Here is a 72,089-nt window from a genome sequence, read left to right on the forward strand (position 1 = left end):
AATAGAGAAGGAAGAGGAAGAATGGGAGTGCACTGTTCAAAAACCCCGGACCGATGCCTTATATGAGGTTGCTTCCGAGTGACTGACTTGTGGACCCGGGCGATCTTATCAAATCCCGCAACAGTCGCGCGAGCAATACATGGCGAAAAAGGCGGCGCGGAAATCGAGGTGGCCCTGCCTTATCCAGCCCGATTGCTGCGGCCTCCTCCTCCCCGCGCGCTTCCCAAAAATTCGAATCCCGCGAGATCCGCGGGCAACAGAACAACTGGTCAGACGGAAGATTTTCTCCATATCAACGCTCGAAGCTTTTCAGTAAAAGTTCACTCGGCAAAACCAAGAATGGACCAAGGCGACTGAAAAAGAAGTTGATGTCACCGTGTTGATTCATTGATCCCAACCAGACACTCCCAAAGTGCAAGAGCTTAATCGGAAGTATTTTCAACTCCTTCTCCACTCAAACCCTGAACCATTCGGGGGCTAATGATGAAGCCATGTACCTAGGGTAGGGTCATAGGCCTGACCCAGACACCCTCCCCAAGGGCATCACCCTAAAGACAGAAGCATTCGAAGGGTACCATCATCCACTCGACCAGAGACATTCCACTCGGAAGAAGCAATGTCACTCGACCGTCATAGAAACCACTCGACATACAGAAGATCTAAAGTCACTCTACGCAGCAACGGTCGAGTGTTTGCTCATAGACTTAATTACCATTTATAACACTTTATTGCAGACGTTACCTGTAACGCTTACTCTTTATGAACATTGAACCCTGTGTAATGGAGGGGAGCTGGGGTCCTGGCGCACTCTATATAAACCACCCCCTCCTCTGGGACAAGGGTTCGCACCCCCTGTAACTCACACGCGCATAATCCAGTCGACCGCCTCCAGGCTCCGAGACGTAGGGTTGTTACTTCCTCCGCGAAGGGCCTGAACTCGTAAAACTCGCGTGTACAACTTCACCATAGCTAGCATCTTGCCTCCTCATACCTACCCCCATTCTACTGTCAGTCTTAGATCCACAACAGCGGCCACATGAGCACCGAGCGGCTGCTCCCCAGGTGCGCGGGCGTACGCGGGTCCGCGGCCTCACGCCCACGCCGTCGCCGTTGCCATCTCCATCGCCACCACCACCTCCTCGCATGACAGCGGAGGATGAGGCCCGTCTCATGGCGCGTGTCATGGAGGACTCCATGCACGCGCACGACGAGCACCAATGGGAGGCCCTCGAGGAGATGACGGCCCTCTCCGCGGCCGGCGACGTCGCCATTCCCGAGCTGGAGATGGTGGCGAAGGAGAAGGTGTTGGAGGAACCGCCGGTGGCCGCGTTCCACCCGGGCCTGGTGGGCTAGGGGTGGAGCTGGTCGTGCACGGCAGAGCAGATGGCGGACGCCGTGGGGGGCGTGAACTGGTGCCCCACGCCACCGCGGTCACCGGAGCGGGACGCTCCGCCTCGGGAGGAGGTGGTGCAGGCACCTGTCACCTTCCAGCCTGCCGCCACCGTGCACCATGGACCGCCGGCCCAACTCTAGACGCCGCCGGACTACGCCGACCTCGTCAGTGACGACGACGATACCGACGGCCACGGCATCGACGGGCGCGGCACGAACACGCGGGCGGCATTTTTTCTTCGTTTTTATGTTAATTATGGTATTGGGCCGTTAAGTGAACCGCGGAACTGGGCCGTTTTGTGGCCATGACACCTTAAATTATGTTTTAAGTTTTTTAAACTGCGTTTATTTACTTTTTGAAGTCATTGTATTTTAGTTTTTCTGTTTTTTTATCACGTCCAACACGGACATGATTTGGGGTGCGGCCGCGCATTAGGCACACCCACAACCCAACGGACAGAGGCGGACATGGGCGAACCCATTGCCATCCCAAAAGGACAAAATTCGGCCAAACCGGACGTCCGTTTAGGGTCGTGCGGTGGAGTTGGCCTTACCCAACCCAACATCGGATTATTCCCACGCAAATTAGTCAAGCCACGCACGGGCAACACATCCCTGCCAAGCACGGGCATGAGTCCATGATGACCAAAACACTGGGTTAAACGAATGCCATGCCATATTCGATCCATTTCAGCCCCTTTGATTCTATCAGCGTTAACATCAGCACCCATCAATCCGCTCCAGGCAAATCATTGACCTGACCGTCGTCATTGCAAACGCCGCCTGTATTAGCCAATTTATTAGGCGAGCATGATGGATCCTGAGGTTGATGACTTCTATTCTGTCTGCCAAGCCGCGTGTCTGCCGATCGTTCTGGGTCATCAGGTACGGCGGCGCCTCTCCGCAGGGGCGCTTTCGGCGGCATGACAGTGCCACGACGGTGCTCGGAAATTACCGCCGCACGCGTGCGTTGAATTTAACCGCTTTCACCTGCTAACAAGCACGGTTGAATCGTAAACAAGTGAAACTCTGAATGATTAAGGCTGGTCATAGTGCGGATTAACTTAGACTAGTAACATGCATATGTTACTAGTCTATATTACTACCTCTATAGTGCACAGTATTATGGATTAGTATCATATATTTATTGCCATCCATGACACATAGTAGCATCACATTTATTATGTTACGGTATCTACCTATGTTACTATAACCAACTCTCTTCTTTAATTGCCTACCATATAAGTATGTTTGCGAGTCCCAAATGCATGATACTACTTATATTATCCCCGCTATGACCAGCCTAAGCGGCCGCCACATAATTGGTGGACAGTCCTGCGGCCAGCAATTCGGCACGAGGTTCTGGCAGGCTCTTCTTCCTCGTTACTCGACCCATGCAACCAAGAGATTAACGTCGCTTTTATCGGGTTCTAGGACAAGAGATGAGATTAACTGATAATATGGGGCAAATAGACTATTTGATGATCGCATATTGTTAGACTAGCCAGAGTGGGAAGTACTCCCTCCGTAAACTAATATAAGAGCGTTTAGATCACTACTTTAGTGATTTAAACGTTCTTATATTAGTTTACAGAGGGAGCAACTTAGATTAGTAATATGCATATGTTGCTAGTATATGTTACTACATTCATAGTGAGGGGTAACATTTGTGTGGTGTCATGCAACACTTCATTTATTAGGTTGTAGATTCATCTTGTCTTGATATGTCTAATGGTACCCATACTATGAGTAACTAGTTATGTTAGGCTACTCATAGTGGGGAGTATCTTATACAATATCATGCATATCATAATAGTGTATGATACTACCTTCATAGTGCATAGTACCATAGAGTAGCATCATAGATTGTCTTATTTATTGACATGCATGACACAAAGTAGCATAAGATTTAATATGATACGGTATCTACCTATATTTCTAGCCCTCTCTCTCTTCTTTAATTCTCTGCCACATCAGCGTGTTTGCTATTCTCAAGTGCATGATACTAGCTAAGATACCACCACTATGGCCAGGCTTACCACATGCCTCTCTTTCTTTATTAATTACTTGCCACATCTTTTGTTTTGCCTAGAGACGTGTGATTACTCCCACTGTGTGCAGTCTTACCTGTCGAAAAAAGTCTGTACCTCCCGTCACGTGATCTCCGCAAGATTCAGAGGAGATTGGAGCATCTACTGCCGGGCACCCCATACCTTCTAAACGCACGGACCTATGGCCCAGTCGGTGACTTATAAAAAACCACGACTTAGATGGCCGCCTCAAATGGGGCTCAAGCGCCCGGGTTGATCGGCACCCCTCATATTCAGCCTAAATGTAGTGCGGATATGAGGAGGCCCGGTCGCGTCTGCCACGTCAGACTGACGATGGGGTCCCACTTAAAAACAGCCGGATACCCGATGGTCCGACGGGTGTCTTCTCTGGTGGGATGTGAACACCGTGTGGCGTCGCTCTGGCTCGCCCCCCCCCCCCCCCCCCCCGAGGGCCAAAGTCCAACTATTTATGTCAGACGACGTCCCCCAGTCCTAGCCACATCTGTTGGGGAACGTAGTATTTCAAAAAATTTCCTACGATTACGCAAGATCTATCTAGGAGAAGCATAGCAACGAGCGGGGAGAGTTTGTCCACGTACCCTCGTAGACCGAAAGCGGAAGCATTTAGTAACGCGGTTGATGTAGTCGAACGTCTTCGCGATCAAACCGATCAAGTACTGAACGCACGGCACCTCCGCGATCTGCACACGTTCAGCTCGGTGACGTCCCTCGAACTCTAGATCCAGCTAAGGCCGAGGGAGAGTTTCGTCAGCATGACGGCGTTGTGACGGTGATGATGAAGTTACCGGCGCAGGGCTTCGCCTAAGCACTACGACGATATGACCGAGGTGTGTAATTGTGGAGGGGGGGCACCGCACACGGCTAAGACAAATCTTGGAGTGCCTTTGGGGTGCCCCTCCTAGTCCAATTCGGACCAGCCCATGGGGGGGGGCGCGGCCACCCCTTGAGGCCCTTCTCTCCTTTCTCGTACGTCCCATTAAGGCCCACTACTTCCACCGGCGAATTCCCGTAACTCTCCGGTACGCCGAAAAATACCCGAATCACTCGGAACCTTTCCGATGTCCGAATATAGCCTTCCAATATATCGATATTTACCTCTCGACCATTTTTTGAGACTCCTCGTCATGTCCGTGATCTCATCTGGGACTCTGAACAAACTTCGGTCATCAAATCACATAACTCATAATACAATCGTCATCGAACGTTAAGTGTGTGGACCCTACGGGTTCGAGAACTATGTAGACATGACCGACACACATCTCCGGTCAATAACCAATAGCGGAACCGGGATGCTCATATTGGTTCCTACATATTCTACGAAGATCTTTATCGGTCAAACCGCATAACAACATACGTTGTTCCCTTTGTCATCGGAATGTTACTTGCCCGAGATTCGATCGTCCGTATCCTCATACCTAGTTCAATCTCGTTACCAGCAAGTCTCTTTACTCGTTACGTAATGTATCATCCCGCAACCATCTCATTAGTCACATTGCTAGCAAAGCTTATAGTGATGTGCATTACCGAGAGGGCCCAGAGATACCTCTTCGAAACACGGAGTGACAAATCCTAATCTCGATCTATGCCAACTCAACAAACACCTTCGGAGACACCTGTAGAGCATCTTTATAATCACCCAGTTACGTTGTGACGTTTTATAGCACACAAGGTGTTCCTCCGGTATTCAGGAGTTGCATAATCTCATAGTCAGAGGAACATGTATAAGTCATGAAGAAAGCAATAGCAATAAAACTAAATGATCATTATGCTAAGCTAACGGATGGGTCTTGTCCATCACATCATTCTCTAATGATGTGATCCCGTTCATCAAATGACAACACATGTCTATGGCTAGGAAACTTAACCATCTTTGATTAACGAGCTAGTCAATTAGAGGCATACTAGGGACACTCTATTTTGTCTATGTATTCAAACATGTATCAAGTTTCCGGTTAATACAATTCTAGCATGAATAATAAACATTTATCATGAAATAAAGAAATAAATAATAACTTTATTATTGCCTCTAGGGCATATTTCCTTCAACATCCCCTTCCTCCCTCTTCATTCGCCAGCCCGAGCCCATCCTCCTCTCTCCCGCTCTGCCTCACTCTTCGTACATCGTCAGGCTTCGCCATGGCCCGGTAAAAGAAGACGGCGTATATTATGCTCACGCCGGAGTGCCGGTTCTAGATTGAGGAGGAGATCTGGGCGAGGTCTGCCGCCCGCTGTTGGCCTGCCTCCGGACTCGGGGGGTCTGGTGGAGGACGAGGCAGAGCAGCCGGAGGAGGAGCTGGCGCCGGCTGCAGGGGTCTAGATGGAGGACGCCATGGCGGAGTTCGCGATCACCCAAGCGACGGAGATGGTGGTGCAGCAGGCCATCCTAGAGACCATCCAGGATGAGGCCTATGTCGAGGCAAACCGGCAGTTCATCCGACAGAAACGGGCAGCCACCCAACGCGCTTTTCGCCGAACTTAATGCGGACACTACTAGGAAAACCCTTACCAGTAGCACTGTTTTTTTTGCTATTAGTAGCGCGGGCAGGCGCGCTACTGCTACGGCGCTACAGCTATTTTTTAGCAGTAGCGCTTGTTTGGCCCATCGCTACTGGTATCTAAAGCTAGCTGTAGCGCGCTTCCCCCAGCGCTACTGATAATTATCTACAGCGCGTGGAACTAGCCAGCGCTACTGTTACTTGAGTGCTACTGGTAATCTTTACCCCCATGCCACTGCTAACTTTTGCAATTTTTCTTTTGCGTTTTGGCTCTCTACACAATTAAACAGATCCATCGTTTATACAATAACATGCATATTCATTGAAAAGCAAGTGAGTCATCGATGAGTCTCGACATGTCTCAAGTATCTCATCATCATCAATCATGGTCGAACACATGTCTTGAAATAGTGTTACAAGTCATTACAAGTTGTCAATACATGCAACTACATGGTCACATACGCATGTTTCATCATCTATGTAGACTACGATATGACCGCATAGAAGATAAGAGCGATCACGATGATCAAAAGCGGTATTATGTAGTAGTTTTTGCAGCGGCGCTGGTTCTGAATCCCCTGTTGTGCTATGAATCTCAAGTAACTAGCTTCGGCTTCCGCTCTGCTATCAAACCCTTTCTGGCTTCCGCCGGAGAAGCCAGAGACTTGGGCCTAACACTCTGGCCACTCATCATACACACACGGAACATGCCCTACATACATGGCATACCACTTCCTCGCCATTGTTGATCTATATACCTGTCAGAGATGCACACACACACACACACACACACACACACACACACACACATATATATATATATATATATATATATATATATATATATCACGAAGCGAATTCAACGAAACAGTTATGAAATAGAAGCAGCATATATAGTAAACATAGTTAACAAATTTCATCATACCGAAAGTAATTAACTAGAGCGCGGCACCATACATCTAATAGTTTCGTCGTACTGAGAGATTCGAAGTTTTGTCGTACAGAAAGTAACAAGTAACTAAATAGATACATTATTTTTAAGCAGTGCACTCTTCCCATCTGTCCATATCCGGAAGGGTGGACCCAAGCTTAGTGAAAGGCGTCATGTCCTGACGCTGTAGGGCAATGCGGGTTCGGACGTCAGCTCGCGATATTGGGCCACCGTAGAACATCCCATTCTCTTCGAAGACATATTTCATGATGATGGACGCAATTTCCTGCTAGATCCGGTAGAAATCATTTCGAAGACGATTATCCGGCACGACTCCAAAGGCTTCGGCCCATCTCTGGATATGGGTATCGGATGAAGTCTTCATGCAAAGTGATTGCACATCCCTTCTGTACTCCATCATTAGATGGATGACGTAGAATCCATCATTCTCACTTCTTGCAGGTTGCTGGATGCAACAGAAGTCAGTCTTGTGGCCGAAACAAAGCCCGGCCTTATTGTTTTTCTGCATTGGATGTAGCCACCCCGCATGCTGAAGCCCAGCATAGCTCTGTCCAGAACATACTTTATGTGTGTGTAATCTTTCTTCTGTATGTTCTTCGACGGGTCCAAATATAGAGCGCGGGAGTAACGCGGGTAAAGAACAATGAGAACGGCACGACACCCCCCGCTGCGCAAAATACACGATCAAGTTAGCCTCCATGCGTGCAAAGTAACTATTGAAATGCACGAAAGGATGTATGTGTTATAGTGCTATCCGCGGATGACTTACCTGTGATGATAAGGTAGGAGAATCGTTTCTTCTTTGTCCTCATTGCTGACCAATAATTCTTTGATGTACTGACTCGCATATTGACGATTGGCGTCGTTGATTGAGAAGAAGCCCTCATGCATGTAGTATGGGTCCGCGACCGCAAGACCGGTGACTTGCTCTCTCCTGACGATGTAGTTCATGTGCAGCGCATACAGGCGGACGAACGTAAAATCGAGTGTCCTCATTTGAAACATCTGGAAGATGTACTCAAACCTCAGGAAGAAGAGGTTCGTGGGGCATGTGTGGACATACATCTTGCAACTTCTTGGCACATGAACCGTATAAAGTGGGTATCCTGGATCATCCGAGGCGAGGAGGCTTCTCTCTGTCGAAAGCACATGGTCATGGAGTCTCCTGAGATCCCCTACTATGGCAGCTAGTGCATTCGCCGGTACCATTGGCTCTCCCGCGACATGGATTAATGGCGCATGTTTCATCGGTACACTGTCAACCTTGGTCGAAGGCGACTGGCTGCTAGAACCAACATTGCCAGCTTTATTAGATTTTCTCGCCGTCGTTCTCTTCCTCTACTTCTTCTTGGTGGGCTCAGGTGCTGGTGGGTCTGTCAGACCCTCCCTGAGCACCACCCCTAGTGTTGTCGGGCTCAGCATTGGACGACTCTGGCCAATTAGTTGACCTTGGGTGGAGCCGGCATCTGGAGGCGTGTCCTGCGAGGATTGCATGAACAAAGACTTCTTGCACTCTCGAGGACGTTCCGGCTCTGGTACATGCATCTCATATTCATATGGTTGACTCATTGTTACTTCGTTGTCAAAGGAAGTATTGAGATACTGGAGAGGGTGATCGGCCTCCTCCATGTCATGATCCATATCCTCTTCCATGAGGCAGATGGCATCATCTGCCGGAACGGTTCGCCCTCCTTCCTCATGTATCTCGATGTCAGCAAGCAGCAATGACGATGGTTGTATTTGTGTAGGTGGTGTTGTGGTCATACCTTCCTGAGGTCCCGTTGGTGTGCTCCCGGCCACCTCGACACGAAGAAGATTTTTCGGCCAGAGGATCGGCCAAATTTTGCTTTGGCCAAGCTGCGTGGGGGTTTCGTCATCCTCTCCATCGGTTTGTATCGGACGAGGGAAACCCTCGTAGCCCGCTGTCACACTCGCCACGGAGACCCTTAAGGCGTTATCAGGCATCTGCCGGCGGTGAAACAATCGATCCTTAGGCTTCACTATAGTACCCTTCCCCACATCCACCAACCCGCCCTTCATGTGGTAAAGGAGGGTGCATGGAGTGGAGTCGGCCTACAAAGACATATACGTGTGGCGTCAGAGATCCAAAAAGAACGGCAACTGAAGATTAATTAATTAGTTGAGTTGATGAAGGTGCGACGCGTATTTACCGTGAGGGCGTCGAGCTCAGCCAATGTCGCCGGCCCGACATTCAAGCCAGAGACGGAGCTAGGGCTGCTGTGAGAGCTGGGTGCAGGAGCAGGTGCTGGAGGAGGTGCGGGTGCGGTTGCCATACTAGGTATGGGTATGGGTGCGGTGTTCATTGAGTTGCTCCCGGTGAAGCTGGGCATGGGAAAATCACTTGTTGGCGCGTTTGGATTTTGTTGCACCCATGTGACCACAGTTGGAATCAAGCTTGTAAAGGCAGCCACCATATCATCTCTACAGGCAGCGATTATCTCAGCTTTGGTCTCAGCTTTTGCTTTCTCCATCGCCCGCGCCACCTTCTCGTCGATAGTCACTTGACTGAACTTCTTTCTCTGTCTTTTGGCCTCGGGGTCCTCGTTGTAATAGTACTTCCACATGGCACCATCCCCGGCACCGTGCACACGTCCATATTGCGGCCGCTAGCCAGGCGGGTGTCCCATCATTATGTTCATGGCCCGGTTGAAAGGAGTGTCCCACTTGTACTTCGCCGACGACTGAGTCGAAGAGTCGCTTTCGGCCGCAAGCTTGTGTTGCTCTCTCTGCAAAATGGACCATAAATTATTTACGAATGTGACTAGAATGTAGTAGACTTCATTGATTAGAAGCTAATATGTAAGGTGGTAAAAGGATAATTACCAGTAATCTCATGAATTTCCTAGTCGGCCCGTCGGTGAAAAAAATCTTTTTTTTGGTCCCCAAGAGAATCGGGCCCTGATGAAGTCGTGCTCCTGCTGGTCGGTGAACTCAGCCAATGGGTCTGGGATCCCCTGGCGTTCACGTTCTGCGTCCTCCTTAGCCCACATGGGCCTCTTTCCCATGTATCCATGACTTCCAAGTCGGTGGTTCCCCATGTTCTTTGCCTGCAACTGCTTGCCTCTCTCTGACCTGGCCTTGGCAGCTTCTTCATTGCAAGTCTCCTTGAACTTTTCAAAGTCCTTTATCGTAATTTTCGGATTGTCTGCAACAATCTCGGCATAGGTTTCATGGTCTACTTCAATCGCCTTTTTCACCCTAGTTTTCCAAGCGCTCAATGCGTTGCTGAACTTCCCTAGGGCTTTGTTGTTGATTTTTTTCATGGCATCCTAATACCATGGGTCGACATCGTCATTCCGACCGGTGCCACCGAGACCACTAGTCTTCCAGTGCCGAGCTCAATTCGGCGTCGTGTCCTATTTTCCTTCTTTCCCTCACTGGCTTGGGAGGTCCCACCTTCCGTGTTGTAGTTAGGAACATCATCAGTGCCAGTCTCAGTGCCGGTGTCGTTGGTGGCATCAGTGTCGGCGCCGGCGCCACCACCGTCGTCATCCGTCATGACAAGGGGGTCCTGACACCCAGCTTGTTGTCTCTCCTGATCCGCTAGAAAGTCGAGGTAGGCGTGTGCTCAACCTAATTGGGACTGAGAACCTCCAGCCTCATCGGTGTCGGTCATGTTTCCTAGGGTTCAATGTCGTAGTCGTTTAATTATCGAGCTTTATATAATAAAGTGAATAATGAAAAAAAGTGACCTTTGTTTTGACGGAAATGTCGTTTCATTCCCGTCGCGACAAATCTCGAGCACTCGATATGTCCAACTTTCTAGCACAAGTCATGCCGAAATTCATGGAAAATGACAATATAGAGTGCCTTAAATTTGCCGGAATGGAAATGAATCAACATTTCCGGCAAAACATAGGTCACTCGCAATCGATTTCCCTGCAAATGACAATAAGCACTATGTGCTGAAGTAGCATTTCACTACCATGTGCCAACACTAGCAGAATGCAATGGAGCCACCAAATGGACTCCAATGGACATCATTTCATTTGAACTCCAAATACTTTAGCAACTAAAAATATGAATCCAATGGACAAGAATTGCATTTCATTTTAACAACTGCAAAATACATAGATTATTCTTCGTCTTCTAATGCAAAATGGCCACATTTAGAGGCAAGTTAAAAAAATAGACAGATTCTCGATACAAACCATCTCGTAATAAAAGAAACAATTGTCACAGACTAGTATTTGAACAACTACTGATATAAATAGTAGCATTCCAGTCAGCACCAAAAAGACCGGAGGGTGGAGGTACTTGACCACGAAGTTCACTTAGACCAAGGAGTCAGAGTCACTTGAACTGTACAAATCTACAAATATAACATCAATGGACCTTAAGAGGATTTTTCCAAAGAAATTGTTAACAGTAGCATTTTTAACTGTGTAGAAATAAGCGGCGACGGACGGGTTGATGCCTAGCAGCGGCCAGTACTTACGTAGTTAGTTTGGACCCATCCCAAAGTGATCAAGCCTCAAAACTAGAGCACTAATGTACTTCCTTTGTGGCTTAATGAGCAGAGCTAGCAGAGACCTAGCTAGCTACAGTTAGCTTGGACCCATCTGATGAGTTAGTGATTAAGCCCCACACCTAGAGCAGAGCACTAATTAACCATGCATTATGCGCTAGAGCAAGCAAGCCTGAAGATTTGAAGCCTAGCTAGGCAGGTTAATTATCTGCCATATATAGGTCTGTTAAAATGGGATCATAAGGCGGTCAGTGCAAGAAGTTAACTAGTGATGCTACTGTAGCATTTTTAAGAGGATTTAACAGTAGCATTCTTTAAGAGGATTTAACAGTAGCATGTCAGGGAAACGACACCTATGGGATCACTGGAATCCCTTCTATGGTTGGCGGGCGCGGGGTTGTGAGAAGAGCAGGTTTAGGAGCTAGCACAAAGATCGTTTACCCAGGTTCGGGCCGCGAGGATGCGTAATACCCTACTCCTGCTTTGGTGTGTATTTCAGAGTGTTCTTGAGCTCTCGAACTAGCTACGGTGGCTGCGTAGTTCCAAAGAGTCGAATCCTTCTCCTGGTCGCCTCGGGCCTCCTTTTATAGGAAAAAGGGGTCACCACAGTGGCACACAGGAGGTGGAAAGGTGTACAGTGCGTGAGCTTATCGCCTGGCATTACGGGACAAAGCGCATGAAATGCGCTACTTAGGTGTCCATTAGCTTTATTGGGGACAGGAACGAAGCCCGTCCCGTCCGTCGCCGCTCTGCCTCGCTTCGACACGCGCCCATGCCAGCGATGTGTGGCAGGCTGCTGAGGTGGCGCGGTGGTGGAGCCTTCATGAAGGGTCGCATGCCACCACGCAGGTGCTTGCTGAGTCGGTGTAGAGGCCGCCCGTCGCCACGCAGGTGCTTGCCCAGCTGGTTGAGCTAACAGCAGCTTGGGGACGGTGGTGGAGTCTTGACAGGCGCGGGCCTGGATGTGGCCCCGAGATGCCTTTGGCAAGGGTCTTGCCGGGGGGCCCGGCAAGGGTCTTGCCGTGGCGCTGCGGTCGTCCCCGGCAAGGCGCTTGCCGGGGGTCTTGTGGATTTCCTCGGCTAGAATCCCGCCGAGGGTCGTCGTCTTCTGGTCCTCGTCTGATCCTGTATATTTATGATCTTCACAAAGATCTGCATGCCACCACGGAGGTGCCTCCCGAGCCTTAGTTCTAGTATAGTTGTTGGTGGCGTTTGGAACCTTTGGCCTCAAGGGTGGCTCGCTCTACTGGCGTTGGGCAAGTTGCCCCGGCAAGGCTCTTGCTGGTGCCGCGGAGGCCGCCCCAGCAAGGGTCTTGCCGGGGCAGTCCACCTCGCCCCTTTGCTCTTTTATGCTTCTGGTCTTGGCGTTACCTCGGTTGTCTTGTGCCTTCGGCTTCCCTCCTCTGCCCTGCTTAGTGTGGCCGTGGGCGTGGCTCCGACCGCCCATGCATACGGAGGACGAGGAGGCAAACTCGGGCACTGGTGGCTTCGCCTCAGCGCCAGGTGTTGGCAGGGAAGGGGCCTCTTCTTCCCAGCCCGGCACGGGTAAGTCACTCGCCTTCCGTCTCTGCTCTTTTTCTCTATGAATCTTGGTCATGGCTGCGTCTCATCCATTTCTCGATATCCAGACCCTCCCTCGGCGGATCCGGAGGATATGGACACCGTTATCGAGGATGTCAACAAGGATGTCGCGCGCGGAGGCCGAGAAGATCGCCTGCGAGGAGGCCGCCAAGGGTCCCGCTGAGGACGCTGCCAAGGGGCCTGCCGGGAAGCCCGGCAAGGCTGCTGCCGAGGAGGCCGGCAAGGGGCCTGCCGGGGAGGCCGGCAAGGCCGTTGCCGAGGAGGAGGTGGTTGACGACCAACCCTCCTCCTCCGCTGCTTCTAGCTCCGGCAGGTATCTGAAGGTGAGCGATGACCTGTTCGTCCACCTCCGAGGGACGGCGAGCACCGGGGCGCCCATCGAGGGGGAGGTGTTTGACGACGAAGTGCTCGCTGCCGCCGGGCTTGAGGTCGTTGACGAACCGAGCGCCGGTGACGGTGGTTCCCAGGAAGAGCGGCTCCTCCAGGGCATGGGCGCCAACTTCCGGAAGCTCCGGGCACTTCACCGCGCTCGCCTGGACAAGGCCAAGTCCAGGATGGCGGTGATGGGCAAGGCTGAGGCGGGCCTCGAGGGGCGCGTCGCCGAGGCGCAGGCTTTGTTCCGCCAGGCCCACAAGGACCCGAAGGCCACCCAGGACGCGCTGGCTGAGTGTGACCTGGCGCTCGTCATGAAGCAGGCCGACATCGAGAAGGCCCAGGAACTGGCGAAGCAGGAGGCCTCTCAGGCCGAGGCCTCTCGGTACCAGCAGCAGAGGCTCGTTGCAATGCTCCGTGGCAAGGACGCGGAGGTGGAGAAACTCGTCATGCAGCAGACCCAAGAGCTGGAGCAGAGGCACAGGGAGGCACTCAATGCCCAGGCTCTGGTTCACGCCGGCAAGGTGAAGGAGCTGGAGGTGGAGCGGGACGAGCCGAAGGACCAGGTCCTGAAGCTGTCCAAGGAGAAGGACAGGCACAACGGTGCCCTGGTGGAGGCGCAGGGCGCAGTCCTCGACAAGGCCGAGCAGCTCTCCAAGGCCAATGACTCCATCAAAGACCTGAAGCGAAAGCTGGAGGGTCTTGAGGAGACGCTCTCGGAGGCCAAGCCCCGGGAGGAGACCCTGGCCAAGGATCTGGAGGCCGAAAAGCAGCAACGGAAGAACGAAGCCGCCAACCACAAGGATTTTGTGGAGGGCGAGACCCGCTAGATCGGCCGCCTCGAAGATGTCGCTGGCAGTATCACCACGTAGCTGGCTACCATGGGGATGCCAAATATGAGGTACACCCCGGAGCGCAACGTGAGCCCCAACGCCAAGCTGACCCTGTTCTTCGAGGGTGTTCTCGGAGCCCTGGAGCATTTCCGCTCCACCAAGGCGACTTTCCGGGCCAATGAGGCCCGGAGGCTTTGCCAGGGTGCCATGACCAAGGTGGCATACTGGAATCCCAACCTCGACTTCGACGCTGCGCTGGAGAGCTTGCCGGAGGATGTGGACCTCGCGCCGCTCAAGGAGCGTATCGAGCCCGTCATCAACCGCATCGATGGAGTCTAGAGGGTAGAGGGCTAGCGTCGGGACTAGGCACCCCGTTTCTTATGGCTGCTGCAAGTTCAGTACCAACACAATTTTTATCTTTAGTTAGAACCGCAGCAACAATTGATGTAATATAACTCTGCAGTACTTTTGGAAACAATGCATGTTATTTCCCTGTTTGATCCCCCTTTGTATGTCCACCCTACGTGGATCGGGTAGGCTTGCCGGCGCGTAACCCAGGCCACGGTGCCTTGAGGACAGATCCCCAATAGCCTGCCGGGTATGCTTGCTGCCAGGCGAACCACCTTACCGCCCTCAACGCGGCCGCTCGAACTGTCGAGCTTGACCCGAGTCAGAATCGAGAGCGTTGCCAATTGCAGAAGGCTACCCTGCCGCTCTCGACGCGGCCGCTTGAGCTGTTGAGCGGACTCGAAACAGGGCAAGGGCGTTGCCAATAGCGGAAGGGCCCCTTTGCGTGCAGGTTTCCCATACACAGAACAAGATCTCCGAGGGGAATAACCTTATATAAAAAGGAAATCTTTAAAGTTCGGCATGACTTAGCTTTCCTGTCGCCGCACTGGCGCCCTTCGCGCTCGAAGGCGGCGCCGTTCTCTTGGCCGTCTTCTTCTTTAGAAGTCATGGCCACGAGGAACTGCTAAGCTGGCTGCTAAACCAGATTATCACAACTGCGCCCCCTACCTGGTGCGCCAAAGATGTCGGGGAAACGACACCTATGGGATCACTGGAATCCCTTCTACGGTTGGCGGGCGCGGGGTTGTGAGAAGAGCAGGTTTAGGAGCTAGCACAAAGATCGTTTACCCAGGTTCGGGCCGCGAGGATGCGTAATACCCTAGTCCTGCTTTGGTCTGTATTTCAGAGTGTTCTTGAGCTCTCGAACTAGCTACGGTGGCTGCGTAGTTCCAAAGAGCCGAATCCTTCTCCTGGTCGCCTCAGGCCTCCTTTGATAGGAAAAAGGGGTCGCCACAGTGGCACAAAGGAGGTGGAAAGGTGTACAGTGCGCGAGCTTATCGCCCGGCATTACGGGACAAAGCACATTAAATGCGCTACTTTGGTGTCCATTAGCTTTATCGGGGACGGGAACGAGGCCCGTCCCGTCCATCGCCGCTCTGCCTCGCTTCAACACGTGCCTAGGCTAGTGATGTGTGCAGCGCCATGTACGCAGGCAGGCTGCTGAGGTGGCGTAGTGGTGGAGCCTTCAGGAAGGGTCGCATGCCACCACGCAGGTGCTTGCTGAGTCGATGTAGAGGCCGCCCGTCGCCACGCAGGTGCCTGTCCAGCTGGTTGAGCTAACAGCTGCCTGGGGACGGCGGTGGAGTCTTGGCAGGTGTGGGCCTGGCTGTGGCCCTGCTGATGCCGTTGGCAAGGGTCTTGCCAGGGGGCCCGGCAAGGGTCTTGCCATGGGGCCCGACAAGGGTCTTGCCGTAGCGCTGCGGTCGTCCCCGACAAGGCGCTTGCCGGGGGTCTTGTGGATTTCCTCGGCTAGAATCCCGCCGAGGGTCGTCTTCTTCGGGTCCTCGTCTGATCCAGTATATTTATGATCTTCACAAAGATCTACATGCCACCACGGAGGTGGCTCCCGATCCCTAGTTCCAGTATAGTTGTTGGCGGCGTTTGGAACCTTTGGGCTCAAGGGTGGCTCGCTCTGCTGGCGTTGGGCAAGCTGCCCCAGCAAGGCTCTTGCCTGGGCCTCGGAGGCCGCCCCAGCAAGGGTCTTGCCGGGGGAATCCACCTCGCCCCTTTGCTCTTTTATGCTTCTGGTCTTTGCATTGCCTCGGTTGTCTTGTGCCTTTGGATTCCCTCCTCTGCCCTGCTTAGTGTGGCCGTGGGCGCGGCTCCGACTGTCCGTGCACAAGTAAAGGGGTAAAAAGGAGTGCCCCTACTTTTGTACACCGACATAGCATTTCTTAAGAGGAACATAGCAAGTGTAATGAAGCAATGAAGCAAGTATAGAAGATGCAATATCTACAGAAGATGCAATTGATGATGATGGCATCCATATCTTGAGGTAGATGGGGCGGGAGAGGGATGCACCTTGCTGCTAGAGGAGCCAAGCACCTTGCTGCCAGAGGAGCCAAGCACCTTGCGACCGGCGTCCTTCTCCTCCTTGCCGAGAACCTTGCTTCCGGAGGAGCGAAACCTGCTGCAGAGAACACGTATGACCGGTAAGAGAGAGAGAGAGAGAGAGAGAGAGAGAGAGAGAGAGAGAGAGAGAGAGAGAGAGAGAGAGAGAGAGAGAGAGAGACTGCTGGGGGGAGGGGCGCCGACTGGTGGAGGGACTGCTCGGGGGAGGGGCGCCGGTCGGTGGAGGGGAGAACTCGGGGGAGAGGGGCGGCACGGGGGGAGGGGCCGGGCCGGGGGGTGGACCTATGGGGGCGGGGGCGGCAAGGCCGGGGGGAGGGAGTGTCGGGGCAGCGCGCGTCAACGGCGGCGTGGGCGGGTGCGGCGTCAGGGTCTGGTGCGACATCGGCGGCGGGGGAGGGGCGGCACAGAGAAAGGGGATCGATCGGATCGAGCGAGAGTGAGACAGAGGAAAGAGATGGGTGCAGTGGCTCTGTATACGCAACTTAGCTATAGCGCATCTTGGCAAAATGCGCTATAGCTAAGTTAGCTATAGCGCTTGCCTAGCCAAAACGTGCTACTGCTAAATTTTTTCTTTTTATTTTTTTATTTTTCTTTTTCTTAGCTATAGCGCTGCCCTAGCAAAAACGCACTACTGCTAACTTTTTCTTTTTATTTTTTTATTTTTCTTTTTCTTAGCTATAGCGCTGCCCTAGCAAAACCGCGCTACTGCTAACTTTTTTTTCTTTTTCTTTTTCATTTTCCACAAACATCCTTCCTTTTTTTATTTTTATTTCTCTTTTTACTTTTATTATTATTTTTCTTATTATTTTTCTTTTTTCTTTTTCTTTTTATTTTTCTTGTTCTTTTTCATATTCCACAAACTTTCTTCCTTTTTATTTTATTTATATTTATATTTCTCTTTTTATTTTTATTTTTATTTTTATTATTCTTTTTATTTTTTATTTTTCATATTCCAGAAACTTCCTTCCTATTTCTTTTTATTTTTCTTTCATTTCATTTTCCACAACTTATTAGTTCCTTTTTCTTTTTCTTTCATTTGCACTTTTCTTTTTCTTATCTTTCATTTGCATTTGTACAAAGTTTGTATAGCAGGGGTATATATAGCTCTAGCTAGCTAAGGTTTAATTTGGTCTGTCGTTGGAGCAATACCACTGTTACCCTCTGGATAATAATTAGTATAATATATATTACATCATTTGACCGCTATCGGCGGTATACAAAATAGCTAGACACAAACAAAATTTGTGGATTAGCTTGTCAGCTTGGGCGACGACGACGCTTCAGACTGATCTTCTTCCCTCTTTTGTTCGTTGTCGAATAATTGAGCCCATGGTCGTGACTTTTCCTTCTCCAGGGATTACGATCTTTCGTAGGTAATGTAGTCTTCATTCTTGTCTTGACGTATGTTTCATCGTCATGAGCATCATCTTCCCTCATCGGATCACCGTACTGGTCGTAGTCTTCCTCGTTGGCGACTCCATCCATTCCGGCGATGCTCCTTTTGCTTCTCCTCACGACAACACGGCTGGGATTGATCGGATCAGTTATGAAGAAACATTGTGTAAAGTGTTTAGCATGTACCCATTGCTCATTTTTGGTGATGGCGTTGACGGTACCACTATCGGAGTCGGGTATACACATGGTAGTGAAATGTTGGTTTTCTCTCTGTACATTCTTAGCCCATCTGACACGGAACATCGTTGCGCTATGCAATCCAGAGTAGTTAAGCTCCCATATCTCTTCGACCCTTCACTACTAGGGAAAACCCTAGTAGTAGCGCGGGTTTTGAGGCTATCAGTAGCGCGGGCAGCCGCGCTACTAATAAGGCGCTACAGCTAACTGTCAATAGTAGAGCGGTATGTACCCTCGCTACTACTATTGACTATATCAGCAGCGCTTTTCCAGAACACGCTACTATTAGTTAGCTGCAGCGCTTTCCTAGCCCCGCGCTACTGCTATGTGTTTCATCATTTCCCCTAGCTTCCTACCCAGTTTCAGTTTCAATAAACTGCAATTTCCAGATACTAGGTACTACTAGATATCAATTTCATAAAGCATTATAGGTATTAGGTAGTACTCCCTCCCTTCCAAATTACTCATCGTAGTTTTAGTTCAAATTTGAACTAAAACCACGACGAGTAATTTGGAACGGAGGGAGTACTAGATAATAATTTCATATATAGTCAACATGCATCCTCAAGCAGTACAAGGTGATATCGACGACGATCATCATATGTAGTTCTAGATGATATCGACGACGATCATCATATGTAGTTCTTAATGATATCGACGATGATCATCATATGTAGTTCTAGATGATATAGCCACACACACATATGTAGTTCTAGATGATATCAACGACGATCATCATCCTCAAGCCTGGGCGGTGGGTGTTCCTGATAGTAATTAGGATGGCATGTCCAACACGAAGATTCTTGCCAACGAGGAATCTCTTCCACCCAACCGAGTTTATGTGTGTGCGACCGTCTGTGTCCATGTGGTAAGTACAGGTGGTGACGGAGCCCCTTGCGGTAAGGCATAGTCCAGCTGAGCCTACTTCATCATGCTCGATACCACAACTCACAGATAGGTTCTTTGGCAATTTCTGAATAAGAAAAACATATCAATTAATAAATAACCTCACACATACTCTTGCAAATATATTTCTATTAAGTATAGATTTCTACACTATCAAAAGACATAGTACTACACGTTTGTACTAATTAAGCATTAATTCTACTAATAAGTATATATGGATTATCTACACTATTAATAGTTCCTTGGATTCTACACTAATAAGCATGTGATCAGACTCTACACTAAAGCATATCATCGACTAGATTCCACACAACATATCATTGGACTCTACACTAGCATATCATTGGATTCACTAAGCATATCATCGGATAATTTGCATTTGTAAGTATAACAATAAAGCATATATATATATATATATCATAAAATTACTACAGTCAGTATAACATACCATTTCATGCCGATCGACCATGGTACTTTTCAGGCGGGTCACGAATGGCACCCCGACAAAGTCAGCACGTGGCGGAATTATGTCCCATAGGTTGCACACCTCCTCCTCGCTCAGCCTCATTCTTTGAGCTATGATGGCTTCATGAAGTGGGTTCTCATCATCTTCATCGAGTGGGTCCTCATTATCTTCATCATCTTCGTCATCTTCATCATCTTCCACCAGGTTGATATAAATGACAGCCAGCTTGGCTCTTTTTGCTCTGAAGGAGAAGCTGGTCAACTCACCACCAGTAAGACGCATGTGGGCGAGTAAATGGGCACATCCATCTCCTCTAATCTGTGACATATTGCGTCCTTTCTCGACCTCCATAGTGTATGGCCCCCCGAGGAGCCTCAAATGTCACAGTGTCTCCTGTCAGCTTGTTGAATTTCAACCTCACATTGCATGGGACGATCTGTGTAAAAAAGCAAAATGACACAATGCAGTAATGCCAACACTAAATTAAAATAGTTGTTACATTTCATCTATTTTCTTACCGTCGCATGACGAAAACTCGGCTGGAAGTAGATGCCGAACAGCTTGCCACTTGCAAGGCTGCTGGCACACCTTGACTTGCACAGTCGACATGGTGGTGGTGGTGGTGGCACCATTTTCCTAAAGCAATATGAGCACAGGATTAACGATCCACTTCACAGGAAAGAAAAACAGTAGCATGTGATATTTTTGGTTCGTCCGCGAGAAGCAATTTGATGGACAATTATACCTTATTAAAAAAACAAGTGGCAAATTTAACTAAATTGGCACCTACATTTTTCCAAAAAATAACTTATTACAGAAAAACAAAAGCATCTAGCTATCCATGTATAGAAAAAATAACAATAAAATGGTGCATACTAAATCAACTAAATCAACTAAATCAAAATGTTCAAAATCAACTAGCCTACTAAATCAACTAAATCAAAATGTTGCGTATGAACTAGCCTACTAAATCAAAATGTAGCAGGGAGGAGGGGTTGTGGATGGAGGAGGGAGGAGGGAGAAGGAGGGGCGACTCGAGGAGGGAGAAGAGAGTAGGATGGAGGAGGAAGGCGGAGCGAGGAGGGGCCGGCCGGCGGCGAGTGGAGGGAGGACGGAGGAGGAAGGCGGAGCGAGGTGGGGCCGGCCAGCGGCGAGTGGAGGGACGATGGACGAGGAGACCGGTACCAAGTCCAGCGAGGAGGAGGGGTGACGGGGGAGGACCAGCGCGGGGGGTTGAGGGGGAGATCTAGTGAGTGTGAGTGTGAGTAGATCAGATAGAGGAGAGTGAGGGTGGGAGATGGAATGGCTTAGCAGTAGCGCGCTATAGAGAAAGGCGCTACTGCTAAATGACCTAGCAGTAGCGCCTTTCACAAAGAACGCGCTACTGGCATGTGTCAGCATGTAAAAATAGACATCTGAAATACATTGATCATCCATGATCTTTTTGTGTACAATCTGATTTGTCAATATGAGTCCTCACCGGTTTAGGAACCGGTGAAGACTCATATTGCGGCCACAAATTCTATACATAGAGTTCAATGAAGACCAAGTGCTTGTGAAAGTTTGAGAAGTAACATATTTAAGGTGGTAGAAACTCTCTTCATGGAGCGAGGTGAGACTAAATTTTTGTAGTAAACTTAGCAGTAGAGGTTATTGAGGAAATGCACTACTGCTATGATCCGTAGCAGTAGCGCTCTTTGTATTAACGCGCTGCTGCTAGAACTAGCCTCGCGGCGGCGTCGTGGCAATCATAGCATTAGCGCGTCTTGGAGCGGGTGCGCTTCTGCTACATTTATGTCAGCAGCGAGTTTTGTTTGCGCGCGCTACTGCTACGTAGCAGCAGCGCCTTATTTTAAAGCACGCTGCTGGTAAGATTCTGTGTATAGGCTTTTCCCTAGTAGTGCTTCCATAATATCTTTCAATTACATTCCCGATCATGGCTTCCATCGTCACCCCTGAGTTTTGGTCATCACTGTTTATATCTTCTCCTCCGTGTAGAACGTGTATCCGTTGATATCGTATGCTTGATAAGTCGCGAGGTTGGTCGAGGGGCCATGTGCTAAGGCGTATATGAGCGTTCCGTTTGGACAACCCTCTTCCGGGGGATTAGCCAGAACTCGCTCTTTGAACCGACGCAAGAAAGTGGAGTTGTGCTCTCTAATAACTTCAGCGTCCGTCCTGTGCATCCCACGGTCACGGTAATTCTTTGTGATGGTCTCTTTGTGCAGTGTCACGAAATCTTCTAGCACATCTAGGTGTTGTAGCACTACTAAGTTTGCCCTGTCAAGGTCGTTTTGTCGGCCCGAGCATAACACATTCACATCCCTATGACCGTTGGTGTGGCCTTCGCCTTCGAGCCTTCCACAGTGCTTGTTGACGGGCAAATCAACAACAGGGTCTCCGGTGCCTACTAGATAACTCTCACAGAAAGAGATGCATTCTTTGGTCAGATATCCCTGGGCTATGCTTCCATCTGGACGAGACATGTTACGAACGAATCCTTTGATGAGGTCATTCATCCTCTCGAACGGCATCATGCTGTGCACGAATGTCGGCCCTAGGTCGATGATGTCGTCCACGATCTGGACACATAGATGCACCATGACATCAAAGAATGCGGGCGGGAAGTACATCTCTAGCTCATTCAGTATGACAACGATCTCTTCCAGTAGCCTATGGAGTTGCTTCACACTGATCGACTTTCGAGAGATAGCATCAAAAAAGTGGCATAGGTCAGTAAGCGTCTCACGCACATGTGTGTCCATAATCCCTCTAAGTGCAACCGGGAGTAACTGCGTCATCATCACAGGACAGTCGTGAGACTTCATCCCACTGAACCTTTTTTTCCTAGTGTCTAGATATCTGCTTATCTTCCCACAGTATCCAGAACTAACTTTGATTCCGGCAAGGTACTTGAACAATTGATCAACCTCCTTCGGATCTAAGGTGAAGCAAGAGGGGGGCAATATTGTTCTTCCTTCTTTTTTACTTTTTTGCCCCTATCTTCCATCTCCGTCTCGGTCTCCTCTGACGACCTTTTACCGGGCATTTGGAGATCTTTCCTGATATTCAAAAATTCCAAGTCTTTTCTTGCCTTCGGCCCATCCTTGGTCCTCTCCGGCATGTTCATCAATGTTCCAAGCAAACTCTCAAGGATATATTTTGTGATATGCATTTGATCAAGGCTATGAGGCGTGTCGAGTATGGGCCAATATTCCAAGTCCCAGAAAAAAGATCTCGTCTTCCATACCATCAGCAGGGGCTCCGGCGCCTTTTTCTTCGTCTTTCCCGGCGAGAGGCACTCTTCCTAGTTCTTCAATAACTTATATATTTCTGCATCGCTATGCTTACGTGGAGGACCATGATGCTTAGCCTTACCATTGAATAGATCTCCACGCTTTCTCCACGGGTCATCCTTCTCGAGCCATCTTCGATTCCCCATGTAAACGATTTACGAAGACCCGCCATCTTTCGATAGCTGCAGAGAAGTTGTATCATCCATGCACCTCATGCATCCGCAATATCCGTGGCACACCTGGCCGGAGATATAGCCATAACCGAGATAGTCCTGCACCGTCATGATCAGCACGGCTCTCATGTAGAAATACTCTCCTTTGCTTGCATCCCATGTCTTGGTCGGTGTTGTCCATAAGGTATGTAGCTCCTCTTTCAGTAACCCGAGATACAAATTTGTATCATTTCCCGGTTTTCTCGGCCCTTGAATAAGCATAGCCATGTGTATGTATTTTTCCTTCATGCACAACCAGGGGGGAGGTTGTACATCCATACAAACACGGGCCATGTGCTATGATTGGTGTTCTGGTTGCCAAATGGATTCATGCCATCACTACTAGCGCCAAGCACGATGTTCTTTGGATCATTTGTGAAAAAATCAAATTCAGCATTTAATGCCCTCCACTGGCTAGCATCTGTGAGGTGTCTGAGCTTCGGCTCATCTCTGTCATCTGGCTTCACCCTCTCCGTGTGCCAGCGCATAAGCTTTGCTTCCTTAGGATCTACGAAATACCGCTGTAGACGCGGAGTGATCGGAAAGTACCATACAAATTTCTGTGGAGCTTTCTTTCCGGCCTTTTTATATCGTGAAGCATTGCACTTTGGATAGATGGTTTTTTCCGCGTGCTCGTTCCGATATATGATGCAATCATTGATGCATGTGTGATATCTAATGTGTGGCAGATCAAGAGGGCACACGATTTTCTTTGCCTCCTCGACACTAGTAGGACACAGGCTTCCCGCGGGAAGAACGTTCTTTAGATACTTCAGAAGCTCATCCAGGCTTGTATCTGTCCATTTGTTTTTTGCCTTCGTCTTTACAAGTTCTAGTGTGAAACTCAAGCGGGTCACCTTGGGATTGCAACCATCATACAAAGGAGTCATCGAGTATACCTCCAGTTGCGCCAGTTTGGCCTCCTCTCTAGAAGCAGCTCTGTCGCTAGTTGGCTTCTTGCGAAGCAGGTCTCAAACATGCGGGTCCCGCATGGCTGAACTTAGTAGCGACGACGACGGTGGCGTGTCCGCGTCTTCTCCGCCTTGAACTGTCTCTTCGCCATCGACATTTCCGAGGCCGTCTTCCTCTTCGGGCACATAATCGGTCATCTCTTCGTCTGGTGGCCCCATGTCGTTATTTCCTGTCCCGTCGACGTCCTCATCATCATCATTCACTTATCCACCGAGTATGGCCATGCATGAAACTATGCATGAGCAGGTGCGCCTTGAATGTGCCACCCTCAAAGGGGTCGAGCCTGACTATTCCTTTGCATTTTCGACACGGACATAAAACATCCTTCAGTCTTTTTCATACATGTCGTCCACAGCGGATTGCCAGTATCTTTCCACCATCCTTCCATTGACCTTCATGATCACCTGCGCGCAGAGTAAATATTATAGGGACAATTGCATTTTTACCCCTAGTTGGTTCCTTCCCACGGGTTTTGCCCTTACTTTTCGAGCTTGCTCAGTTTTGCCTTAATTTTTCTGTCGAGGTCCCTCGAATGCCCTTTGACCGTTTGACCAAAACTTTGAAAATTCATAACTAATTCTTATGAACTCAGAAAAATGCAAATAAGATATCAAAATGTTCATATAAATATTACCTTTATGTGCACATCATTTGCATTCCGGACAAAAGCATCGTTTAAACTACCTAAGGTAATTAATGTTATTAACATTATTAAAACTAAAAAGGTATAAACAATATTTTTTCATGAATAAAAATTACATGCAAATGTAAGTGATGTTTTCTGAACATCCAGATATCTTATTTGCATTTTTCTGAGTTCGTATCATCTTGTTATGAATGTTCTAACGACTTTGACCATTATTTGGAAACTTCATAACAAGTTGATATGAACTCAGAAAAATGCAAATAAGATATTAGGATGTTCAGAAAACATCACCTACATTTGCATGTAATTTTTATTCATGAAAAAAATATTGTTTATACCTTTTTATTTTTAATAATGTTAATAACATTAATTACCTCAGGTAGTTTAAACGATGCTTTTGTCCTGAATGCAAATGATATTCACATAAAGGTAATGTTTATATGAACATTTTGATATCTTATTTGCATTTTTCTGAGTTCATATGAATTAGTTATGAATTTTCAATGTTTTGGTCAAACGGTCAAAGGGCATTCGAGGGACCTCGACGGCAAAAGTAAGGGCAAAACTGAGCAAGCTCGAAAAGTAAGGGCAAAACCCGTGGGTAGGAACCAACTAGGGATAAAAATGCAATTGTCCCAATATTATAACCACGTATATACGCATGCATGGATCAAATTCATGCAAAAATTCGGCATGACCTTCCCTAAACATACGACATATTGAGTTTGCCCGAAATTCGCCGAAACGGAATTGAATTGTCATTTCGGCAAAACATAGGCAACTCATGTCACCCACATTATTTCATCAAATGCACAATGTAGGCAACTCAAATTATGCCACACACAATTCGGTATATTCTCATATCGCCCACATATATATATATATATATATATATATATATATATATATATATATATAGTTTCGGTCCTTATCCACACAAAATCATTCTTTTGCTCACCTATGTGTCGAGAGGGATATCGAGCACCTTTCTTCTTAATTACCTAGTAGCTTTAGATATATATATATAGCTCTAACTAGCTAGCTAGCTCCCTAGGGAGAGAGAGAGCTAGGGAGAGAGTGGGAGGAGAAGGAGAGAGGAGAAGAGGGAAGGCATTAATGGAAGAGGGTGGTGGAGGGCAAAGAAGAGGGGCAGGGAGGGCATTAATGGAGGGGGTGGTGGTGGAGGGCAAAGAAAGAGGGGGTGGTGATGGGAGGGCTCTAATGGAGGGGTGTGTTGGAGGGGCAAAGAAGAGGGGGGTGGTGGAAGGGCAAAGAAGAGAAGAAGGGAGGGTTCTAATGGAGGGGTGATGGAGGGGGATGAGCATTAGAACAAGCAAGGTGCAAGGAAAGGGGGAGAAAGGAAGGGGAGAGGAAGAAGAAAGGGGAGGAAGGAGGGGAAAGGTAGTATGTGGCTGGCGACCATAACAGTAGCGCGGGGAGCCAAAACACGCTACTGCTATGGCAGCTTGCAAAATATCTACGGCTTGTGTTGCACTACCTATAGCGCGGTCTAGAAAAACACGCTACTTGTAAAATGTTATACATAGAAAAATAGCAGTAGCGCGTTTATCTAAACAGGCGCTATAGATCCAAAACTAACAGTAGCGCCGATTGGACGACCAACGCTGCTAATATTTATTGACCAAGGGGTGTGGTGTGTTACACTTAGCAGTAGCGTGGGGCTAGGTAACAAGCACTGCTGCTAACACATACCAGTAGCGCGCTTTCTACCCAGCGCTACTACTAACTACTAGTAGCGTGGGGTCATAAACAAATGCTACTGGTAAAATTCTATCTATAAGCATTTTCCTAGTAGTGGGAGGCAGAGGCAAAGGCGGAGGCCAACACGGAGCAGCCGCCGGAGCCGGAGTTGCGTTTATCGCCCATCTACCCGGTGCCGAGCAAGGAGATAGTGGACATCTCCGACGAGGATTAGGGTAGTATAGGTTATTTGATCTACGTAGTATGTTGATTTCCTCGTTGCACATTTTGTGTCGATTTAAGGTTTCAAGTAGGAGACATCTGGATGCAAAGGAGTAATTTAAGATTTGATCGGTCATTGTTCACGGACGTGTCTGGGCGCATCCATGGACGTTTGAGAAATCAGATTTGGTGTCGGCAGCTATAGATGTTCTAACGTACTTGTTCCCACCGTATATGTATAGGTCACCTGACTAAACGCACTCCCAATAAGAGTTAGCATAGTCAGTGTCGGAGTAAATGGCCACGGGTAGCCTAACCGACTACCCATGGTTCTTCAAAAACTATCAGGCCAATTGAGCCTTCACGCGTTCGAAGCATTGGGCCGACTTCCCCTGGCCGACTACCCCAGGGGCCGACTCTCCAAAGGCGACCCGACCTTGGTAACCTCCCCCAAGATAGTTGCGAGATGGCCGACTCCAGGAAGCCGGCGCCAAGAGGACCGACTTCCAAGAGCCAGCCATGAAACGCGCCGACTCCACAAAGCCGGCCGAGACCGCACCCACCAGAACTACACCCACATAATGGTGACAAGACGGGGTGTGGCCACAGTGCGGCCCACTACCCCCGAAGCCCGAGGCAGGCATGGCCACAGGACGTCGTACGGGCCGGCCATCTCCCGTTCGGCTCGGCACTGTAGCCATGCTGTCCGCAACGTCATCCACGACAGGCGCCAGTACGGCCCACGGGCGGCGGGCCCCCTTGCCAGAGAGAGGCGCGAAGGCGGCCCGGCCTCCCCCAGTCGGCCAAGGGCGTAGCCAGCCCCCAGAAGCCGGCTACCCCCTCCCTCGAAGCATGTGCCACATTAAGGAGACAAGATGAGGTAAGGCTACAGTGAGAGCCCTCGAGGCGGCACACTGTAGCCACGCTTACCTCGACCAAGCCCTCGTCATCAGGGACGAGGCTACAGTGAGAGCCCTCGAGGCGGCACACTGTAGCCACGCTTACCTCGACCAAGCCCTCGTCATCAGGGACGAGGCTACAGTAAGGAGCCGCCGACAAGACCCCTAGGTAGTGGGGCCGGCCTGTCGACCAAGAGGTCGGCAGCCGGCGGGACCCACCAGTCGGCGGGCCCCAAAGGCCGGCGGAGAAGCCGGCGGACATGACACTGACGACTGGGACCCGCGCCCAGCCGGATTACAATTGTACCCCCGGGGGTAGGCCTATATAAACCCCCTGGGGCACCCATGCAAAGGGTTGACTTCTTAGAGTTACACACACACCATAGAGAGAAGGAAGCAAGAGCTAGCCTTGCTCTTCTTCTTCCTTGAACCCCACAGCTCAAGGAGCATTTGTAGCTACTCGTTCTGATCTAGTGATCATGCGGAGACCCCGCAGAGCAGGATTAGGGGTGTTATCTCCACGGAGAGCCCCGAACCTGGGTAAGATTCGCCGGCGTGCATGTCTCCGCCTCATCCCGTTTCCAGGCACCGGCGACGTCTTATTGGCACCCACCATGATAAGCCACCCGTTGGCATATGTCGCACCTACCACCCGACATTTGGTGCCCACCGTGGGGCCAGGTGCACCGTCGTCCGGAGACCTGTTCTGGACGGGAACCCTTTTCCTCCCCCGCGACCGCAGCCAACCTGCTGCGCCCGATGGCGTTTGCCTCAACGCGCTGCAAGGCGTCGACGACGCCTGCGCGGCGAGCTGCCTCGCCGATCTTCTCGGCGAGACTCGCATCTCCGACGAGCCTGCGTCCGACGCGGGCACGGACTACCCTGAGAGCCGCCTCGTCAGCCTCCTCCACCAGCTTCACTTCTCCAGCGAGCCTGCTGTAGACTTGGAGTCGATCGGCTCCACCGACCCGATGCTCGTCGACTCTGACACGGCATCGCTCGACGCCTACCCCTCCGACGTGGTGGTCTTCGACGATCCTCTCCCTCGAGCTGACAGCGGCAGCAGCGCTGTCACTGAAGTGTTGGTCATCAGCCACGTCGCTAACTCGGGCGAGAACGCCCACGACGCCCTGCAAGCGGTGATGCACGACCTATCCATCCCCATCACGGCCGACGAAGACGCCGAGGCCCTGGAGGCACGCCGCCTCGCCCTCATCGCGGAAGGCCAGAAGATAGCCTCCATGAGACGCCTCACCGAGGCCCACCAGCGCGAAGTCGACAGCGCCGCCTTCGGTACACCGCCGCCTAGCGGGCTGAGCCGAGCCGGCTTCGTCCAGAAGCGCGGCGCGGCTGTCGCCAGCATGCTGGGGGCAGATCGCCCCGTCTACGCCACCCGGCTCGAGAATCTACGAGCCGCCCAGGCGGCCGCTGAAGAGCTAAATGGGCTGGGAGCCGATGAGCTCCCCTACATGACAAGGCGGATCCAGCAGCTGATCGACGCGACTGCAGAACGGCACGAAGCCGGCGCCCGCGCCGATAGTCATCCCCCGCGCCGGGAGCATGCCGCGACGTCCCGCTCGCCGACTGCAAGCGGCACCCGCCAGAGGAAAGACAAGGAGCCGGCTGCTAGCCGCAGCCGGACTCGTATCAACATCGAGCGCGACGCGGAAGGCCGCCCTCGAGCGGTGGAGCACCAAGGAAATCCGCCCCCTCCCTCGCCTCGAAGGGAGAGACGTCTCACTCCGCCGCCCGTCATGCACCCGACTCTTGGTGACCGACTAGGCCGCCGAGAAGGAGTCGGCGAGAATGACGCCCGCCACCGGATCGACCGCCTTGCTCGATCCCTGGCGCTAGAAGAAGAAGACGATGTCGGCCCACCATGCTTCGGCCCCCGCATCCACGACGAGCCCTTCCCCAAAGGGTTCTCGCTCCCCAGAGACACGCCCAAGTACAACGGCTCTGTGAAGCCGGAAGATTGGCTCATCGACTACTCCACTGCTGTCAGCATAGCCAACGGCAATCGGCGCGTGGCCGTGAAGTACGTCCCCCTCATGCTGCAAGGCACGGCGCGCACCTGGCTCAACAGCCTCAAGCCCTACAGCATCAACAGCTGGCTGGACTTCACGGAAGTCTTCGTTCGCAACTTCAATAGCACGTACAAGCGGCCTCCCAAGCCTCGCCAGCTCTCCCTGTGCGTCCAAGGGCCCAATGAGTCGACCCGCGACTACCTCACGCGGTGGGCCGAGCTCCGCAACTCCTGCGAGGGGGTGCACGAGGTTCAGGCCATCGAGTACTTCACCGCCGGGTGCCGAGAGGGCACCCTCCTCAAGCACCGACTCCTCTGCGACGAGCCAGCTACCCTCGACGAACTGCTGATCATCGCGGACAAGTACGCCACAGCCGACTCCTCGATGAAGACCGAGCTCCGAGTAGACGCCTCTGGGAAGGTGCTCGCTCCGGCTCCAAAGACGCCGGCTGGCGACTCCAATCGGCGCCCTTACCAGAACGATCACAAGCGCAAGGCCCCCCTACCGCCTTCCACCAGTCGGCAGGTGGCCACAGTCGACGAAGAGCATCCCGAAGAACGGCCCGCTCCCAAGAAGAAGGGTGGCAGGCCGGCTTGGCAGCCGGCTTTCTCTTACGAGCAAACTCTCGACGCCCCCTGCAAGTTACACAGCGGCGCGAAGCCGTCCAACCACACGACCCGAAAATGCCACTGGCTCACTCGAATCTCCAAGGGCGAAGGGTTGGTGCCGCCTCCGCCTCCCGGCCCGCCGCCTCCAGCCCCCCAGCAGCCGGCGGCTCGGCGAGCAGTCGGAGCCATTCAAGATGAGTTCCCTGAAGAGCACGCCGCCTATGTCTACTTCACAAGCCAAGCCAAAGACAAGCGCAGTCGGCGCCGTCAGCATCAAGAGGTCAACGCGGTCGCCTCTAGCGCCCCCGAGTTCATGCACTGGTCCGAGAAGCCCATCAACTGGAGCCAGGCCGACCACCCAGAGGTGATGCCATCCCCTGGCTCCTATGCACTGGTCTTGGATGTCACCCTCGCGACGGAGAGGCGAGCTGCCTGATTCTCCCGCGTCCTGATAGATGGAGGAAGCAGTATCAATATATTGTACCGCGATACCATGGAGAAGCTGAACATCAAGGCAAAGCAGCTTATGCCAAGCCGGACCGTGTTCCATGGCATCGTCCCCGGCTTGTCTTGTTCCCCGATCGGCAAGATCAAGATGGATGTTCTCTTCGGAGACAAGGATCATTTTCGCCGAGAAGCGATCTGGTTTGAGGTAGTGGATCTGGAGAGCCCCTACCATGCTTTGCTTGGCCGACCTGCTCTGGCCAAGTTCATGGCTGTGCCCCACTACGCCTACCTGAAGATGAAGATGCGGAGCTCAAAGGGGATCATCACCGTAGCCGGCGACTACAAGAAGTCCATCGAGTGCGCCATGGCCAGCAGCCGGCTGGCCGAGTCCCTCGTAGTGGCGGAAGAGAAGAAGATGCTAGAGCGGGTTGTGGCCATGGCCGGCAAGCAGCCGGCCCTGTCCCCCAATCCCAAAGATTGTGATGCACAAGGCTCCTTCCAGCCGGCCAAAGAGACGAAGAAGATACCTCTGGACCCGGAGAATCCGGAAAGGTTTGCTGTCATTGGGGCAAACCTGGACAGTAAATAGGAAGGCGAGCTCGTCGACTTCCTCCGTGAGAATCGAGACATTTTTGCATGGTCCCCAAAGGACATGCCGGGTGTCCCGAAGGATTTCGCCGAGCACAAATTGCACGTCCGAGCCGACGCGAAGCCGGTCAAACAGCCCCTTCGCCGACTGTCAGAAGAGAAGCGAAGAATCGTAGGAGAAGAGATAGCCCGTCTCCTCGCCGTTGGCTTTATTATGGAAGTATTTTTTCCAGAGTGGCTTGCCTATCCAGTTCTGGTACTGAAGAAGAACAACAAGTGGCGCATGTGTATAGACTACACCAGCCTCAACAAGGCCTGCCCAAAGGATCCATTTGCTTTGCCACGGATTGACCAAGTGATAGATTCCACAGCCGGATGCGAGCTGTTGAGTTTTTTGGATGCCTACTCAGGGTACCATCAGATCAAGTTGGACCCAGCAGACCGCCTGAAGACTGCCTTCATCACACCATTTGGAGCTTTCTGTTACCTGACTATGACATTCGGCTTAAGGAATGCCGGTGCCACTTTTCAGCGTTGCATGCAGAAATGCCTCCTCAAGCAACTCGGCAGAAATGCCCACGTCTATGTAGACGACATTGTGGTGAAGACAGAGAAGCGCGGCACCCTGCTGGAAGACCTCAAAGAAACATTCGCCAACTTGCGCCGATTCCAAATCCAGCTCAACCCCGAGAAGTGCGTGTTCGGAGTACCAGCCGGCCAGCTGCTAGGCTTTCTGGTCTCCGAACGCGGCATCGAGTGCAACCCAGTGAAGATCAAGGCCATCGAGAGGATGGAGATTCGCACCAAATTGCGAGATGTGCAGAAGTTCACCGGGTGCTTGGCCTCCCTAAACCGCTTTATCAGCCGGCTAGGAGAGAAGGCTCTCCCCCTGTACCGACTCATGAAGAAGTCCACTCACTTCGAGTGGAATGACCAAGCCGACCAAGCCTTCCATGAGCTGAAGAAGATGCTGACTACCCCACCTGTCCTGGCGGCACCGACTGAGAAGGAGCCCCTGCTCCTCTACATTGCCGCAACCAGCCGAGTGGTCAGTACAGTTGTCGTGGTCCAGCGCCCGGAAGAAGGCCGAGCCCAGCTAGTCCAGAGGCCGGTGTATTATCTAAGCGAAGTACTATCCAGCTCAAAGCAAAACTACCCGCACTACCAGAAGATGTGCTATGGGGTGTACTTCGCCGCCAAGAAGCTGAAGCCCTACTTCCAAGAGCATCCCATCACGGTCGTATGCACCGCCCCGCTTGCCGAGATCATAGGCAGCCGGGACGCATCCGGCCGGGTGGCTAAATGGGCCATTGCGTTGGCACCATACCCAATCTTCTACCAGGCCCGCACCGCCATCAAGTCCCAAGCATTGGCCGACTTCCTCGTCGACTGGGCTGAGACCCAGTACCTACCGCCGGCTCCCGACTCTACCCATTGGCGGATGCACTTCGACGGGTCCAAGATGCGCACCGGCTTGGGGGCCGGCATCGTCCTCACCTCTCCCAAAGGCGACAAACTCAGATACACGCTGCAAATCCACTTCGCCGCCTCCAACAACGTGGCCGAGTACGAGGCGCTCATACATGGGCTCCGGCTTGCCAAAGAGCTCAGCATACGCTGGATCCTGTGTTACGGCGACTCAGACTTGGTGGTCCAGCAGTCGTCTGGCGACTGGGACGCCAAGGACGCGAACATGGCGAGCTATCGGTTCCTCGTCCAGCAGATCAGTGGGTACTTCGAAGGGTGCGAGTTCCTTCACGTGCCAAGGGCCGACAACGACCAAGCAGATGCCCTGGCACGGATCGGCTCCACCCGACAGGCTATACCAACCGGCGTCTCCCTCCAGCGCCTCCTCAAGCCATCCATCAAGTCGTCTCCAGAGTCGGACTCTATCTTCGTACCGCCTGTCCCCGATGCAGCCGGACCCGACTGGAGGAACCCCGCAGGCGGCACGAGGACTTCAGAACCCGGCCCGGGGACTGCAGCAGTCGGCTCGGGGACTGCAGCAACGCAAGAAGCGGTGGCCGACTCCAGTTCCACGCCACCCGACCCACGCACCCGAGTCTTGGTGGCTGCACTAACAGAAGAAGAAGTCACAGCTCCATCTTGGGCCCAGCCCATCCTCAGATTCCTAGTCAGCAGAGAGCTGCCGGCTGATGAGATCTCAGCAAGACTAGTGCAACGACGAGCCGGAGCATATGCAATAATCAACAGAGAGCTTGTCAAGCGCAGCGTCTCTGGAGTCTTCCAGCGCTGTGTCGAGCCAGAAAAAGGAGTGGCAATCCTCAAGGATATCCATCAAGGCGAATGCGGCCACCACGCAGCCTCAAGATCACTTGTGGCCAAAGCTTTCCGCCATGGTTTCTTTTGGCCGACTGCTTTGGAAGATGCCAAAGAGATAGTCAAGAGCTGCAGAGGTTGCCAAGTTTTCAGTTCCAAGCAACACCTGCCGGCTTCTGCACTCAAGACCATTCCCCTCACCTGGCCCTTTGCCGTCTGGGGACTGGACATGGTGGGTCCTTTCAAGACAGCCCGCGGCGGCTTGACACATCTACTTGTCGCCGTGGACAAGTTCACAAAGTGGATCGAAGCGAAGCCAATCAAGAAGCTGAACGGGCCGACTGCCGTAACATTCATCACCGACATCACTACTCGGTACGGCGTACCGCACAGCATCATCACCGAAAATGGCACCAACTTTGCCAAAGGAGCACTGGCACGTTTCTGCGCGACGCAGGGTATCCGACTGGACTTAGCGTCCGTTGCCCACCCGCAGTCAAACGGCCAGGTCGAGCGAGCAAATGGACTCATCCTCTCCGGCATCAAGCCCCGACTGGTTGTACCACTGGAGCGATCGGCCGGCTGCTGGCTCGATGAGCTGCCGGATGTCCTCTGGAGTCTGCGTACTACCCCCAACATGTCAACCGGCTTCACTCCGTTCTTCCTTGTATATGGTGCCGAGGCTGTCATCCCAACCGACATCGAGTTCGACTCGCCTCGGGTCACCATGTACACGGAGGCGGAGGCCAAGGAAGCAAGAGAAGACGGCGTCCACCTACTAGAAGAAGGCCGGCTGTTAGCACTCAGCCGGTCCGCCATCTACCAGCAAGGGTTGCGCCGCTACCACAACCGCAAGGTCAAGCCAAGATCCTTCCAAGAGGGCGACCTTGTGCTTCTGCTGATCCAGCGAACAGCCGGCCAGCACAAGCTCTCGGCCCCTTGGGAAGGCCCCTTCGTCATCAGCAAGGCACTAGGCAACGACTCCTACTACTTGATCGACGCGCAAAAACCAAGAGCACGCAAGAGGGATGACTCCGGCAAGGAGTCGGAGCGACCATGGAACGCGAACCTCCGGAGAAGATTTTACAGTTGAAAGCAGTATGTATCATGCTACCCTTTTGTATTAAGTACGAAACAACAGGCCCCCCGAACAGTACTCGGGGACTGCCTTCATTTATCTATGAGTGACGAGTGTCATATCCATAAATGTATTATTACATTTGATTTCTTGTCTGGCACCGGGTTCGACTAGTCGGCCCAGGGACTGGCCGCCTTAAGCTATATTAAAAGTTCTACCTGAAGTCAGACAAGTAGTGTGCCGGCTCCCGAGTCCTCTCTTGTTGAAAGTCGCAGCTCGAAGAACCGACTGTCCGACTAGCAAGAGCCAAGGCAGAAAGGATGCCCACACGAAAAACGGCTAAGGACAAATGAACTTATATAGCGAAAAGACGGCCTCCAACCACGCCTGCCGGCTGTGAGAAGAGCCGGCTGGCCGGCTTCCCAAACACTTAGCTATAATCCAACAAAGCTAGAGTACTTGCCCTCCCAATTGGCCAAGCACTTCTCCAGCCACAGATTGCAGAGCAACTGTCTGACTGGGGAGGCGGCAACCAAGGGAGGGCGGCAAAGGAAACAGCAGAAGGATGAAAAGCAAAGAACGAGGAAAAGCCAAACACATGCATAGTCATATATACATATAAAGCCCCCAACAGGCCGGCAATCGACATAGTTCGGATACACCCCCAGTGGGTGGAATTGTGTAAACTTAACAGAATATTGTTCCAAAAGTGACAAGACAGGAAAACAAAAGATAGCAGACTAGACTAAAGGCGCGGTGCGGGAGCCGGGTTGGTCGGTGGAGATGGCGTCGCCGGCTGAAGGAGTGGCCGGCTGGCGGGTCTTGGCTTGGTCACCACCGGTGGCAGGCGACGCACCCGCGCGTGACGTGGTGCTGGAGGCGCGGTCAGGCTGAGGCTGGCCGGCCGCTCCACCATCCGGCCCGACGTCTTCACCCTCCTCCTCCTCCTCTTCGCCCTCGTCGCTGGAGTCGATCTCCTCCGCCGAGTCTTCACCGTCTGCCGGGTTCAGCCCGAACCACTCCTCCGGCTGGGCAACATCGTTGTCATCTACCTCAGGGGCAAAGGCGCTGGTGTCGGTGTAGTCGGCGATCGCCGAAGCCCGCCGGATGATAGCCGGTCGCGCTGGCTCCAGCTCCGTGTTGGCTTGCTGCTGCCAGGTAGCTAGCTGATCCAGACTCAGGCCGGGATACCAGGCCTTGACGAACTCCAGCGCCCGCCTGGCGCCGGACCGAGCCGCTGAAGCCTTCCAGGCTTCAAAGTGGCCGACTGCCACCTCCAGCCAGTCGGCAGTCCGATTGGGGGTGCGGGGAACCACTTTGCCGGGCCAGAGGGCGGCCAATACTTGCGCCCCGGCACGCTGAAGCCGGCGGAGCAGTCGGTGAGCCGGCTGGAGACGGGCCTGGATCACCAAGAGCTGCTCCTCCAGCGAACGGCCAGCGTTTGGTGCAATCTCGGCGCCGCCCTGCCTTCGTGCTTGGCGGCGGGCCTCGATGATCTGGTTGGCGGCGGTAGAGTAGCCAGGGAAGTACTCTGTGCAAGAAAGAAAGAGAAAGAAGAGAAAACACCAAGTCAGAAAACGAGCCAAAAGCGGCAGGCGGCAAGAAAGGACGAAGAAATAGGCGGCTTACCGTCAACCAAATCTTCGATCTGGCCATAGCCATTGATCAGCGTCTGCTTTTCTTCGGCCCAGCCAGCCGCCTCCGTCTCGTACTCGGCCTGGAGGGCGGCTTCGCTGTCCTGCACCGCCTTCAGAGCCGCCTTATGGCTCTCTTCCTGGTCGGCCAACCTCTTGGCCAGGCGGTCACGTTCCTGCACCAAGGCGGCAAACTCGGCCTCCTTGGCACGAAGGGCAGCCTGAGAACCTCCCAGCTGCGCCCTCAGGCTGGCGTTGGCCGCTGCAAGGATGACAGAAAAGGAAGGAGCAATAAGAAGAAGTCGTCAAGAAAGATCCGACCCGACTGCTCAGCAGTCGGCCCGGATCTCGGGGACTACACCCAGTGGGTGCGCTGACGCGCCCCCACATGAGATAAAGGACGAAGCACTTACCCCGGCTCTCAGTTAGGTCGGCGGTCTTCTGGGTCAGCTCCCGAGCCTGGGAGTTGAAGGCAGCCGCGCGAAGATTGTGGTAGTCCTGCAAGACAGGCAGAAGATCGAAGTAAGAACAAGAATAGCAAAGCTAAATCCACTAAGAAGTTCCAAGCCGCCTGCACAGCAGCCGACTCGGAACTCGGGGACTACACCCAGTGGGTGCGCCTACGCGTCCCCACGGAAGAAACCAAGATCAAGAAGAAGCAAGATAAGAAGACTAACCCGGATGGCCGCCCGCGTCGCAAGGAACTCGTCGTTGTATCGCCTCAGCGCCGTAGCCTGGGCCTGGAGCCGAGTCCGGACGTCCTGCGCGGCCACGTTCATCACGGCCATCCCTCCGCCCGGCGTCCACCCCGAGGTGGCGCTAGCCGCCTCCACATCCTGGGCCGACGAGCTGGAGCCCACGGCCGGCTGCGGCTCCGACGCAGCCTTCTGTGGCTCTGACGCAGCATTCCCCGCGCGCCGGCTCGGCGGCGTCCGGAGCGCCAGCTCAGTCCTTGCGGCCGGCTCGCCCCCCGCCGACTGCACAGGCGGCAGATCAGGCCGGCCGCCTTGAGCCGCCCCAGTCGGCGGGGTCGGTACCGCCGCCCTCTCCAGGATGACGACGTGGTCACCGCCGGCTTCTTCTGGCGGGAGCTCTGGGTCCCCTAGCGCCACGACGCGCAGTGGGGTGACCAACAAGGCCCCCTCTGCCATCGCCGTAGCCGCAGCCTCCGCTTGGGCCTTGGCTGCGGCGTCAGCGCGCGCCTTCGCCGCGTCCTCCTCCTGCGCCGCCTTGGCGGCAGCCGCCCTCAAAGCCTCCGCCTCCCGCGCGTTCCGCTCCGTCGCCGCTAGAAGATCGGCACGGGGGTCCACGCGGCGAGTGGTGCTCCCAGATCCTCCCGGCGACCCAACAACGGAGGTGGCAGCAGCCCGCTCGAGCGACAATGGAGCTCTGGTTGTTTGGAGAGAAGGACAAGAATTCAGGAGGTACCAGAGAAAACAAAAGAAAATGCACAAAGGAAAGTACACTCACGCCGACACCGTCTGCGGCTGCTTCACCGCCTTGCGAAAGCGAGCCGCCTTCGCGGCCGCCTCCTCCCGCCTGGTCGCCGCTGCCCCGCCTCTGGGCTTCTTCGGCCGACTGCCGAACAAGCCCGGCGCGGCACGGCGCTTTTGCCCGCCACCCCGAGCAGGCGGCCCGGCGGAGGAACCCGCGCCGTGGCCAGACGCCGGCTGACGGTGTGGGACTTCAGCCTCGTCGTCGTCCAGCCAGTCGTCGAAGCTAACTCCAAGTCCGGAGCCGCCTGCTTCGCCGCCGGCTTGGCCACCGCCCGCCTCGGTGTTGTCGTCTATAGCGGCCGCCCCCAAGTCGGGGTCCTCCAGATCGTTCTCCATCCGGTCAGGGACGAATCGGCGTTCCGCGTCCGACCCGCCTGCAGGCCGAAGAAGAGGGCTCTGTCGAGACAAGTCGGCTGGTCAGAGTCGGCCAAAAGGAACTCGGCAATAAAACTGAGAGAAGGAAAAGATAAGAGGAGGACATACCGTGGGCGGCAGATGGGCTCGGCAATATGGCTCCTTGCCGAACTGCCACCCTGCGGAGAGCTTGCAGTTTGCAAGGTAGTTCACCATATAGGCCACCTCGTCGTGCGGCATGTCTTTGGTGCACATCCGGCTTGGATCGAGCTGGCCGCTCATCTGACAGATCAGATGAGGGCGGCTCTGGAGCGGGAGCACCCGACGCGTGACGAAGGCGGCCAGCAGATCGGGCCCCGACAAGCCCTCCGACTGGATCATCGCTCGCACTCGGGCGACAGCTGCGGTTCCAGCCGGCGTCAGCGTCACGGCCCGGTAGGACCACTAGGGCCGCCTGCCTACCGGTGGGCCGGCTACGTAAGCCGGCAGATTGACGTAGTCGCCCTGCGGGGCGACGTTCTTCACGTAGAAGTATGGTTTTTGCCATCGCTTCACCGACTGGATCAACGTGATGATGGGGAAGGGGTTGTCGGCAGCCACCCTCCGCATCGCGATGAAGGCGCCACTCTGAGCCGGCACGCCTTGCATGCGCGTGCCCAGCTTGGACTGGAAGAACTCCCCCCAGAGCTCGAGGGTAGGGAGGACGCCGAGGTAGCCTTCGCACAAGGTGACGAAGGCGGACAGCAGCACCACCGTGTTCGGGGTGAGGTGGTGCAGCTGGAGTTGGTAGAACCCGAGCCAAGAGCGGAAGAAGGCGCTCACGGGCAGACCGATGCCGCGCAAGAAATGCGAGCGGAAGACTACTCGCTCACCTTCCCGCGGCTCCGGCGTAATCTCCTTCGCCGGCGCGAGACGGACCTCCACCTTGTCCGCGCCGGGCAGCCGCCGCGTCTTGCGGAGGAATTCGACGTGATCCTCATGGACGTTGGAGCCGTCCCAATCCCCACTGTGCTGCATCGTTGCGTGGGGCTAGCAAGAACGAACGCGGCAGCGGAGGATCGAGTGGTGGAACAGCGCGGCGGCGAGGCGCTGTTGCAAGAAAGGGCAGGAGGAAGAAGATGGTGGAAAGAGGAGGGGCGTGCGAGAGCCAGCCGCTCTCCCCCTCCCCCTACTTATAGCCTCGCACGGTGAAGCCGGGGAGGCCGGGCGTGGGGTGAGACGTGGGATTAACTGCACCCACTCCCCCCACGCCTCGCGATTATTACGCCCTAAAGGCGTGTCGAAACCGCCGCAGGAAGACGTGCGGGCGGCTTCGGGCCGCAGAGAATCCACGCCTGGGCCAGGGCGTAGGCGTGGCGGGCCCCCGGCCTGCGGCGACGTCCTGTCGCGCGCGTGGGCTCGCAGGCTTTTTAGCCAAGGGATGCCACGTGGTTCGCAGGCGGCAAGTGGCCGGCCCGCGGCCCGGTGCGCGCTCAGGGAGGCTCCCGTCCGCCGACTCCAAAGTTTTTCACCAAAACGGCACGCCCGACCAGAGTCGGTTCTCAGCTGCCAGCTCGTCCAGAGAGGAAGCTGACCGAGCTTCTCGGCTCCCACCCAACCTCGAAGCTCAATCAGCTTCGGGGACTACTGTCGGAGTAAATGGCCACGGGTAGCCTAACCGACTACCCATGGTTCTTCAAAAACTATCAGGCCAATTGAGCCTTCACGTGTTCGAAGCATTGGGCTGACTTCCCCTGGCCGACTACCCCAGGGGCCGACTCTCCAAAGGCGACCCGGCCTTGGTAACCTCCCCCAAGATAGTTGCAAGATGGCCGACTCCAGGAAGCCGGCGCCAAGAGGACCGACTTCCAAGAGCCAGCCATGAAGCGCGCCGACTCCACAAAGCCGGCCGAGACCGCACCCACCAGAACTACACCCACATAATGGTGACAAGATGGGGTGTGGCCACAGTGCGGCCCACTACCCCCAAAGCCCAAGGCAGACATGGGCACAGGACGCCGTACGGGCCGGCCATCTCCCGTTCGGCTCGGCACTGTAGCCATGCTGGCCGCAACGTCATCCACGACAGGCGCCAGTACGGCCCACGGGCGGCGGGCCCCCTTGCCAGAGAGAGGCGCGAAGGGGGCCCGGCCTCGCCCAGTCGGCCAAGGGCGTAGCCGGCCCCCAGAAGCCGGCTACCCCCCTCCCTCGAAGCATGTGCCACATTAAGGAGACAAGACGAGGTAAGGCTACAGTGAGAGCCCTCGAGGCGGCACACTGTAGCCACGCTTACCTCGACCAAGCCCTCGTCATCAGGGACGAGGCTACAGTAAGCAGCCGCCGACAAGACCCCTAGGCAGTGGGGCCGGCCTGTCGACCAAGAGGCCGGCAGCCGGCGAGACCCGCTAGTCGGCGGGCCCCAACGGCCGGCGGAGAAGCCAGCGGACATGACACTGACGACTGGGACCCGCGCCCAGCCGGATTGCAATTGTACCCCCGGGGGGTAGGCCTATATAAACCCCCCGGGGCACCCTTGCAAAGGGTTGGCTTCTTAGAGTTACACACACACCATAGAGAGAAGGAAGCAAGAGCTAGCCTTGCTCTTCTTCTTCCTTGAACCCCACAGCTCAAGGAGCATTTGTAGCTACTCGTTCTGATCTGTTAGGAATAAAAGTGTGATGTCATTTAGAGTGTGCCTCTACCTGTTAGGAATAAAAGAAGAGGGTCAAAAAGAGCCCAAGAAAAATAGGAAAGAACAAGCCGACCCAAAGAGATAAAAAGAGAGAAGGGGCACACTACTATCCTTTCTCCACACTTCATATACATAGTTCTCGTATATTTCATTTTCACACTAGTGGGATCTTTTACATTATAGAACTTGACTTGGATATTTCGATGATGAGCTTCCTGAATACTACTGTGGCACCCCGATCCGCATGCAGCAGGGGGCCTTCGCACGTCAGCCCAGGATAACACCTGACGCACGATAGGTCCATAATACAGCATTCCAGGTACAATAATATTTATCAAATACATGTGCATTAGAGTACATCATTGATGAATACAATCATCTGGCATAGCCATAAGGCTAGAAAATAACAGCGAAAGTCTATTAAAATGGCGGCGGAAGTCTTGGTTTGACAGCATAACAACTCTGGCTGGGCTCCGCAACTCACAGGACTGGCAAGGTTACGGCCTAGCACGACAGATCAAGGGAACGATTCGGGTATGACCTACAAAACTGGCATGACACGCCAGGTCAGTACATTGAATGTACTTGCAAGACAACCAAATACATAGCATCCAAACAAGCAGAAGACAAAGCGAGAACCGAGCGTATGCAACAGCCTATCCCACCTCAATTACTAAACATGGCATGATAAAAATCAACTAAGCATGAACAATATCATAGCATCTACTAACATGGCAATGACATGGCATATTAAAACATGCTTCTACATGGCAATGGCAAGACATAGCATATCATCTCAATCATGACATAATTTAATATATAAATCAAAGCATGGCATGGCATCATGAAACTATGCTGAAAATAAACTACCGATTATATCCAATGCAGACATAGCATGTTAACTATATACAATCATCTTCTGTTCTGCCTTAGGTTTTTAAATGCAACATATTACTCATGCAATGCAACCAAACTCCTACACCGAGTCCCTCGGACTCTCTTACCAACGGGTTGCCTCACAACCGAACGGTGATCTTTCCGGCGATCACAACCATGACCAACACTTGGTCTCCAACACTTATCGAGACCTCGACTCGTGCTCATATCAAAAACATCGTCATGACTTCTCACGACTATCTCATAGTTCAAGTCACCATATTCTTGTTATCACATCTTTATTTACCAACTTAATTATTTCAGGTTTATCCGCCATTTCGACCAAGACCTGATAGTGGGACCTACTACGAACTGTTGCTATCGATAGACTTTATATACACTCTGCAGAGGTAGCACACTGTACCCACACCACGGAACCCATGGCCTCGTCATCCCATTCGGGTGGACCAACGGCATTTCGACGAAACCGACCTACTGCCATGACACTCTCCCGGCCACTCCGACCCACTCCCAACTGGGATAGTCCTAGGTGGCCCCGTGTCTACCAAAGACACAACGACCACCGTCGTGGCCAAAACGTCGCTCACGGGGACCGGTACCAAAAATAAAAAAAGGCACACAAGGTTATGTCCGCCTACCTGATCAGGGTAAGCACGCCCATAACCTTCCCTAGTTGGAGGCACCGGCGAGAGGCACGACAATAGATCACATTAAGGCCTTCGCACAAAGGCAAATGTGGCTGCACTGAAAAAGTTTGATTTGGTGGCACTATGACTCGATCCCATCGATGACGGAGGAGGTTTGTTATTATTAAGTCATTTTAATTCCTTCTCCATCACCATGAAAACATAAGCATGCATGATAAGCATAAGCATGCATGATAAGCATAACGAAATGACTGCAACCGAAAAAGATAAGAAACAACTGCAACTACACACACACAAGGTGCAAGCAAAGTCAACATGCAAGTTCGAGTCTCATGACAAGAGGTTGGCTTGCCTGGGGGTCTACAAATACTCCGGGAAGAAGTGTGAAACGATCACGGAAAGATTTGCCGGAAACAGTTCTCTCTCGGAGGAGGCTGTTTACGGTCAAGGGCAAAATGGTCATTTTCACTGTGTGAAAATATTATGAAAATGATACCAACGGAAAGAGCTCGACGAACAGAGAACGTGAGCGCTGGAATCACCTTATTCGGAGTTACTGGTAAAAAGATACGGACGTTTAAAGCTCAGGGACTAGTCTGTAAAAATACTTCTACAAACAGGTCCCTGGTAGTTTAAACAGGACGTGTCTTTTCTGAAAATACGTTTTCCACAGAGGAAACGTATTCCCGGCCGAAGGAGATGAGAAATGCGCTTTCGCCCGGGGAAAACGGCGTCGCGGCGGGGGCGCCGCTACTTATCTGACATGGCACTGGGTCCGGCCCTTCGGTCGCTGACAGGTGGGCCCGCGCGAGGAGGGGCCTACCTGGCCCTGGCGTCTTCTACCTCCGGCTCGGGAGCGAGCGAGGCCGAGGGAGGAGATCGCCCCGACGAGGATCGCCGGCGATTCCGGCCACGGCAGGCGACGGGCGACCTACCCACGGGTTCAGGAGGATGAGGCGCACCCCGGGGTAGTCTCCGTTGCCGGCGATGAGCAGAGGGGAGGGAGCCACCCGGCCCGCGGCGGAGAGGGGCTTCGGCCTCCGGTGGACACGGGGCTCCGGTGAGGGGAATGGAGGGGCGGCGGACTAGGGAGGGTCGCAAGGATGTGGCGCATCCATCCATGATGCGCACGGGGCTCGGGGAAGCTCGGGGGTGGTATAGGGCGGCGGAGCAGAGTGGCGGGCTCGCCGGAAATCCGAGCGCTCCAGCGAGGGATTCGGTCGGGCTCCGGTACTGGAGTGCTTTGGAGGAAGGGGGAAAGGGTTGGCTTGCTCAGAGAAGGCTCGGGCTGGCTATTTATAGCCGGGGCAAGGAGGGGAGGAGGGGGCACGCGGCGGGCGACGTGTCCGCGCGTCGGCGACGGCGCAGTGTTGGCAGGCGCGGCCAAGGCCCACGGGAAGCGGCGGGAAGGCGACGGGGAGGATCAAGACGAGCAGCAGAGGCTCACGGAGACGAGCAAGGCTCGAGGACAAGAGGAGGAAGCGGACACCGGCGAGGAAGAGGACGAGCTCACGGGCACGCACTGTTCGAGCATTGGCACGGCTCGCCGGAGAAGAAAACGAAGGGGGCCAGATGTCCAGAGGGAAGACGACGTCGAGGGGGAGCTGTTGGGCATTAATGGCGAGGCCAGAGACGGCCGGGGCAGCGCTGCCGACGACAACAGTGGCTAGACCACCGTTTTGGCTGGCTGCCCACGTAGTCACCACTAGCATGGCGTGGTCTGGGGTTTTTACTGATGTAAGTTCATGTCTACCACGTGGTCCTTCGAGCGTGGAGTATTACCATGGTAAAGAAACGGGCAGAGACAAATTGAGCTGAGTAAAACAAGCTGCACAAGTTTGCTGTTGCAAACTTGGCCACACTCTAGAGATTAAACCAGAGTGGGTAAAAGGTAAATAGGTTGTCTGGGAGGCTGAGGGTAGAAAGGACTAAGGTCCTCGGAGTTTTGAGGTAATTTGGACAACTATTTAGCATAGGTGCTGTACAACCACCAAATCTGACCCAGAAACTAAATCATGATGAAGCACTCACTAGGAGTGATGGATTGAGATAAATCTTGGCAAATCTTGATGATTTGGACATATAATGATGCTGTAAAAAGTTCATACCAAATGGACTCACCAAAGTGGTACTTCCTTCACAGCTATCATTTATGTCCAAAAACTTCAGAAAAATCCTCAGGGCAATTGGCTAGATGAAATGAGCCCAAATCTTGTGGAGAGAGGTTATATGGATATGAGAATCCCTGGGAATATTGTCAGCCATAATGGAGCAAGATAATATATACTTGCTTCACAAATTGAAAAATTGGACAGAAACCAAGAATTGCTCCTGTGCTCACATAGTTCAACTAAATGAACTGAATTTGGGTGGAGGCTAATTATTTGAGAAATAGGAGAGGATGGAAAAGTTTCATTCCATTTTGAAACTCTATGAAGGTACTTCCTTCACAAAGTTGTATTCTGGTCAGAAACTTTGAAAAATTGCACATGGAGCTAGGATGAATGGATTGAGCTCATATTTGGGGTCCATGGGTTATTTATACATGTTAATCACCCTGCCAAATTTCAGCTCAATTGGAATTTGGAATAAAGCACTTCCTTTGCACAATTTCAGAGAAGGAAGAAACTTGCATTGGATCCTGTGCCAAATTTTTGAACTGAGGAACATGATATTAGGTTGGAAATAGTGATTATATAGCAAGGACAAGCTCCACAATTTATGTGGGAATTTTCGCTGCCATAAAAATAGCAGTTCCTTTGGAAAATGGCAGAAATGGAATACTGGCATTAAATAGGAAATGGCAATTTTCCTTATTTAATTATGGCCAATATACTTGCCAGAGCTTGGATTAGGCATAAGTATCAACTCCACCAATTCTCATGACTTTAGGAGATGGCTAGCTATGCCTTTGGATTTTATTCCTCAGAAAGGCAAGAAAAGGAATAAATCATAATTCAAAAATATTGCATTGGACTTAGCAATATTTTTGCATATCCAAGGTTCAGAAAGATAGGATGATCTCTGGGAACAATTGGGAGGATAAACAGATCAAAGAAAATGAGAGCTCCTTTGTATTCACAAAGGGAATACTCAAATTCCAAAAATTTGGAATTAGGGTTTGAAAGCATTTGAGCTGATGAAAATGAGCTCTTGCCCACTGAAAAAGACATGAGCAAGGTTTTGAAATGTTGGAAATGACAAAAATTCTCAGAGTCATCCAGCAAACTCAGGAGAAAATTTCGAAAATGAGTGCCAGGAAGGGAATAACAGCTCAAAAATTGATACAATTTTGGGGCTGTTACAACTCTTCCCCCCTTAAAAGGAATCTCGTCCTCGAGATTCCTAGGGTTACAGCACAAACGAAAGAATAACAACTCCGAGGAAAAACCTCGGGTTAATTTTTAACCTTTTGGTTAAATTCAAATGAGATAGGGGCACCGATAATTGGTACACCCGGGAAGGGGTATGGCAAACCTAGATATAACCACGGCTAGGGGCATTCGAGATCAAACTCCCGAAAAAAATACTAGATGTACCCAGTGAACAGTGGTTTCACCTGCTGACACGTGGGTCCAGGGCCCACTGGCAGCCTCCTTCTTCTACATCCGGCTCGCTGCTTCTCCTACGCTGCTGCTTCGCGTGCGGCTTGACGCAGCGAACATCTAGCTCCTAGGGCGATTAGGACCCTAGAGCCATAGTGCGCGGCGTGCACGGCGCCGGTGCAGCGAGCACTCATGTTATGGGCCAGCACCTTGTCGGCACTGCTCGCGGATACTCCTCCTGGACGCCGGTGATCGAGCGATGAGCGGTTCTCCTGGACCTCGATCACTGTACACCGGGGTTGGGCTATAAAAACGGCAGCGCGACTCTCCTCCAACGCACAAACACAATGCCGCTCTACTACCTCTTCGGTTTGGGCGAGATCGAGCCGAGCTCCTTCGGCGAGGAGGTGTTCTTGGTGGCGCTACGGTTGTTCCTCGCAGCACTGCTGGGCACACTGATCGGCTCGTCACTCCTCCTGCTGATTCTGATCAGGAATGATCGAGCTCGGAACAACGCGCGGTTTGGTGTGGTGGCTCGAGACGCGGGAGAAGATGGCGCACTGGGTGGTCCTCCACCACGCTTTATTTTCCGTCGCTTTGCGCCGGCGGAGTAATCGCGTGCTGCGCTGGAGCGGTGGTGGCGATCTACCTGCGCCACGCAAGGCAGAGACGATGGTGGTGGTGGGGTCCAGATGCAGGTGAGGTGGCTGCGCCAGCTCAAGAATCACACGGAGTACGGAAAAATTTCGCGGATAGCTCCACGAAATGTAGGTGTCGAGGTAGAATCGAGGGTGAAATCTGTATCGGAGTAGATGTACTGGATCGAGGAAATAAAGTTGGCAATATTCCTCCGGAAATGAAATCGGGGAAAAGAATTAGAGACGAGGAATTTCCAGACGGAAATGCCTCTGCAAGGTTTCTAGAGTTGGAAATCCGGCACACAATGTATGCACAGATAGGTAGGGACATGTGACTTTGCATTCCCTCGAGTACTGCCCGAATGTACTCGTGGGTGAACCAGGTATGCGTGCAGTGTGTAGTAAAATCTAAACTAGCAAATAGACAGAGGCAATAATCATGCAACGGAGAAACACACCAGACAAATCATACTAAAGCGTGTTAATGCTAGGGGGTATATGTACTCCTGGTAGACATATACCTACACCAGCGCGCATTTTATTATAGACTCGAGACGAGTCAATGTTATTTTAGTGTATGTGAGCTACTAATTAAAATCTTGTTAGCAACATAGTGTCAACCCTATCAAACATTTCTGCTTGACAGAGAGACAAGCAAAAACAACACAAAAACAAAAGCACAAAAACATACATAGAACATAGCATACGGATTACAACAGTATACCAGCATACAACAAAGCACGAACGCGCTATGCGCTAAACGAAACAACTCATTCCGGGATACATGGTTCTATCCTCATATTGAGGATGAACCGACAGACTGATCATCTTACTGCATGACTGAGGTCATGCAGAGGGCTTGCCTTGCTGGGCTTCTCCGGGAGGACAAAGACTGAGCCAATCTCCATCTTCATCGTCTGACAGCACTATGGGTTGGGGTTCGACTGCTGGGGGTGTGGCTGAAATTGATCCGAGCAAATGCTGCTGGTGGATCCGTAAAAGAGCCTTGTCGAGGGTGACGATGTTGGGTCTAGGCCACAACACAGGCTGAGAGGATAGCACTGGTTCAGATGGCGTTGGGCAAATGACATGAGATGCGAATTTTTACGAGCCTCACGGTAAGTTTCCTTGACGACTCGCACCGCATCTTTGTCTAGAGTTCTAAACTCAGCAAGTATCTGGGCAATCATCATCCCCTGGGCGGTGATATACTGCACCAGGCGAGCGATTGCGGGGTCATCTCCTTGGCTAGCGGGAGAAGGCTGCATTCCTACTTCTGTCACAATGGGGTAAAAGCAGAAATCCTGCCTCGCAGCCATATGCGGGTACCTGGTTCGGAGGTGAAGCATAGCCTCCACAGCAGCGGCCTGAATGGCTAAATCAGAGGTAGGCATAGCTCTACCCTGAAAAACCAACGGCTGGCCATCCGCTGCTAGGCTGATGTGCACTCTTGCATCGAAGCGATGAAGGCGAGGGACGGGTGACGATTGGAACACCAGATAATCGGGGCTAGCCTTACAGCCAAAGGCTTTGGTGAGCATCTCAGTAAGAAGGGGTGGAAAGCCAGGGTGGTTGACGGCACTGGTGCGGGTGTAAAACTTGGGAGCTTTGAAGGTGCCGGTCATGGCTGGAGTGCTACTAGCTAGGCTTCTCTGCAGGGACATGGTTGACTGAGGGGTGAGCGATACGACGAGCGGAAAGGGGGCTTTTATAGGCAAGCATGGTGTGGCCCCTTTTCCTTAATGGCGAAGGGCAAACGGTGCGGCCGACCAGAAAGGATATGGTTGCTATTCGTTCCACGGATAACTAGGCGGGGACAGCAGGGTGAGGACGTGTCGGTCCCGACTGCGCCACCTGTTGATTAACAGTGGCCATGCCGGATGCCAAGGATGGGTCAAATCCCTTAGGGCCATTATGGGTTAATGGTAGCGGTGATCTAATACTAGGATAACCTATGCCAGCCTGGCTGCTCTGATACCATGTCCTGTGGCACCCCGATCTGCATGGAGCAGGGGGCCTTCGCACGTCAGCCCAGGATAACACCTGACGCACGACAGGTCCATAATACAGCATTACAGGTACAATAATATTCATCAAATACATGTGCATCAGAGTACATCATTGATGAATACAATCATCTGGCATAGCCATAAGGCTAGAAAATAACAGCGGAAGTCTATTAAAATGGTGGCGGAAGTCTTGGTTTGACAGCATAACAACTCTGGCTGGGCACCACAACTCACAGGACTGGCAAGGTTACGGCCTAGCACGACGGATCAAGCGAACGATTCGGGTATGACCTACAAAACTGGCATGACACGCCAGGTCAGTACATTGAATGTACTTGCAAGACTACATAGCATCCAAACAAGCAGAAGACAAAGCGAGAACCGAGCGTATGCAACAGCCTATCCCACCTCAATTACTAAACATGGCATGATAAAAACCAACTAAGCATGAACAATATCATAGCATCTACTAACATGGCAATGACATGGCATATTAAAACATGCTTCTACATGGCAATGGCAAGACATAGCATATCATCTCAATCATGGCATAATTTAACATATAAATCAAAGCATGGCATGGCATCATGAAACTATGCTGAAAATAAACTACCGATTATATCCAATGCAGACATAGCATGTTAACTATACACAATCGTCTTCTGTTCTGCCTTAGGTTTTTAAATGCAACATATTACTCATGCAATGCAACCAAACTCGTACACCGAGTCCCTCAGACTCTCTTACCAACGGGTTGCCTCACAACCGAACGGTGATCTTTCCGGCGATCACAACCATGACCAACACTGGTCTCCAACACTTATCGAGACCTCGTCTTGTGATCATATGAAAAACATCATTGTGACTTCTCACGACTATCTCATAGTTCAAGTCACCATATTCCTGTTATCACATCTTTATTTACCAACTTAATTATTTCAGGTTTATCCTCCATTTCAACCAAGACCTGATAGTGGGACCTACTACGAACTGTTGCTATCGATAGACTATATATACACTCTACAGAGGTAGCACAGTGTACCCACACCATGAAACCCAAGGCCTCGTCATCCCATTCGGGTGGACCAACAGCATTTCGACGAAACCGACCTACTGCCATGACACTCTCTCGGCCACTCCGACCCACTCCCAACTGGGCCAGTCCTGGGTGGCCCCGTGTCTACCAAAGACACAACGACCACCGTCGTGGCCAAAACGTCCCTCACGGGGACCGGTACCAAAAATCAAAAAAAAAGGGCACACAAGGTTATGTCCGCCTACCTGATCAGGGTAAGCAGGCCCATAACCTTCCCTAGTTGGAGGCACCAGCGAGAGCCACGACAATAGATGGCATTAAGGCCTTCCCATAAGGCAAATGTGGCTGCACTGAAAAAGTTCGATTTGGTGGCACTATGACTCGATCCCATCGATGACGGAGGAGGTTTGTTATTATTAAGTCATTTTAATTCCTTCTCCATCACCATGAGCATATTTAACATGAGTGCAACAATGAGCATGCAGCGTACAAATGCGTGGACAAAATATCAAACTTCTCAAGCACACAACTATCAAATACAGAGCATGACAATATCAAGTACTATCATATCATGATGCATTTCAATCATCATAACATCTTATAACGATGACATGAAAATAAAGTAGAGTAGTGACATGGCATTTAATAATAACATTCTAATTAGCATGGCAAAGATATCATGAAAACATAAGCATGCATGATAAGCATAACTAAATGACTGCAACCGAAAAAGATAAGAAACAACTGCAACTACACACACACAAGGTGCAAGCAAAGTCAACATGCAAGTTCAGGGCTCATGTTAAGAGGTTGGCTTGCCTGGGGGTCGACAAATACTCCGGGAAGAAGTGTGAAACGATCGCGGAAAGATTTGCCGGAAACAGTTCTCTCTCGGAGGAGGCTGTTTACGGTCAAGGGCAAAATGGTCATTTTCACTATGTGAAAATATTATGAAAATGATACCAACGGAAAGAGCTCGACGAACAGAGAACGTGAGCGCTGGAATCACCTTATTCAGAGTTACGGGTAAAAAGATACGGACGTTTAAAGCTCAGGGATTAGTCTGTAAAAATACTTCTACAAACAGGTCCCTGGTAGTTTAAACATAACGTGTCTTTTCTGAAAATACGTTTTCCAGAGAGGGAAACGTATTCCCGGCCAAAGGAGAGGAAAAATGCGCTTTCTGAGATTGAAAGCGCACTTTCCAGAAATGCGCTTTTGCGCGGGGAAAGCGGCGTCGCGGCGGGGGCGCCCCCACATATCTGACGTGGCACTGGGTCCGGCCCTTTGGTCGCCGACAGGTGGGGCCGCACGAGGAGGGGCCCGCCTGGCCCTGGCGTCTTCTACCTCCGGCTCGGGAGCGAGCGAGGCCGAGGGAGGAGATCGCCCCGACGAGGATCGCCGGCGACTCCGGCCATGGCAGGCGACAGGCGACCTACCCACGGGTTCAGGAGGAGGAGGCGCACCCCGGTGTAGTCTCTGTTGCCGGCGACGAGCACAGGGGAGGAAGCCACCCAGCCCGCGACAGAGAGGGGCTTCGGCCTCCGGTGGACACGGGGCTCCGGTGAGGGGAATGGAGGGGCGGCGGACTAGGGAGGGTCGCAGGGATGTGGCGCATCCATCCATGATGCGCACGTGGCTCGGGGAAGCTCGGGGGTGGTATAGGGCGGCGGAGCAGAGTGGCGGGCTCGCCGGAAATCCGAGCGCTCCGGCGAGGGATTCGGTCGGGCTCGGGTACTGGAGTGCTTTGGAGGGAGGGGGAAAGGGTTGGCTTGCTCGAAGAAGGCTCGGGCTGGTTATTTATAGCCGGGGCAAGGAGGGGAGGAGGTGGCACGCGGCGGGCAACGTGTCCGCGCGTCGGCGATGGCGCAGTGTCGGCAGGCGCGGCCAAGGCCCACGGGAAGCGGCGGGAAGGCGACGGGGAGGATCAAGACGAGCAGCAGAGGCTCACGGAGATGAGCAAGGCTCGATGACAAGAGGAGGAAGCAGACACCGGCGAGGAAGAGGACGAGCTCACGGGCACGCACTGTTCGAGCATTGGCACGGCTCGCCGGAGAAGAAAACGAAGGGGGCAAGAGGTCCAGAGGGAAGACGACATCGAGGGGGAGCTGTTGGGCATTAATGGCGAGGCCAGGGACGGTCGGGGCAGTGCTGCCGACGACAACAGTGGCTAGACCACCGTTTTGGCTGGCTGCCCTCGTAGTCACGACTGGCATGGCGCGCTCTAGGATTTTTACTGATGTATGTTCATGTCTACCGCGTAGTCCTTCCAGCGTGGAGTATTACCATGGTAAAGAAACGGGCAGAGACAAATTGAGTTGAGTAAACCAAGTTGCACAAGTTTGCTGTTGCAAACTTGGCCACACTCTAGAGATTAAACTAGAGAGGGTAAAAGGTAAATAGGTTGTCTGGGAGGCTTAGGGTAGAAAGGACTACGGTCCTGGGACTTTTGAGGTAATTTGGACAACTATTTACCATAGTTGTTATACAACCACCAAATCTGACCCAGAAACTGAATCATGATGAAGCACTCACTAGGAGTGATGGATTGAGCTAAATCTTGGCAAATCTTGATGATTTGGACATACAATGATGCTGTAAAAAGTTCATACCAAATGGACTCACCAAAGTGGTACTTCCTTCACAGCTATTATTTCTGTCCAAAAACTTCAGAAAAATCCTCAGGGCAATTGGCTAGATAAAATGAGCCCAACTCTTGTGGAGAGAGGTTATATGGATATGAGAATCCCTGGGAATATTTTCAGCCATAATGGAGCAAGATCACATGTACTTGCTTCACAAACTGAAAAATTGGACAGAAACCAAGAATTGCTCCTCTGCTCACATAGTTCAACTAAATGAACTGAATTTGGGTGGAGGCTAATGATTTGAGAAATAGGAGAGGATGGCAAAGTTTCATCCCATTTTGAAACTCTATGAAGGTACTTCCTTCACAAAGTTGTATTCTGGTCAGAAACTTTGAAAAATTGCACAGGGAGCTAGGATGAATGTATTGAGCTCATATTTGGCATCCATGGGTTATTTATACATGTTAATCACCCTGCCAAATTTCAGCTCAATTGGAATTTGGAATAAAGCACTTCCTTTGCGAAATTTCAGAGAAGGCAGAAACTTGCATTGGATCCTGTGCCAAATTTTTTAACTGAGGAACATGATATTAGGTTGGAACTAGTGATTACATAGCAAGGACAAGCTCCACAATTTATGTGGGAATTTTCTCTGCTATAAAAATAGTAGTTCCTTTGGAAAATGGCAGAAATGCAATATTGGCATTAAATAGGAAAAGGCAATTTTCCTTATTTAATTATGGCCAATATACTTGCCAGAGCTTGGATTAAGCATAAGTATCAACTCCACCAATTCTCATGAATTTAGGAGATGGCTAGCTATGCCTTTGGATTTTATTCCTCATTAAAGGCAAGAAAAGGAATAAATCATAATTCAGAAATATTGCATTGGACTTAGAAATATTTTGCATATCCAAGGTTTAGAAAGATAGGATGATCTCTGGGAACAATTGGGAGGATGAACAGATTAAAGAAAACGAGAGCTCCTTTGTACGCACAAAGGGCATATTCAAATTCCAAAAAATTTGGAATTAGGGTTTGAAAGGATTTGAGCTGATGAAAATGAGGTCTTTCCCACTGAAAAAGACATGAGCAAGGTTTTGAAAGGTTGGAAATGACAAAATTTCTCAGAGTCTCTAGCAAACCCAGGAGAAAATTTTGAAAATGAGTGCCAGGAAGGGAATAACAGCTCAAAAATTGATAACCCAATTTTGGGGCTGTTACAAATACACACCCACTTAGTGCATATGGGGAGCTTTCATACTTATAGCTCTAGTGCATCTATTGCACGGCAATCCCTACTCCACGCACTAATATTGATTGTAAGGCATCTCCATTGCCTAACGGCCAGCTACATTGGTGTGAGCTTTTCTTAGTTTCTGTCTTCTTATAAAACTACCACCATCATTCTATTGGTACTTCCATAACTTTACCACCGCTCGCGTCGACTCTAGGGTCTGCTCGGGCTCCCTAGCCGCCGCTGCCGCCACCCTCGACCTCCCTTGCTTCCCCGCCGCCGGAGGAGGAGGCCGGCGAGCGAAGCTTGCCCGGTGGATGGCGGACGGTGGGCCCTCTGAAAGAAATATGCCCTAGAGGAAATAATAAAGTTGTTATTTATATTTCCTTATATCATTATAAATGTTTATTATTCATGCTAAGAATTGTATTAACTGGAAACTTAGTACATGTGTGAATACATAAACAAACAGAGTGTCCCTAGTATGCCTCTACTTGACTAGCTCATTGATCGAAGATGGTTATGTTTCCTGACCATAGACATGTGTTGTCATTTGATAAACGGGACCACATCATTAGAGAATGATGTAATGGACAAGACCCATCCGTTAGCTTAGTATAATGATCGTTTAGTTTTATTGCTATTGCTTTTCATGACTTATACATATTCCTCTGACTATGAGATTATGCAACTGCCGAATACCGGAGGAACACTTTGTGTGCTATCAAACGTCACAACATAACTTGGTGACTATAAAGATGCTCTACAGGTGTCTCCGAAGGTGTTTGTTGAGTTGGCATAGATCAACATTAGGATTTTTCACTCCGTGTATCGGAGAGGTATCTCTGGGCCCTCTCGGTAATGCACATCACTATAAGCCTGGCAAGCAATGTGACTAATGAGTTAGTTGCGGGATGATGCATTATGGATCGAGTAAAGAGACTTGCCAGTAATGAGATTGAACTAGGTATGATGATACCGACGATCAAATCTCGGGCAAGTAACATACCGATGACAAAGGGGATGACGCATCTTGTTATGCGGGTTGACCGATAAAGATCTTCGTAGAATATGTAGGGGCCAATATGAGCATCCAGGTTCCGCTATTGGTTATTGACCGGAGATGTGTCTCGGTCATGTCTACATAGTTCTCGAACCCGTAGGGTCCGCACGCTTAACGTTCGATGACGATTTGTATTATGAGTTATGTGATTTGATGATCGAAGTTTGTTCGGAGTCCCGGATGAGATCACGGACATGACGAGGAGTCTCGAAATGGTCGAGAGGTAAATATTGATATATTGGGAGGTTATATTCGCACACCGGAATGGTTCCAGAGTGATTCGGGTATTTTTTGGAGTACCGGGAGGTTACAGGACCCCCCCCCCCGAGGAAGTAATGGGCCTTATTGGGCCTTAGTGGAAAGGAGAGGAGGGCCACAATGGGTGGCCCCCCCATGGCCAGTCCGAATTGGACTAGGGAGGGGGCAGCGCCCCCCTCTTTCCTTCTCCCTCTCCTCCTACTTCCCTCTTTCCCCCTCTTGGAAAAGGAAGGGGAATCCAATTAGGATTGGGAATCCTAGTTGGACTCCCCCTATGGCGCGCCCTTCTTGGCAGCCGGCCTCCTCCTCCCTCCTTTATATACGGGGGCAGGGGTCACCCCAAAGCACAACAGACAATCACTTAGCCGTGTGCGGTGCCCTCCTCCACAGTTTAACACCTCGGTCATATCGTCGTAGTGCTTAGGCGAAGCCCTGCGCTGGTAACTTGATCATCACCGTCGCCATGCGGTCGTGCTGACGGAACTCTCCCTTGTCCTTAACTGGATCAAGAGCTCGAGGGACGTCATCGTGCTGAACGTGTGCTGAACACGGAGGTGCCGTGCGTTCGGTACTTGGATCGGTTGGATCGTGAAGATGTTCGACTACATCAACCGCATTACTAAACGCTTCCGCTTTCGGTCTACGAGGGTACGTGGACACACTCTCCCCTCTCGTTGCTATGCATCTCCTAGATAGATCTTGCGTGATCGTAGGATTTTTTTTGAATTACTACGTTCCCCAATATATGCACGAGTAGAACACAATGAGTTGTGGGTGATAGTAGTCATACTGCTTACCACCAACGTCTTACTTTGATTCGGCGGTATTTTTGGATGAAGCGGCCTGGACCGACATTACATGACCACGTTCATGAGACTGGTTCTACCAACGTGCTTTGCACACAGGTGGCTGGCGGGTGTCTGTTTCTCCAACTTTAGTTGAATCGAGTTTGACTACGGTCGGTCCTTGTTGAAGTTTAAAACAGCACACTTGACAAAAAATCATTGTGGTTTTGATGCGTAGGTAAGAACGGTTCTTGCTAGAAGCCCGTAGCAGCCACGTAAAACTTGCAACAACAAAGTAGAGGACGTCTAATTTGTTTTTGTAGGGCATGTTGTGATGTGATATGATCAAGATGTGATGAGATATAAATTGTTGTATGAGATGATCATGTTTTGTAAAAGTTATCGGCAACTGGCAGGAGCCTTATGGTTGTCTCCTTATTGTATGAAATGCAATCGCCATGTAATTGCTTTAATTTATCACTAAGAGGTAGCAATAGTCGTAGAAGCAATAGTTGGCGAGATGACAAAGATGCTACGATGGAGATCAAGGTGTCAAGCCGGTGATGATGGAGATCATGACGGTGCTTTCGAGATGGAGATCAAAGGCACAAGATGATGATGGCCATATCATGTCACATATTTTGATTGCATGTGATGTTTATCTTTTATGCATCTTATTTTGCTTAGTACGGCAGTAGCATTATAAGATGATCCCTCACTAAATTTCAAGGTATAAGTGTTCTCCCTGAGTACGCACCGTTGCTACAGTTCGTCGTGCCGAGACACCACATGATGATCGGGTGCGATAAGCTCTACGTTCACATACAACGGGTGCAAGCCAGTTTTGCACATGTAGAATACTCAGGTTAAACTTGATGAGCCTAGCATATGCAAATATGTCCTCGGAACACTAAGACCGAAAGGTCGAATGTGAATCATATAGTAGATATGATCAACATAGAGATGTTCACCATTGAAAACTACTCCATCTCACGGGATGATCGGGCATGGTTGATATGGATCACGTGATCATTTAGATGACTAGAGGGATGTCTATCTAAGTGGGAGTTCTTAAGTAATATGATTAATTGAACTTTAATTTATCATGAACTTAGTACCTGATAGTTTTTGCATGTCTATGTTGTTGTAGATCAATGGCCCGTGCTACCGTTCCCTTGAATTTTAATGCGTTCCTAGAGAAAGCTAAGTTCAAAGATGATGGTAGCAACTACACGGACTGGGTCCGTAACTTGAGGATTATCCTCATTGGTGCACATAAGAATTACGTCCTGGAAGCACCGCTAGGTGCAAGACCCGCTGCAGGAGCAACTCCGGATGTTATGAATGCCTGGCAGAGCTAAGCTGATGACTACTCGATAGTTCAGTGTGGCATGCTTTACGGCTTAGAATCGGGACTTCAAAGACGTATTGAACGTCGTGGAGCATATGAGATGTTCAAGAGTTGAAGTTAATATTTCAAGCAAATGCCCGAGTTGAGAGATATGAAGTCTCCAACAAGTTCTATAGCTGCAAAATGGAGGAGGAGAATAGTTCTGTCAGTGAACACATACTCAGAATGTCTGGGTACCACAACCACTTGACTCAGCTGGGAGTTAATCTTCCTAATGATAGTGTCATTGACAGATTTCTTCAATCACTACCACCAAGCTATAAAGGCTTCGTGATGAACTATAATATGCAAGGAATGGAGAAGACTATTCCCGAGCTCTTCGCAAGGCTAAAGGCTGCGGAGGTAGAAATCAAGAAGGAGCATCAAGTGTTGATGGTTAACAAGACCAATAGTTTCAAGAAAAAGGGCAAAGGGAAGAAGGGGAACTTCAAGAAGAATAGCAAGCAAGTTGCTACTCCCGGGAAGAAGCCCAAGTCTGGGCCTAAGCCTGAAACTAAGTGCTTCTACTTCAAAGGGACTGGTAAATGGAAGCGGAACTGCCCCAAGTATTTGGAGGATAAGAAGGATGGCAAAGTGAAAGGTATATTTGATATACATGTTATTGATGTGTACCTTACTAATGCTCGTAGTAGCTCCTGGGTATTTGATACTAGTTCTGTTGCTCATATTTGCAACTCAAAACAGGGGCTACGGATTAAACGAAGATTGGCTAAGGACGAGGTGACGATGCGCGTGGGAAATGGTTCCAAAGTCAATGTGATCGCCGTCGGCACGCTACCTCTACATCTACCGTCGGGATTAGTTTTGGACCTGAATAATTGTCATTTGGTGCCAGCGTTGAGCATGAACATTATATCTGGATCTTGTTTGATGCGAGACGGTTATTCATTTAAATCAGAGAATAATGGTTGTTCTATTTATATGAACAATATCTTTTATGGTCATGCACCCTTGATGAGTGGTCTATTTTTGTTGAACCTCGATTGTAGTGATACACATATTCATAATATTGAAGCTAAAAGATGCAAGGTTAATAATGATAGTGCAACTTATTTGTGGCACTGCCCTTTGGGTCATATTGGTGTAAAGCGCATGAAGAAACTCCATGCTGATGGGATTCCGGAATCATTTGATTATGAATCACTTGATACTTGTGAACCATGCCTCATGGGCAAGATGACTAAGAATCCATTCTCCGGAACAATGGAGCGAGCAACTGACTTATTGGAAATAATACATACTGATGTATGCGGTCGAATGAGTGTTGAGGCTCGCGGTGGGTAGCGTTATTTTCTGACCTTCACAGATGATTTGAGCAGATATGGGTATATCTATTTAATAAAACATAAGTCTGAAACATTTGAAAAGTTCAAAGAATTTTAAAGTGAAGTGGAAATCATCGTAACAAAAAAAATAAAGTTTCTACGATCTGATCATGGAGGTGAATATTTGAGTTATGAGTTTGGTCTTCATTTGAAACAATGTGGAATAGTTTCGCAACTCACGCCACGTGGAACACCACAGCGTAATGGTGTGTCCGAACATCATAACCGTACTTTATTAGATATGGTGTGTTCTATGATGTCTCTTACTGATTTACGGCTGTCGTTTTGGGGTTATGCTTTAGAGACGGCTGCATTCATGTTAAATAGGGCACCATCTAAATCCGTTGAGACGACACCATATGAATTGTAGTTTGGCAAGAAACCTAAGCTATCGTTTCTTAAAGTTTGGGGCTGCGATGCTTATGTGAAAAAAGCTTCAACCTGGTAAGCTCGAACCCAAATCGGAGAAATGTGTCTTCATAGGATACCCAAAGGAGATTGTTGGGTACACCTTCTATCACAGATCCGAAGGCAAGATATTCGTTGCTAAGAATGGATCCTTTCTAGAGAAGGAGTTTCTCTCGAAAGAAGTGAGTGGTAGGAAAGTAGAACTTGATGAGGTAATTGTACCTTCTCCCGAATTGGAAAGTAGTTCATCACAGAAATCAGTTCCAGTGATTCCTACACCAATTAGTGAGGAAGTTAATGATGATGATCATGAAACTTCAGATCAAGTTACTACCGAACCTCGTAGGCCAACCAGAGTAAGATCCGCATGAGAGTGGTAAAGTAATCCTGTTATGCAAGTCATGTTACTAGACCATGATGAACCTACGAACTACGAGGAAGCAATGATGAGCTCAGATTCCGCGAAATGGCTTGACGCCATGAAATCTGAGATGGGATCCATGTATGAGAACAAGGTGTGGACTTTGGTTGACTTGCCCGATGATCGGCAAGCCATAGAAAATAAATGGATCTCCAAGAAGAAGACTGACGCTGACGGTAATGTTACTGTCTACAAAGCTCGACTTGTTGCAAAAGGTTTTCGACAAGTTCAAGGAGTTGACTACGATGAGACCTTCTCACCCGTAGCGATGCTTAAGTCTGTCCGAATCATGTTAGCAATTGCCGCATTTTATGATTATAAAATCTGGCAAATGGATGTCAAAACTGAATTCCTTAATGGATATCTTAAAGAAGAGTTGTATATGATGCAACCAGAAGGTTTTGTCAATCCTAAAGGTGCTAACAAAGTGTGCAAGCTCTAGCGATCTATTTATGGACTGGTGCAAGCCTCTCGGAGTTGGAATATATGCTTTGATAGTGTGATCAAAGCATATGGTTTTTTACAGAGTCTTGGAGAAGCTTGTATTTACAAGAAATTGAGTGGGAGCTCTGTAGCATTTCTAATATTATATGTGGATGACATATTGTTGATTGGAAATAATACAGAATTTCTGCATAGCATAAAAGGATACTTGAATAAGAAATTTTCAATGAAAAACCTCGGTGAAGCTACTTATATATTGGGCATCAAGATCTATAGAGATAGATCAAGACGCTTAATTGGACTTTCACAAAGCACATACCTTGATAAAATTTTGAAGAAGTTCAAAATGGATTAGTCAAAGAAAGGGTTTTTGCCTGTGTTACAAGGTGTGAAGTTGAGTTAGACTCAATGCCCGACCACTGCAGAAGATAGAGAGAAAATGAAAGTCATTCCCTATGCCTCGGCCATAGGTTCTATCATGTTAGCAATGCTGTGTACCAGATCTGATGTGTGCCTTGATATAAGTTTAGCAGGGAGGTACCAAAGTAATCCAGGAGTGGATCACCGGACAGCGGTCAAGAACATCCTGAAATACCTGAAAAGGACTAAGGATATGTTTCTCGTTTATGGAGGTGACAAAGAGCTTGTCGTAAATGGTTACGTCGATGCAAGCTTTGACACTGATCCGGATGACTCTAAGTCACAAACCAGATACATATTTACATTGAATGGTGGAGCTGTCAGTTGGTGCAGTTCCAAGCAGAGCGTCGTGGCGGGATCTACGTGTGAAGCGGAGTACATAGCTGCTTCGGAAACAGCAAATGAAGCAGTCTGGATGAAGGAGTTCGTATCCGATATAGGTGTAATACCTAGTGCATCGGGTCCAATGAAAATCTTTTGTGACAATACTTGAGCAATTGCCTTGGCGAAGGAATCCAGATTTCACAAAAGAACCAAACACATCAAAAGACGCTTCAATTCCATCCGTGATCAAGTCAAGGAGGGAGACATAGAGATTTGCAAAATACATACGGATCTGAATGTTGCAGACCCGTTGACTAAGGCCCTTCCACGAGTAAACATGATCAACACCAAGACTCCATGGGTGTTAGAATCATTACTATGTAATCTAGATTATTGACTCTAGTGCAAGTGGGAGACTGAAGGAAATATGCCCCAGAGGCAATAATAAAGTTGTTATTTGTATTTCCTTATATCATGGTAAATGATTATTATTCATGCTAAGAATTGTATTAACCGGAAACTTAGTACATGTGTGAATACATAAACAAACAGAGTGTCCCTAGTATGCCTCTACTTGACTAGCTCGTTGATCGAAGATGGTTATGTTTCCTGACCATAGACATGTGTTGTTATTTGATAAACGGGATCACATCATTAGAGAATGATGTGATGGATAAGACCCATCCGTTAGCTTAGCATAACGATTGTTTAGTTTTATTGCTATTGCTTTCTTCATGACTTATACATATTCCTCTAACAGTGAGATTATGCAACTCCCGAATACCGGAGGAACACTTTGTGTGCTATCAAACATCACAACGTAACTGGGTAAGATGCTCTACAGGTGTCTCCGAAGGTATTTGTTGAGTTGGCATAGATCAAGATTAGGATTTGTCACTCCGTGTATCGGAGAGGTATCTCTGGGCCCTCTCGGTAATGCACATCACTATTAGCCTTGCAAGGAATGTGACTAATGAGTTAGTTGCAGGATGATGCACTACGGAATGAGTAAAGAGACTTGCCGAGAACGAGATTGAACTAGGTATGATGATACCGATGATCAAATCTTGGGCAAGTAACATACCGATGACAAAGGGAATGATGTATGTTGTTATGCGGTTTGAGCGATAAAGATCTTCGTAGAATATGTAGGGGCCAATATGAGCATCCAGGTTCCGCTATTGGTTATTGACCGGAGATGTGTCTCTGTCATGTCTACATAGTTCTCGAACCCGTAGGGTCCGCACGCTTAACGTTCGATGACGATTTGTATTATGAGTTATGTGATTTGATGACCGAAGTTTGTTCGGAGTCCCGGATGAGATCACGGACATGACGAGGAGTCTCGAAATGGTCGAGAGGTAAAGATTGATATATTGGAAGGTTATATTCGGACACCGGAATGGTTCCGGAGTAATTCGGGTATTTTTCAGAGTACCGGGAGGTTACCGGAACCCCCCGGGGAAGTAATGTGCCTTATTGGGCCTTAGTGGAAAGGAGAGGAGGGCCGCAAGGGGTGGCTTCCCCCCCCCCCCATGGCAAGTCCGAATTGGACTAGGGAGGGGGCGACACCCCCCTCTTTCCTTCTCCCTCTCCTCCTCCTTCCCTCTCTCCCCCTCTTGGAAAAGGAAAGGGAATCCTAGTTGTACTCCCCCTATGGCGCGCCCTCCTTGGCCGCTGGCCTCCTCCTCCCCTCCTTTATATACGGGGGCAGGGGGCACCCCAAAGCGTACAACAAACAATCTCTTAGCCGTGTGCAGTGCCCCTCCACAGTTTAACACCTCGGTCATATCGTCGTAGTGCTTAGGCGAAGCCCTGCGCCGGTAACTTCATCATCACCGTTGCCGCGCCATCGTGCTGATGGAACTCTCCCTCGTCCTCAACTGGATCAAGAGCTCGAGGGCCGTCATCATGCTGAACGTGTGCTGAACACGGAGGTGTCGTACATTCGGTACTTGGATCGGTTGGATCGTGAAGACGTTCGACTACATCAACCGCGTTACTAAACGCTTCCGCTTTCGGTCTACGAGGGTACATAGACACTCGCCCCTCTCGTTGATATGCATCTCCTAGATAGATCTTGCGTGATCGTAGGAATTTTTTTGAATTACTACGTTCCCCAACACCATCCTCCTTTCTTCACGAGGGGATCCTCTGGCGGAGATGTGACGGCGCCCCTGGGCGTACGGCATGGAGGCGGAGTTGGCGTGCTCGGGCGGCGGCTCGATGGGATCCCGGCGGCGCTATGGGGGCCGGCGGCGGCGGATCGGGGGTTTCCCACCCCAGATGTGTTCTCCACAGGGTGGTCGGGCTCGGGCGCCGTCTGACGGCCCTAAGTGGTGGTGGGCTTGTGCGTTGGCTGTCCTCCTTCACCGATGTGATTGGGGCGGCTGGAGGCGTTGGCGTGGTGCCGGATCCGAACAAGGTGGTGGCGCCATCCCCTTCGTCAAGGATGACGGCCAGGTGGTGGGTCCATGTGGTGGCACCGATGGCGATGGATCTTTGGATCCCGCTCTGGGGGACGTTGCAGGACGCGGCGGCCCGTGCACGAGAGATGGAGTTTCTTCAAACAGATCTGGGTGAAAACTTGCTTTCGGCTACTACCAAGGCCGGCGGTGCCGGCACCGTCTGTGTCATTCCCTTCTAGAAGGCATCACCGTGGAGAAGTTCAAGGCCACACTTCGATACCTCCGGGGCAAACCCTAGATCGGTAGATCGAATGACAGCAGTACTCTGGTGTCATTTCCCCCTTGGGGGCGTCATTCATGGAGGTACACACGGGCTTGAGGGAATAGACGATGGCTTCTTTGGTGGAGCGCCGCTTCATCTTACACATTGATGGCGGCGGATCTCGGTGGCGTGGCACTGTGGAGACTCGGAGCCCGATGCGCGGAGATGGACTCGCGCGGGAGGAGGATGATGTCTGGCGTCATGGTGGCATCAATGGCAGAGAGTCCTCAAAAGGTCAGTGCATTAGTTTTTGCTCTGAAGATGGATTGGTGGAAGATGGCGGCGATGACACAGAGAGTGCGTCGGACCAGTTTGTGCCCCAAACCCGGTATGTGGCTTGGTTTGGGGCCTTTGACTTTAGATGTTAGGCATTTGTGCGATGTCTGTTTGGTATTAGGCTCGGATTATCGGCACTCCTTCATCAAGTTGATAGGAGTAGCGACAGTTGTTGCTAACATGGTGGCTTCAACTACCTAATGTACTACTTTGTAAGGTCTTTGTGAATAATTAATAAAATGGTTGCATGCATCGTCCAGATGCATAGGATGGGGGTAATCCCCCTTTTCTAAAAATAAATAAATGTGAAGATCAAGGCTTGGGGTCTGGGCATTAAGAAAAGTGCTGAGTAGTTCAAAAGGGAGAGTCATGGTTTGGTTATTTGACCGACGCTCTGGGTTCTGCTATGATAAGATGTTTGAATATGATAAAGCCTTCAGCGACTGGAACCATGAATGTAATACATACGAGTATTGATTGGTATTACGTGAAAACATTGAACCATTAAAAGCTAGAGTAACTTTATTTGCACATTTTGATATTACTCTCTTTTTATCAATTTTAGATTATTGCCTTGCATCACTTTTATCCTGAGTTCACAACACATTACATCATTTGATCAAGATTATGCTAGGTGGCATTGCATATAAAAAATTATCTTTGTTTTTATCATCTACCTACTCGAGGACGAGTAGAGATTAAGCTTGAGGTTGCTAATACGTCTCAAACGTATTTATAATTTTATTGTTTCATCCTATTATAATATCTCTTTTGTATACTTTTTTTATCATTTTATATTATTTTTCTGGACTAAACTATTAATTTAGTGTCTAGTGTTGGTTGCTGTTTTTTGCATGTTTTTGACTAACTTATTATCCAAAAATTCTGGGGATTTAATACGATTTTTTTCAGGGCATGCGGATTCCAATAAGCACCAGAGGGAAAAGGGAGGGGCTACAGGGCCTCCAAACCAGCATGGGGTATGGCGTAGGACGCGCCACCGGGCTATGTGGGCCCAACAGGCACCGCCTTACATCTATTCTTTCGTCTATAAATTGCATATTTCGCGAAACCCTTTGAAATTTTCTCCGATCTATCTATCTTCTTTGACCAAGTTCGATGGGTATTTTTTTAGAAGGAGTGGTGCATTGTAATAGGTTCTAATCTTAATTAGTATGCTCGAAATAGTTACATGTTCTTTGAATCAAGTGCTTTTAAACAAGCAGTTCAAACTTATGTTATGCAATGCTTAATGTAGTACTTTTGTTTCAAGATGTGTTCGAATCGAGTGGTTTCAATTAGTGTTTGAAATGTAGTTATATGCAAACTAGTTCTAGAGAGTTAACTTTAAGAGTGTCACTTGTATACAAATGAATGTCCTAACTTGTCGCGACATAATTTCAATCTAAACCATCACTTTTTTCGAGTGGAGAGAGAAAACATCATGTTCTTGCAGTGAAATGGCTCAAGAGGGCAACGGGGATATTCACTATCAGCTAAAAATCGTGGAGCAGCGGCAAACAACTATACGCACCAACTACGCATGTATTAACATACAATTTATATTTGTAGTAATAGTGGCTGAACTACCCGTTTTTAATTATCTTAGTATAAGATTTATAGCGGAGAGAACAAAATTTAAGTGCTTTCCACTATGAACAATTATAGCACAGACAACGACTATTACATGTTTGACAGTTTGATGTATACTGTACATATGTATTTGGTTACATATAAACGAAATAAATATTGCAAATAGTTTTTCTATTTTTTTGTTCAGAAACACATTAGTGTCGTTGATAAGAAAATACACGCCGTAAATTCGTAATTAAATAGCGACGTCCCATGATTATAGTCACCACTAGTACCTTACTCTTTACTGGCGTCTACAGGGCCAACACCGCTATGAACGTACTATTTCCGGCGTCGGTGGTCAATGCCGGTGATAACGTGTTATCACAGGCGTCAGACTACCGGTGTCTCCGCTCCGCGCTGGTAACGACATTTTCCGAACGCTGCTACTAGGGTTTTCTGCACTAGTATGCTAGACCATGCAAGGATTCTCTTTGTGATGGGGGACACATGCGCGGGGCCTCGAGGTTGCCGGAATTGGGTTGCCGGTGAGCTCTAGCAGCCGTTGTTGCAGTGGCGACATAAGGAATTAGAGGGAGAGAAGAGAGGTGATAGCTCTAGGATCTCGCCAAAATGCGTAGGCATGGGCAATAGAGCCAAGGAGCACATGAGTGACGACACCCTCATCTGCGATGAACCGTGGAGCAGACTGTCGTTGCGAGGTATAATGTGGACGAGTGGCGGGTGGGCGAGGAATCTTATAGCATTCAAATTACCTTCGGGACACGCGGAAGCCTAATGGTTTGAGAAATCCTCTCCAGAGCAGGGGATCAAGGTGGCGACGAGGCCTCACCAGAGGCGGAGAATAAGGTCACATGCATCCTAATCTTTATGCCTCCGAGGCGGAGAAGAAGGTGTTGGGAAACATAGTAGAAATAAAAAAATCACCGTATAATCAGCCAGGAACAATATAAAGATGCATATAGGGTTTGGATCAATGATCATTACCGACTCCGAAGTGCAGTGGTAGTAGACTAGTTGGTGTAGATCGGACTTGGAGTCCCTTGAACCATTGACGACGATCCCGCAAACCGCCCTCGAACGATCCCTTGAACTGAAGACCGCAGCACGACCTCTCTACTTGGTTGCAAGCGTACGGTCTTCGTGATCCGACAGCGCTTCGTCATCCAGAGCTAATCGTCGCCGGAGTATTAGAGGAAGGAGATTAGAACCACACTGGACTTCTAATTATGAGGATTAGAGAAATTAGATCTAGCTCTAATTGGGTCAACTAGGATCTACTACAAGTAGAACTAGATCGACTAGTGGAGGCTCCAAAACTTATGTGTTCAATTGTATATAGGTTAGAGGGGGAGGGAGAGGCAACCACCAAGGAGGAAAAGCCTTCTTGGGGTGCCGGCCAAAGGGGGTGGGGGAGGAGTTGGAATCCTCCCCTAGTAGGATTCAGCCCCCCACAACGAAAGGGGGGCGCCTCCTCAACTGGGCCCTTGTGGCCCAAGTTCCTTCCCACCCCGTTGATATTTAATTTAATATAAAAGCCTTCTAATAATTACTAGACCCTTTTATTTATAATTTAACATCACCGGAAACATTTTCACCTATATATTAATTATCTAGAATATACGGTATTGCCCGATAAACTTCGAAACCCTTCCAGTTCCTATTGGAACTATTCCGAATATTAATGAAACAATTCCAAAAATAAATCATCAATACTCTCGTCCTACTAACATTCAGCAGATCGTGATTACCTTAAGCTTGTAACCCCGTAAGTCCGGTAAATCATATACATGACCGAAACTCCTTCGTTCAATGACCGATAGCGGAACTATGGACATCCATATCTATCCCTATGATTACACGAATGACATTCGAGTGAACCTTTGGTTATCATGTGATGTTCCCTTTGCTTCGTGATACTTTACAAAACCCGGGGTGCATCGGTATCCTCCCGAGTCATCCACATGCTCGCTATACCATTGCCCTTGTTACCGGTTTTGCTCTTCTTTCTCGTTGAAGTGTTCCGGCATCCCCATGATGTAGTCACCTATGTCTGGCCAGACGGTGATGGATGCCGTCACACCGAGAGGGCCCTGAGAATATCTCTCCACCGTCGGAGGAGCAAATCCCACTCTCGAGCTATCTAGTCCCTTATCAAACTTTCCGACGAACATGTAAGTTGTTGTTATGATCACCTAGTTACAGATGACATTTGAGCAACCCCAAAGTCCACCATACGGTAGGAGGTGACTACGATACTCTCATGGTCTGAAGAACTAAAACACATCCTTACACTCCGTGTTATAACAATTGATTCCAGACGATATTATCTTAAAGTATAAAAAACAAGTTTGAGTTGATTCAATATGATCGTTCTTCTAACGTCATACTTTCAATGTTATTTTAGGACTATCATTACACTTAACGATATTCTAAGATCCGGAAAACATGATCACTAACAACACATGAGCCAGTATTAGAGGCAAGACTAGAAACCTATTCTTTACCGTTTATTATTTCACACGTGCATATGAGTTTTTCACTTAATCGCATATTGCAGGATCATAGCAGTTATAGCATGAAATATAAATTATTAATTATGAACATCAAAATATAATAATACAATATTATTGCCCCTATGGCATATTACCAACAGAAGGTCCCTCGATGGAGTGAGGGCGCTTTTGTTTCTTAGAAGCCTTCATGCAAGGTTTCTAATATACATAAAGTCCATGAATGTTTCTCTTCTTGATGAACGGACTTTGAGCACTAGAGATGAGCTTGCTCATATGTAGCACGAGCCGAGAGGCTACCATCTTTGTAATTATCTTAGCGATGACATGAATTAGACTAGTAGGCCTATGCTCAATGTTGACTTCCACCTCCTCTTTCTTAGGCCAGGGTAGAATATTCGCGGAGTTAAGAGACTAAAATTGGATAAAGATGAAGGTTCAGAATAGGTAAATGGCATCCTTAACGTCCAGTTTACAGGGGTTTTTTTTTTTGGAAAAGGCGCCGGTAAAGCCGTGTGGACCGGGTGCCTTGTTTCCCGGCATTCGGTTGATGGAATTTTCCGCCTCCTCGGTGAAATGGTCGTCAATGCCTTGAAGTTCAAGCCCTGAATAAAAATCTTGGGATCAAAATCGTTTCTCAAATGTGACTGGTAGGCGAAAATATTTCTAGCTTTCGAAATTCCATATCGTTTTCTTTACAATCCTTGCTTGCCTTAATTGGGCTACGTTATCTTATCCGATCGCACAGTGGGAGCACCGAAACAGCACCGCGTTGCAGTGAGCTGGAAGTCCCGTGAATTTCATCACAAACGTCGCCGCGGCACAGCGTTGAGCTGGACCTGGACCGGGTGCCTCCTCGCTCACCGTCCAAAACAAAGACGGGGACCCACGTAACCGGCCAAGTACCGGAACGCTGCGACCGTTCCCACTTTCTACCGGAGCTTCAACTTCAGCAAAATCTTTCCAGGAGCTACTCAACCGAAAAACGCTTTCCCGTGGGCCACTACCAGATAATATATATCCTACGGGTACTGCTATGACGCCAGCACCAGCGAACAGAGCCGTTTCTCGCCAGTGGATTGCACCCTTCACGCACAAATAGCACTATGCCCGTGCCGGGACAAAAAGAGCAAAAGGGGAGGCAAAATATCATTATTTTTTTGCGACGAAAAGCAAAGAAGAATCGAGCAAAACGGGATAGTACTAGATCTGCAGATGCTTAGGTGAGAAGGGTTTTTCATCTGCCATGCATTTGCATTTTGTTTCTGCCCTTTGAGACCACAGCAATATTGTACTCACGTTTTAAAATTGGCCGGCTTTGGAGTAAAACATTTCCAGAGAATCTTTCTCCCCTCTCTCATATGCTGTGGGAGTTTTATATGACACGTTGTGAGAATTTAATGAAACTTTGATCTCAATCCATATCCGTGATCTCTGAGGAAGGTACAGTGTTGCTGTCGAAGAATGATAAGGAAGACTTGTCTACTACCGGAAACTGATGATGTGACTCTGACCCATGAACAGGTCTACCAACACCATATATTTGTGGATCGAGATTCCCCGCCTTGCAGCTTCTGGCAACAAAGCCATGAGCAAGTATGGAAGTGTTAGCCGCAAAAGAGCTTTCTTCTTGGTATTGTTTTGAAACCACTGGTTTCTGCATTGCTATGTGCGAGGAAACTGCTGGGTTTTCTATGCCAATGAACAACTGGATTTTTCGACGATCGCTAATTACTGTACTTTACATACAAAATGCAGACGACCCTTCCTATTCCGTACAAACAATCTAGGATGCATTACATATACGAGATACTATTTCAGCTCCAGAAAAGGCAGCTAGGGCATGGACAGGGGAAGAAATGTCAAGGAAACTGCATAGGTTGCAACTGTATCTAGTTTACTCATGACATAATTTGCTGAATCAATTCCGCATATATTTTTTGCTGATACTCCTGTAGGTTGTGATTGGACCAACTACGGCAGCGTACGCGCATTAGCCAATTTGCTTCTTTTTTTGTGAGGGAAATCCAAGTGCATTTAATGTACTCAAGCTTTAGTCTCTGCATACATAAGTAAGTGTATACCCTGGCCGTCAGCAGGATTATCCTTTTCACATTTGCAGCGACGATCTACTAGTGCTTAGGGGGGTGTTTGTTTACATGGACTTATTGGTGTAGTGATTTAAAAAAGTCCCTTTTAGTCTCATCTAAACAAACTGGTGAGACTTATAGGGACTTAAAGTGGGCATTTGAGACTTATGAAAAAAGACCTTAAGGGAGAGCCTTTTTGGGATTTTTAGTTGTAACATGGTCGTTTAGTCCATGTTTAGTCCCAGGAACCAAACATGTAGGGAATTTTTAGAGACTAGCGACTTTTTAGTTGGGACTAAAAAAAGTCTTAGCACTTATAAACCAAACAGGTCCTTAGTTGCTAAGTATCCGGTCGCATTTTTATTCCCGAGTAACCGATAGGAGTATTGTCTTTCAATTCAAAGAGTGGAAAACTCAAAAAATAAATTCAAAGAGCAGAACCTTATTACAGATATTTACGACAGGCTTTTTTGTAACCTAAAGTCGGGTGAACCCAAAAAATGACACACGGGCTACTCGTGTAAGAGAAAACCGTCAATTATTTTTGTTGAGAAAACCGTCGTATTTCCTCTGAGCACAATGCAATTGGAATTCTATAGGATTTCCAAAGGATAGAAATCCTTAGGAATTTTTCCTGCGTTGGTCCTTTGATTCATAGGATTACATCCCATAGGAATTTTTTCCTATGGAAATTTTTGTAGTAGTGCTACATACATCCACACTGGAACTCGTCCGTTTCTCCGAATTTTGCATTGCTAGAAATTGACTAGACACTAACGCTCGTTGTTACAAAGTCATCTTCGCTCATTTGAGCTCAGGATGAACAGTTAAATCCAAAAAAGCAAAAAAAAATAGTGCTAACATTGACAAAACTTTTACGTGCTCGCAAAATTTCATGTTGAAAAGACATTTTGGAAGTCGTGGCAAAAAAAAATTCACACTCCAAAATGCTTTTGAAAATAACATTTTTGAAGCATCAATTTTGTTTTTTTGCCACGACTTAAAAAAATATGATTTCAAGGTGAAATTGTGTGAGCACGTAAACGTTTTGTCAATGTCTGAGCCAAAAAAAAGATTTTTTGAGTGTGTTTTTTTGGATTTTAGTGTTCACCGAATCTCGTTTGAACTCACCGAAGCTCGTTTGAGCTCGGGCTCAGAAACTCCACATCCTCGTTGTTACTAGTATCTTTCATCGCAACTGTAGAAATGAATCATCGGCGGCTCTTTTTCTTGGTCGGACATAAAAATAGCAGGGAAACTGACGTGTACTAGAACGTACTCCCTTCATTTTTATTTACTCTGCATATTAGATTTAACTGAAGTCAAACTTCATAAAATTTGACCAAATTTTAGAAAAAAATATGAAAATTTACAATAGCAAATATATATGATGTGAAAGTGTATTCAATAATGAATCTAATGGTATTGATTTGTTATAGTATATGTTAATATTTTTGTCTATAAACTTGGTCAAAGTTTACAAAGTTTGACTTTGGCGAAAACTAATATCCAAAGTAAATAAAAACAGAGGGAGTATTACTACATAGAGCCATCATAGCATCACTTCTAACCACCTAACTAGCTCTGCCGTTGAATTTTTTCGGGTGTATATAATCACTGCTCCCTCCAATGTGAATTAATTGACGCAACATCTGGACGCAAGGACGCCGGCTCTGGCTCCTGTCTTGTTAGGTGGCACGAGTTTGCCGTCCGATCGAGCTTGGTGGGCTCGGAATCCGCGATCTGCACTGCACTGGCATTTCTTTTCGGGTGCGCTGGCTTTGGCTGCAGGCCTCTGACAGCTCTCGGCCTTGGTCACATCTTCAGCCGCCTTCGGACCCCGAGGCCCTGCGGTTCTTTCGCGCATCGACGACTTGGTCTCTCGGCAATGGTTCTACTTGCCGCTTCTGGACTGACAAGTGGCTTCAGGGTTACTCTATCGCTGAGCTCGCCCCAAGCCTTACAACCCTTGTCCCGAGCCGGCGCCGTCGCTCACGCACTGTCGCCTCGGGCTTGCACGATCGCATGTGGATCAGCGACATCCACGGCCACCTCAGTCCGGCTGCTGCTCTTGAGTATTTCGACTTCTGGTGCCGTCTGCAGGCCATCGTCCTTTCCCAGGAGCCCGACACCATCTCTTGGCGCTGGACGGAGAACGGAACCTACTCTGCTTCCTCTTGCTACAACGCCTTATTCACCGGCTCTACGTCTTCCGAGCATTGGCGTCTCATCTGGAAATCTGCGGCCCCCTCTCCGTCAAGTTCTTCATCTACCTCGCCTCTGTCAACCGGTGTTGGACGGCTGACCGGCTTGAGAGACGTGGTCTACCCCACAAGCATGCCTGCGTCCTATGCTCCCAGCACGACGAGACCCTTCACCACCTCTTGATTGGGCGTGTCTTCTCCCGCATCATCTGGCACGGCATCCTTGCCTGGTGCTGCCCCGAGATCCCCGTGCCGGATGGTACCCATGACTTCCTGAGCTGGCTCAGTTCCGCTCTCGACACAATTGCCATGGAGAAACGACGTGGGCTATCTACTATTGCCGCACTCACGGCCTGGTCCCTCTGGCGCCATCGCAATGCGGTCATCTTCGACAAAATTGCGCCCTCCTCCGCCTCCCTCCTGACGGTGATCAAGGACGACGCCCGCTCCTGGGCCTATGCAGGAGCCAAAGGACTTAGCAACAT

The sequence above is a fragment of the Aegilops tauschii genome, chromosome 2, assembly GCF_002575655.3.
Source record: "Aegilops tauschii subsp. strangulata cultivar AL8/78 chromosome 2, Aet v6.0, whole genome shotgun sequence".
Lineage (NCBI taxonomy): Eukaryota > Viridiplantae > Streptophyta > Magnoliopsida > Poales > Poaceae > Aegilops > Aegilops tauschii.